The sequence below is a fragment of the Phaseolus vulgaris genome, chromosome 3 (assembly GCF_051622355.1).
Source record: "Phaseolus vulgaris cultivar YP4 chromosome 3, ASM5162235v1, whole genome shotgun sequence".
Taxonomy (NCBI): Eukaryota; Viridiplantae; Streptophyta; class Magnoliopsida; order Fabales; family Fabaceae; genus Phaseolus; species Phaseolus vulgaris.
In genome coordinates, this window is record NC_143500.1 from 48,107,833 (window position 1) to 48,179,921 (window position 72,089).

General features: G+C 29.8%; 4 protein-coding genes and 1 long non-coding RNA gene across 8 annotated transcripts; 1 reads left to right on the plus strand and 4 right to left on the minus strand.

Annotated features, from left to right (window-relative positions):
- Positions 1–7,152: 7,152 nt before the first annotated feature.
- LOC137808198 (1-aminocyclopropane-1-carboxylate synthase CMA101) lies at positions 7,153–9,205 on the minus strand. The gene is made up of 3 exons (XM_068609182.2): positions 8,926–9,205; positions 8,537–8,829; positions 7,153–8,417 (listed from the first exon to the last, which is right to left on the minus strand). The coding sequence occupies exons 1-3, from the start codon at positions 9,070–9,072 to the stop codon at positions 7,454–7,456; spliced, it is 1,404 nt and encodes a 467-aa protein (XP_068465283.2). The 5' UTR covers positions 9,073–9,205; the 3' UTR covers positions 7,153–7,453.
- A 20,526-nt stretch (positions 9,206–29,731) lies between these two features.
- On the minus strand, positions 29,732–35,742 carry LOC137808199 (putative pectin methylesterase CGR2). 2 transcript variants are annotated; one of them, XM_068609184.2, is made up of 8 exons: positions 35,680–35,742; positions 35,553–35,578; positions 35,316–35,441; positions 35,144–35,183; positions 34,683–34,724; positions 33,098–33,472; positions 32,724–32,779; positions 29,732–30,075 (listed from the first exon to the last, which is right to left on the minus strand). In XM_068609184.2, exons 3-8 carry the CDS (start codon positions 35,424–35,426, stop codon positions 29,923–29,925), a joined length of 777 nt encoding a protein of 258 aa, XP_068465285.2. In that variant the 5' UTR covers positions 35,427–35,441; positions 35,553–35,578; positions 35,680–35,742; the 3' UTR covers positions 29,732–29,922. The 2 variants fall into 2 exon arrangements, with proteins under 2 accessions (XP_068465285.2, XP_068465286.2); XM_068609185.2 differs by lacking the exon at positions 35,553–35,578.
- A 10,446-nt stretch (positions 35,743–46,188) lies between these two features.
- Positions 46,189–46,628, plus strand: LOC137808200 (uncharacterized). Its single transcript, XR_011080681.2, has 3 exons — positions 46,189–46,333; positions 46,418–46,511; positions 46,595–46,628. It is a non-coding gene; the product is annotated as an uncharacterized LOC137808200 (long non-coding RNA).
- Positions 46,629–56,532: 9,904 nt separating this feature from the next.
- Positions 56,533–60,539, minus strand: LOC137808201 (AP2-like ethylene-responsive transcription factor CRL5). Of its 3 annotated transcripts, none has more exons than XM_090299656.1 (8): positions 59,927–60,539; positions 59,140–59,812; positions 58,849–58,931; positions 58,390–58,478; positions 58,187–58,260; positions 58,046–58,096; positions 57,858–57,934; positions 56,533–57,366 (listed from the first exon to the last, which is right to left on the minus strand). In XM_090299656.1, the coding sequence occupies exons 1-8, from the start codon at positions 60,216–60,218 to the stop codon at positions 56,735–56,737; spliced, it is 1,971 nt and encodes a 656-aa protein (XP_090155782.1). In that variant the 5' UTR covers positions 60,219–60,539; the 3' UTR covers positions 56,533–56,734. The 3 variants fall into 3 exon arrangements, with proteins under 3 accessions (XP_090155782.1, XP_090155783.1, XP_090155781.1); XM_090299657.1 differs by having other exon boundaries at positions 56,586–57,366; positions 58,641–58,931; XM_090299655.1 differs by having other exon boundaries at positions 56,586–57,366; positions 57,858–57,937; positions 59,927–60,484.
- A 7,871-nt stretch (positions 60,540–68,410) lies between these two features.
- LOC137805956 (short-chain dehydrogenase virD) lies at positions 68,411–69,384 on the minus strand. The gene has a single exon (XM_068605833.2). The coding sequence runs from the start codon at positions 69,382–69,384 to the stop codon at positions 68,545–68,547; it is 840 nt and encodes a 279-aa protein (XP_068461934.1). The 3' UTR covers positions 68,411–68,544.
- Between the last annotated feature and the right edge of the window lie 2,705 nt (positions 69,385–72,089).

A 72,089-nucleotide genomic window follows, 5' to 3' on the forward strand; every position in this document is an offset into this window, starting at 1 on the left:
AGATATAAAAATCTTATTATTACTTTGTTTCCACAATTCTCTTACTACTACTATCCACACACAATACTGGATTTGATTAATAGCTTCACTAACATCTAACATTTTTGGCTCTCGATGAACCGTCAATGTCATATCCATACACTCGTAACATTTAGACCACATAAGCCAAGCTACTTTGCATGTGCAAAAAAGGATGAGACGAAATCCAACCACTTCCATATTTTAACAACTTCAGAACATGAAAAAAAAAAAAAGTGATTTGTACATGTGATACAGTTTTAAGTTTAGCATTTAGATGTTCTTTCTTAAGAAATTAATTTTCTTTTGCAATTTTATCTAACATAACTCTCTAGCAAAACACTGAAGGTAGAACTTTATTCTTTTATAGTTTGACAAAATCCTCTTATTTTTCATATAATTGATTCAACTTAACTTGTACGTAGAACTACAGAAAATTATCCCACAATATCTCACTCCACTCCTAAAATTTTTAACTTTTTTTTAACAATAAATAAATTAAATTAAAAGAAACACTAAAGAGAGTCACAACAGTTATATAATTTTATCTATAACATATTCAGTAAAGCATATATTTCTTCCATTCAAATCAAGGTCATCCCAATCAAGATTCCACAACCATTCTTCCCACTCCCCACGTTTCTTGTTCTTTATCATTGGATAGTAATTTAGTATTTGTGTACTTCTTCCTGTCACACAATTATATATATATATATATAGAAAATGATTAATGTGATGAATTTAATTTGATCAATCATGAGAAGAAGCTAAGATTTCAATAAAATGTAAGAAGAAAATCTTGAAGTGGTGGCCCCTTTGGATGTGCGTATAACTAGAGTTATGGTTCAACAAGGTTTTCTTTATCTTTTGTCCTAAATGATATTGCATATTTTTGGATTCTCCAAAATGTAATAGAGATACACTTCATGTTCTGCTGCCATCCGAAATCTCAGACTCGACCTACAAATCTTAACAGAAAACCGTGTTGACATGTTTTCTGTTTTGGGTTCAAGAAACGATAACTATTTTATTAGAAGAAAAATATAATTTTAATACTCAGTCCTATAATAATGCTCAAACCTACTAGAAACGAACCTCATGATATGTTAGTTAGTTGTACCCATAGAGAGTTGTTCAAAGTGAAGGCGTATATGTAGCAAAAAAACAGATTATTTAGGGTTTTGGGCACATGCATGTAGTTGACAATAATCATGAAATCGACCAAAATTTCCAAACTTAATTTTATAAATGTAATCACAATTTGTTAATATGAGTCTGCTATTGATAATTAATAAAGTCCTTGGAAAACTTTTCTTCACATGTAAGGATATATATAATTAAGATGGTAAGCAACTAAGAAGACATTTAATTATTTATTAAAATACATGACAACAGAATAATTAAGAAACCAAAGACTTAAATATTTTATTAAGAAGTAATGAGATCCTATATGTATAGGGCAATGCCTTATTAGTTTAAGTCGATCCCCAGTCACCATCTACAGAGGTGTATGGACATAGTCCATAGGATAGAATGGGATTGGTGCAAATTAAATTTGAAGTTTCTTATGGCAACAACGATCCCGATTATTGACAGGTGTCTACATGCGATCAAGATATTCAATTCACAAAATCTATATGAAATATGACACTCCAATTCTTTAAAAATAAAACTATGTGTGTTTCCGACGGATTTTTTTTTTTTTTAATTTCTTTGACACAACACACAATACACATATATATTTTACAACATATTATAATATTTTAAATTAAAATATTAATTTATTGAAGTATGAAGCATATGTTTTTTTTAACGTTTGTGGTGTTAAGATATGACTCCTTTTTTTTCCAGCATTTCACCCGGAATTAAATAATGTTAAATTTTCTCTTTACTTTTTGACAACAGTAAAAAATATTCTTTTTATAATTATGATATATAATTTTAAAATTATTTTATATTTTTACATGAATTCAAATATTACTATTTTTTAACATAGAGTTGTTAACCAATCAATATTCTTTTGCGTTTGATTGTTCTTCCTATGACTTGAATAATCTTACCGCCTCTGTTCTTGTAAATTGAACGTTGAATTCATAAGCTTATAGCATAGCCGATCGGATTCATGTTCAATGGCTGCTAAATCTAAGTACGAATATGGATATATTTCAATAACTTTTTTAAAATATTTCTTAAAAGTAAAACAAATGAAATAAACTTTATTATATGTCAAAATTAATTTATACATGTACGTATATCATGTCAAATAGTTTGATTGACTATATACTCCTTAACCACGTTTTTATTGTTAAACGGATCAATAAATCTTTACTGATAAAAGTGGTTATTTATAAAGTAATAAATTATCATTATACTATCGATTCAAATATTGTCACTGAAAAAATTTATAAATATAAAAAATATAATTTATCTTATTTTATACTTTTAATTTTCATATTTATATTTTTAAAGTAATTATTGTAATTATACTCGTACCTACTTAAGTATCAGAGAGAGTTTTTTTTCATATGTATTTCCTCTTCTTGCTGGAGACTAACAAAAACCCATATACAGAAAAATATTTAATTCTGATCAAAACGTCCTCCCAACACATTTTCGATACAATACTATTAAACAAATTCATACGAAAAGCTCTGTGAAGTTTAGAATGACACTGGAAGCTTTGACTCCTAGAAAATTCTCTCGCACTCTCTATATGCAATACTTTAGCCTAAAATTTGGTTGACATGACTAGGAGATTCAATTTCTTGTTTGCCTGTATTCTAAAAATAAAACAAACAAAAACATGAACCTTTGTACAATAAATGGAATTTAGCTTTACATTATTGTTGTTGCAAAAGAATTAATCTTTATTTTTTAGATATATATTAAATTAAATAAATTAATAAACAAGAACTAAAAAAAGTAAAACATTAATAATTAATAATTGAGAGATAAAAATATCGTATTTAAAAGGCAATTTCCTCAATTTAGCATATAGATCAATATTTTTGTATTTACTTAAAATATTTAAAAAATTAATATTTTTTTAATAATTATTATAAATAGTCCCAAAAATTAAATTAAATTATAAAAATTATAAAACTATTATAAACAGTCCCAAACAGTAAATATTAAAAAATATATACAAAGGCATTACCTTATCAACATTTAAAATATATATATATATATATATATATATATATATATATATATATATATAGTTTGATACTATCATTTTTGCACACTTTCCCTTAATAAATTATAATAATAATATTTTATTTTAATTTTTTTTATTAATTAAATGAAATATTTTATTGTTAAAAAGAGTTGTAAGGGGAAAGTAAGAGAAAAAAATAGATGTATGAGAATTATTATTTTCAAAATTTAAATATTAATATAACATTGAATTGCAACTTAAAGCACGTACATGTACCTTTAGTGGATATAAATATTTATAATTAAATTTATCTTGTTGAAGTAGTTGTTGTAGGTGGAAGATAAATCTCTTGTTGGTCAAAAGTTAAGAGATCTATCGAAGATATATGGGTGGGTTCGAGATCTCAAGATGATGTTTTTGCTAATACGTCTTCTTTGGAGAATATCCATGAATATGATAATTTGCTACAAAAAACTAATTCCTGTCTTGTGAAAATTCTGGTGTTTTATAAGGATTCTTTCATCTAAAAAATTGAACTACTACAACAAGTTTTAAATTAGTTGTTGTCAAATGAGTTACTTCTAAATTTTGTTTCCCAAGATTTAGTATTGTAAAATTATTTTGAATCTCTTTTTGATGATGAATAAGAAGCTCAAAAGTTATGTCCGATCATTTTGGCAGCGAATATATTGAATCTACCTCGACTGCTAGTATTTTCTTAGAAGAAATCAATTTGATCTTTAAGTTACTAGCTAAAAAAATTTGATAAGGAATAATCATTAAGGGAACATGAAAGTTACTCATTACATAAAGTTATTTTGTTTGTCTTTATTTTTTTTTCTCATTTTTCGGTTTAAACTCCCAACGTATGATTGTGATTACAAATATCTATGATCCATATTTACTATAAAGGACCAAAGATGCCTTGCTTATGTATCATTGAAAAGTACATTAAAATAAATATAGCAGTAAAAAGAAGTGATAGAAAAGTATGCAAACTATAAAACGAGTTAAGGTAGATTGGCCACACTGAAACTTCCGCATAATAACTCTACCAAACAGTATCCTACTACAGGAATATCTTTGTGTACACCTATTACAATTTTCACTACATACTCAGACACTACTACAAAAAAAGCTCATTAACAACGGTTAATATAGACATATAAAGATGGTTCTCGAACCGTCGTTATTGCGGGTGTCGTTACAAATCAGTTGTTTATTACGTCGTTATAAAATCACATTAACGACAGTTCTAGAATCGTTGTTGTTATACCAAATAACAATAATTTTTTAAAAAAAATACACTTATAATGACGGTTCCCCACTAGAACCGTTGTTATAAATTATTTTTAAAGACAGTTCTAATATATAAGTGTATTTTTTAAAAAAGAAAATATGTATTATTATATATTTACTTCAATCCTGCTTAAAATATCAAATATCTAGAATAATAATATATGTAATATCATAATTTAAATATAAAAGTCTACAAAAAGTTCTATAAATATATGAAAAAGTTTTATGTCATTTTAAAGTGGTATACATGGTTACCTTAAGGTACATCCAAGTGAGTTTCTTTGCATTTGCATTTGCACTTCTTCTCCCACTGAGCATGTTATATACAAAATAAACACTGAAATAATAAGATTTCATGTTAGAACACACACATAACATATGTAATGTAATGTATGAGTAATAAATTTGTGAATGTAATGTAATTATAATGATTGGAAAAATGTCAAATTTATACTAGAAAACATCATGGAAAATTTCATAATTTTCTGATAAGTGTAAGTATGATGAGAACTAAAACCTCAAAATGCCTAAAAAAATACCTAAATAATACTAAAAAGTAAAAAAATTATAGTAAATATTTAAATTTTAAAATTTTGGTGGAGTCAAGAATTTATATAAGAGTTAGACCATCCCTAAAATGTTCAAATGTTCAAATATATTAATTTATTCTTTACGGATAAAAAAAAGTCACAAAATATACAACATCATGTATATTTATTCTTCATATATATCTCATACCATCACATATATTTATTTCATATATTTAATTCAACCATGTGATATACATATAAATATTTCAATATATATAAAATATGTACATAATTAAAAATGTGATTATTTAGTAAATATTCCAATATACATATGATTATTTAGTAAATTAAAAATATGTACATAATTAAAGTGGCCAAAATACATCACGCATATAATTAATGGTTATTTATCAAATAATGATCAAGGTCGTTAGTAGATTCGATTTATGATGGAAAAAGAATCACCTAAACTTTTCCACCCCATGTTCTTTTGTTATTATGCTAGTTCAATTTGGTACACATGAATATATTTGTTTTTCCTCAATAATATATTTTTATAGGAATGTTATTATCAAATGAATAATACAGAATATTATACCCTAGTTTCGTGATAGGTTGGTGCTTTAACAATTGTAGAGTGCGTTGTAGACTTGCAGAGGATATATATTTGTATGTATAGTTATATTATTATATTATTCAGGTGTGAACGCATGACCATATCGGAAGTTTGGAAGGTATGGTCTGTTGCTAACATGAGCATAGTAGCAGGGATATATTTACTAATTTAATGCAATACATTATTGTAAATAATAAAAAGTTGTTATGATTTAATTATTTTACATAAACCTTTAAAAGTGGAAAAAAAATAAAAATAAGATAACGTTATTTTGGTGATTACCAGAAGTGTTGACTTTTTGTCAAGAGTCTGAATTAGTTTTGATTGAGTTATGCAACATGTAGGAGACTGATGAGGTTTTGGGCTATGGCGTGTGGAAGTGAGACACATGTGATTGCAGTGCGTGCGTAATTTAGTTAACGTGTCATGTATGTGTGGTTGAACTTGGACTGTGATTTGGTAGTGTTTTCCTGGGCTTTCTCAAGCTCCTCCAAATTCAAAACATCAATTCAAACAGCTTTATGCTTTGTTGAGTCAAAAAGATAGCTTTATGCTTTGTTAATTCTTGAAAAGCGACTAAAACTTCAATAGTGTTTGCGATTCGTGGAGGGACAGCCAGCGCATACATACGTACTCGTCCCCGCAAAATCTGTTCCAGACAAAGTAACTTTTTCAGCAGTGATTATTATGATTACTCCCAGAAAGTTCAACAAACCAAAGTGTTCCCAACAGTTTAAAATATGATTTCTTGCAAGAAACTCCACCGCACTTTTTCTTTGTGCAGTTGGTTGCCAGATTTAAATAAATCTCTAATTCCATTGTTCAAACTTCAACGTCTCCCCCCACGGTTTTCATAGTTACATTATGCATCTTTTATTCTACTCTTTTTTTTCAATTTTTCTGTCATACAAAAAACAGACACAAAAACAATTGCTCAAAATTTACTTGGTTTTTACAGCACATTGGGTAACCCTTTCTTACGGTCCAAGAGAAAAAGGTGGAGCTCCCTACGTTCTTGTCTTAAAGAATAGCCCATAAAACATATTATTACGAAATATAAAAAAATATTAATATATGAAACTTGTTGACTTTTTGGCCTCTGACCCACCTCTGCAAATTCTCCCTCTCATACGCCTAGAAAAATGTTATGGTTGAAAACAGTGAAATTGGCACGAAGGTCGGTTTATTGAATAAGGGCCGATATCATCGGCAGCCCAACCCATCGTCGTCGGCTGTTTATCTCGCCGGTGCCGTAAATTACGTACAAGTAAGCTCTCGTAAGTAGTGTGCCTCGTTCAACACATGTCAAGGAAGTTATAAGCACACATAACAATAAGATAATGGAAGAACATATCATGATATATCAATCTTCATAATTAAGAGTTTCTTTATTGCAAAATTCTATTAAAGTACTTGTACTATTATTTAAAGTGGGATCACATTAACTAAATTATATAGTAATCAAATTTCTCATTGATTATACCAAGAAGATTTCCGTATGACAGAAGAAACTAATGTAATTAAATCAGTAGTGGTATAAATAAAACTTTTCATTAATGATACTAATGAGATTTTGTAGGGAATTAATGACTGAGATATGGAACAACTTATACAAACAAGGCTGACTAGAAGCCCAACCACTTCACATCCACATGGACAGAGTGCTTTTTTGTTTCTCTCTCTCTCTCTCTTTCTACATTAATTTTATCACAAAAAATAAATGGGAATTTTTTGGACTACTCCGCCAAAAATATTGGGGAGGTAGAAAAAGGAAAAATAAAAAGAAATTGAAATGAATTTATGCATGAGCGACACGCATAGACTAAGACCAGGCTACCGTTCTTCCTGTTCACGATGATCGCGAGACGATAACCGGAAAACCCACTTGGTGAGAGACTTCCTTTTGGAGGTTCCGTTAAGCAGAGCACTCCTCTGAGTGCAGCTGGACTCAACGACGAAGTTCTTCAAGCGTTTCATGGCCAAGGTGAGAGTCTCCTCGGACATGTTAGCGAAACACACACGAAACCACCCTGGCTCAGTGCAATGGCACGACGACCCGGGGGAAATGTTTAATCCAACTTGGTACACTATTTTCTTCCACAGCTCCATCTCAGCTTCGAATGTGTTCGAATGCAAAAGGTGCCTCATGTCCACCCAGCAAAACAACCCGGCATTGCTCTCCAGGCAAGAAATGCCAGCTTTTTGTAACCCCGAAACCATCATTCTCTGTCGTCGTTTAAGCCTCTTCTGATTCTCAACGATGTAGTTTCGGGTGAACTTCTTGTCGCCCAGCATGGCAGAGAGAAGGTACTGTGTCTGCGAAGAGATCAACCCAAAGCTCGACATCTTCGTTGCGGCAGCAACCACGGTGTCGTTTTCCGAGTAGATAGCGCCGACGCGGAAACCCGGCAAACCCAAGTCTTTGGAGAGACTGTAGACAACGTGAACTCTGTTCCAGATTCCGTCAGCATCGTTTCGCTCCTTGAGGATTTCCATGATACTGACGAAGCCTGGGGAGCTAAAAACCGTCCCGGAGTATATCTCGTCGCTTATCAAATGCGTGTCTTTTTTCTCTTTGATGAAGTCGACGAGAAGGTTCAATTCACTCCGAGACATTGTGGTGCCCAGGGGGTTTGACGGGTTTGTCACCAAAACGCCTTTCACTCTCAGGTTCCGCCTGCCTGCCTCCTCGTAAGCTTGTTTCAGAGCTGACTCCGTAATTTGGAAGTTGTTAGAACTTGTGCATTGTATCGGAACAATCTCAGCACCAGTTCTCCACTTGAGGTCTCTGTCAAATCTGTATAGAATAAAGCAAGGTCAGGGGAATGAATAAAAAATTATAAAAATAAAATTACGTAGAATTTTGTAGCATGAAGTGGAATGTAAGCGATAAGATTAAGATAAAAATATACGCACCCTGGGTAATAAGGAGTGGGAAGGAGGAACGCGTCTCCTTCTTCAGCGAGACAGAACATTAAGGTTTCGTTTGCGGAAGTGGCACCGGCAGTGAGAACGATGTGGTTGGGGTCGAAAGTGACTTTGTTTCCTCTGATTTCAGCCATGAAATCTACCAATGCCTTTTTGAAGGAAGGGAGACCGTGGTAGTCTTGGAAGAGGGCTAGTTCTCTGAAGATGGATTTGCCATCTCGTTTGAAGCCGGCCACGTCAGGGTTCTTAGCCAGCCATGACTCTAGGAGGTCGAAAGAGAGCTGCAATGCAAAAGATAAATTTTATGAGTCGATCAAGTTTTAACGTAAGAGAATAAAGACCGTGGTTATTTTGAAAAAAGAAAATCAATGTCTAACCTGATTCTCCGCTAAACCCATCTGGATAATTCCTTTGGGGTTATGGAGCTCATCGTAAGGGTTTTTCTCATATTCCTGCCATCCTAAGAAGTATGAAGAGTCTTGTCCGTGACTATTGCACGTTGCTTTTGTGGACAAGAGCCTCATTTTTGTTTGTGTGTGTTTGGGATGGTAGGATGAAGAGGTGATGAGAAGTAAGTTGATCGCTGAAGGAAGGAAGGTGAAGAGAAGAGAAGAGAAGAGAAGAATATTTGAAGTGGAATTGGTGTGTAAAGGAGTAAGGTTGGTTATATATTTATAGTGGAAAGTCCTAAAGGGGTCGAGAGCCAAGTGGCAATGAAGAATGACTTTGACTATAAAAAATGTAGGCTTTCTCGAGAAGAGAGGGAGAGAGAGAGAGGAGACAGAAACTGTGAATAAATGGGTTTAATTTAAAAGCGCTTTTGTCCACCGCCCCAACCATGTCACGAGAAGTCCAGGCTCCCTAGTATCGCTGGGAGTAAAATGTTATTGACACTATTTGTGGAAAGTGTCTCCCACCGGGTATAATGTGGCGTGGGATATTGAGTTTATACGAGTCAAGAAATAATGAATGTTTTTGTTGTGTTTGTTGTTTTTATGAGCATCAACTCAAGTCGTATTAATTATGTCTAGGTTGGTTAGAAGGTAATGTTAATTGTGTAGATGCAGATAATGAAGTGAATAGAAGGAATAGATGGAAGGGAAGGGTAAGTTAAGAGAAAGTTGATAGGGTATTTTTTGTTTGAGAACTTGGTAGAGACGCCATACCGATAGCAAATCTGATGGAAAGTGGGTCAGTGTGACCCAGGAGGTCCATCAAAAGTTAATATGGAGCCTTGGGGATGGTCCATGTGCTCCCTGTTACCCTAACCCAGTCCAAGTTATGTCGGCCAGTTTCTTGAACAACTTTTTAACCTCCCCAAACATGTCCCTAATGTCTCACCCTTGGCGCTGCCTACCAAACTAACAAATTTCTTGATTTGGAGTGTGGACTATAGAATCTCAATTGGGCATCAAGACAATATCACTCATACGTTTCTCCCCTTCCATATACGTTTTAATTATACTCTCGCGCCTACAGTTAGAGATTGCATCACGTAAGCATATCAATTCCATTGGTCAAACTTTCCAACTTTTATATTAACACATCTATTATCTATTATCATCGCCATAATAATAATTCCCACTCAACCATATACCATACCAAGCTAAACAAGTAAAATCGTATATAACTGCAACTTGCCATGTGACATGTGTGTCAATGCCCCCCTCTTTACCTAAAATACCTCTTCCCTTTTTTTATTTTGTCCGCCTCATTCTTACCATTCAAATACAATAGGACAAACATTTTTTAAGCTTCAACTCTATATTTTCTTTGCTTCCACTTCATCATCTTCACTTCTCCTCTCCTCATTTTTCTTTACTTCTCACATGAATTATATTCCAATAACTCTATTTAAAACATATATAACTCTTAATTCCTTCAACCAATCAATGATTATCACTTCACAAAAAATATACGATCATTTAAAATCCAGGGGTTTGATTTTCTTCTGTAACCACGATCATAATAGTTTGTTTTCAACGATTATCAAATTATAATAACAAAGATTCTCAATCTAGTGAGGCCCACTCTAAAAGGAGATGATGAAGCAATAATACTTTCTAGATATCTAAAAAGGTTGAGGATTGGTGAATCTGTTCAGGGGTGGGAACTATAATATAAAGCATACAATGCTAGATAAAAAGAATAACAAATTCAAACATAAATAATTACAAATTAAAGAAATTAGAAGAAGGTGACTCTTGGGCTCAGAATCAAATCTCTGGTCGTTATTACTTGTCTGTTTCCATGTCTCTCAACAACATAGTGAATTTTCCTTTTTATTTTACCATTTTGTAAATTGGAGTAATTATTGACTTTAATAATAACTTTTTTTGTTAAAAACACAGTACTTATTTTTAATGCAATCTCATATTAATCACGCTTCTCTTATTTACAAAACTTAAATTTGATGTATGGTTTAAAAGATTAAGTAGGAAAGATTCACTTTTAACTAACTCTTTCATAAGATAGGAGAGAGAGAAACTAATTTATAAACACTGCACACATATCATTAAATAAAAAATAATTTTAAAAATAAAAAATAATTAATTATTATATTGATTAAATTATATATTATTTCAGATATTAAAACCAATTATTTGTATCTAAATTAGTTTATATTGTTGATAATATATAATTAGTTACTAGAGTTTTGGCTATCACTTTATAATATAATTAGTTAGTAGCTAAAATCTTAATAGTTAGTTAGATACCAATTTAGAAATGATTTCTCAATGATAAAAACTAATTTAAATAGTAATAATTTTTTTAGTCTCTAAAATAATATTTTATTTAATTAATATAACAACTAATTAATTTTTTTTTGTCTTTAATGGTTCTATTTATTGATTTGTTAATAGTGAAAAATTCTCCCACTTTTTTATTTTTTTTAGTTTGTGTATACGTTAAATTCAACTTATAGAGATTTTTTTTTCTTCTTATATTTTTCCTTTAAGGGAGAGAGAAGTTTATGCAAACGGATCTAACTTAAGTGAAAAAGTTATGTTTTCTTGTTTTTTTTTTGTATTGATCACTACTTATCTTTACACAAAGCTTTAATTTGTGATATATATCTTTTTTATTTTGTGACTTTATATACCATTACCTGTATATCTTTAATAATTTAAATGTATTAAATACTTCGTTTTCTTTGATTTACATTTGATTTTTCATAAATCTCAATGACTCCGTATTCTTGAGTAATTTCCTTTTAATATTTTTTTCTTTTTGCCAAAAAATTTAACCACTTACACTCTCATCTTTCTTTTAATTCAATATTTTATTTCCTTATATAAATATAATTATTTTATAATTTTAATTTACTTATATTTAAAAATACTCGTAATGTTAGTGTCAGTTGTTAAACATTAAAAGATATAAGAGATTAAGAAATACAGGATATTTGACTCAAAAAGTGAGGAAATATGTAAAGCAAGAGAGAGAGAGAGTAAACGCGCGCTGGTTCCAAAGTTAGTTAAATATAATGTTTTTTTCAAATAAAAAATGTGTTTGTTTTTTTTTTTTTCATTTGAAGGAGGAAATATGAAACAGAGAAAAGTCCTGAATGCAGTTTCGCCCCTAGGTTTTTGTATGAACAAGTGGGGTGTGTGCATATATAATTAGTAAAAGGAAAAAGGAAAAAGAGTGCATAAAAATTATGGGAAGTTGGTGGGATGCAAAGATTTAAAGAATAAAAAAGAATGAGAAATGAAGGGACGATAGTTGGTGATGAGTTGGAAGGTGTAATCCGCCCTTAGTTTTTTTGAGCTACCTGATTTGATGAAAGTATTAAAATGGAAAAATCACATGCATTAGGTGAAGTGATAGGGTCACATAAGCCAAAACAACAATTCATCTCTTTTCAGTTAGTTCGTTGCTGAAGCCATTCATCCATTCTCAACTCACCACACTGACAGTTAAATACCGCATACCTACTTACTTTTACTGTACTCACTTTCACTTTCATTACATTCACAACCATTCCGCTCACTCATTTCCTTTGTTTTCATATGAAACTTTATATAGTATAAACATGTATTTTAAAATGCAAAAGCCGTGGTAATGAGTAAAAATTGAAACTATCTCATTCTTAAAACAACTCAATTTACTACTATATAGAAAAATATGGGAAACATATTAATTCAACCCCTAAACTTTATTCCTTTTAATAAATATGCATTCTAAACTTTAATTTTGTTAATTAACTTTTAAACCTTTTCAAATTGAGGTAATGAGATTTTCTAAATTTTATTATTTTTTAATAGATACCTAAAATTTCAATTGATTCTAATAAATCCTTAACACTTGTCATTTTTATAAATATATTTTTAACAGGTTCAAATTAAATTATTTACCTAATGTCTATAATTGTTTTTTTTTACTATTCATTTTTCCGAAAATTACAATATGATTTAGAAATACAAATAATAATAAAAATAGTATTTTTAATATATATTCCTAACATGAAAACTTTACAAAATATATATATATATACATATATATATATATTTTATTATGTTTTAGTGTTTGAAAAAATTATCTATAAAAATACTACTCATACATTATTGGAATTTTAAATATGACAAATAGTTGAAATTTTTTTGGTTAGTACTTTGTCCTCAATTTAATATTACAAATATAATTAAAGAAAGGGTAAATTAAAGGATTATTAAAATAAAATAAAATTTAAGATGTTTAAAAAAATGTCAAATTTAAAGCTTAATTTGGACCAATTAAATCTGCAAAATATTTATTTATTATTTACAAAGAGGGTAGAGTTTAAGTATAATTAAAACAAAATCAGAGTTCAAAATTTTAATTTATAAAAAATTTAAAGATATTAAATACTCTTTTATCTCTAGAAAATCTATTACTATGTATGTTGATGGTTTTTCCCCCTTTGTTTTCAACATTTTTGCCAATAATTGTGAGAAAACCAGCTAATGTTAAATTTATTACATTTGTCGTTTGAAGGTGGAATTGAGGTGGGTTAACCACGTAATTACAGTAGCTCTGTCTAGCAGCTAAAAGCATACATAGTGATGGATGACAAAGATTATTAATTTAATAAAAACAACTACGATGTTTTAGTATTATTTTTTTTAAATTGCTGTATAATATTTTTAGATATATTAATTTTTAAGGAATAATCAAATTACCTAAGAGCAAATTTAAAATAATTATTCTTTTATTCATTTTCTTCATTTTCTTTTATTATTATATTGCCACTTCTGTTGTTATTTATAAGGAAAAAAATGATATTTTTTAAAATATAAACAATTTTTTGTTACTTTTATTTTATTAGAATACTTTTGTTTTATAATAGAGAGAATATTAAGATATTAATAACTTTAATAGAGCTAATTGATTTTTCTAATTAGTGTGAAATTAGGTTTTTTTAATAAATGAGAATGGAGGTAGAAAGTATGAATTTTATCCTTGTCGATTAGGATTAAAACTAAATAAATAGGGAATTCAAAAAAAAGAGACATTAATGAATCAAAGATCTTACTACCTAATATAACTATCTCACATTTTAACAATTACATCTATACTTATATATAAAGAGAATATTTTATTAAAATCGCTTTTTAGTGTATACAAATTTCTCCCGATTTTACCCTTATTTAATATATCTCAGTTTATTAGTATAATGAAATATTTTGTCATTTCATATGAATTACTTAAAAAATAAACTTTTTTAATTTAATATTAATGTACAACTTTTATAGGTAAACTGACAATCCACTCTTTCCTTAATTCTTTATTTTAAGGCAACAATAAGAAGAAAGATAGAGCATACTCTTACACATTTCTACATTAAATCTCGCATATCAAATAAAATAACATTCTTTTTCAATCACTCTCTCCACTCCATTTGAAGCAACTATATTCTTTGGTAAAACCATTATTCTTTTGTATTTACCATCAAGTCAATCCTAACTTTAACGTGAACATCATCACACTCTCCGATCCCAAAACTACCAATGGAAGAAGAGAAAAAACTTGAAGAAGAATAAGAGAAACTCAAACCGGAGAAGAAGAAAAAAGAAGTTGTTTAATCAATTCATTATTTTTCTTTTACATGTTATTTTTTATTTTTCATTTTTGACTCATCCAAAATTATTTTTGTATGTATGTTAAATTACTATCATTGTAAAAATTGAATAAAAGAAGAAAATACGGATACTTAAACGTTATTTCGCCTGTGTTTTCACTAGTTAAATAACATAAACGAATCATATATTTGTAATAACTTGATCTCTCATTTCAAGATTCAGGGTTAACTTTTAGCAAAGGTAAATATTGGACAATTTAAGTTGCACTTAGAGAATTTTAGATGAGAAATGAAAATAGTGAGATGAGTTTGTTAAATTTATGAAGCCAATTCAAACCAATGTGAGTGTGGGTTGTGGTAACTTGGATTATTTTGAGTTAGGTATTTTGAAAAATAAAAAGAGAAATTGATGATTTTTTTTTTAAATATTATAGCAAAATTGATGTTTAAAAAGAAATAAAATGATTTAAATTAAAAATAGCAAATAAATAGTTTTTTGCTTGGTTCAAAATTTCTAACTTTGAATTGAACGTGCTTCAAGTTTATCTAATTTCAAACTAATTTAATGTCTAACTAAATTCAACTTAAAATTAGTTAATATTAGCAAAGTTATAACTTACTTTACCATCTTTAAATTTTATATATTCATTACATATATAATATATTAACATATAATATTATAGAAAGTATTCACTAATTTCATTAATAATTATATAATGCTTAATTCGTGGTAATAAGAAATGTTTTTTTAATATAAATTATCAATTTAAGTTGAGTATGAAATAACTATGCAAAAGAGAAACATAAGAAGTATTCACCTTATGTGTGTGTAAGGTTTTCACGGCGTTAATCATTAGTTCCGACAATGAATAATGTATACAGATAAAAGTTAAAACAAATCAATTATTCGAATTACTTTTTAAAAGTAATGACTTAAATTATCAAGTGGATATTAAAAAAAATTAACCTTAATCAATTTTGAATATATATATATATACTCATATTTTTTTATCATATTTTTTTTATAAAAAAGTACTAAATATATCTTTAATATATTTTATTTTAGAAAGTATAATGTTAGGCGTTTTAACTTAAGGGAAGATTCAATAACTTATTTTAATATTAGAGGGAATTCAGTGATTTTGATTTTTCTTTGGGGATTTGTTCAAGTGTGCATCAATATTAACTAGTTTAATTTATCTTTGTAATGTTAACTATCACTGCTTTTTTTTTTTTCATATTTTGTTCTTCTAAAGTATTAACGAAAGAACCATCCATAAATATCACTAATTTTAATAGTTAATGAAAGCTATGTTGACACTAAATAATGCTTTTGTTAGAAAATAGATTTTAAATTGTAATGTTGAATTTTGTAATAATTTTTTTTAATAGAAACTACGAGTAAGGTGTCGTTGATAACGCAAACATACCCATTTTCTACCCGACAACTATCAAACACCAATAAAATAATATTTTTATTTTAAGATATAAAATAATTAGAAAAGTAATTTTTTTATTAAGTGTTAAAAATTATAAGTATTTCCCATAGTTTAGGATTCGAAGTCGATGAGTACAATCTTTAAAACCGATGACAATAGTATCTTTAACGAACTTAAATTTTTCCAAGAAAATATGAACCTTCTTTCTGTCAACTCCATTTTGAAATTTTACAAAATTGAGCGTTAATGGCTACTAAAAGGATTAGGACGTTGCTTGAAGAGCTCTTTTAACCATTTGTGACTTGATGGTGGTGTAGTGACATGGCAACAACAAAGGCAACACTAAAAATGGTGAGACAGAGACCAATGTAGTCGTGGTTTTGATGTTTCTTTCTACACTTTTTTTTTGTTTTTCTTTGTTTTTTTTCTTAGTTTAGAGGTTTTGGGGCTTTGATTTTTGTTGGTGGGACTTTCAAGTGTTGGTGCCGGGTTATTATGAACTGTGGTTTGCAGTGCGTCGCAATTGGTGGCGGGAATTTTGGTTTTTATTTTGAAAAATTACTTTTAACAATTAAAAGAGTTATATACACTTTGAGGTGATTTTTTTTAAAATATATAATAAAAAATAAATTTATAATTAAATTTTGTAAAAATTAATTAAAATAATAATATTAAGAGTTGTAAAATAAATATAAAAAAATAGTTATCAATATATAATAACTTTTTCATTTTGGTTCTAGTTGGTAATTGGGACACTCCCAATAACCACATTTTTTTAACGTTATTTAGCATCATCTTAAGTGCATATTTAACTTACACTATTATAATGACTTGTTTCTTCTATAATAAACTTGTTAACGATGACTCTTTTTTGGTCTAGACTTATTTCTTGAATTGTTTTTTTTTTTACTTTGTGTCTTAAATTCTGAGTTTTATCTTAATTGTTTATCATAAAAGTATACTATAATGAAAGTAGTGTTGGTATAAATGTAGGAATCTAAAATTGATTTTGATTACATTTTTCAAAAAGATTATTACATTCACAATTCAATATACTAGTTTTATGATTTTATAAAAACATTTGAGTGAATATGATGAAAAAATTTATGCGTATTTACTTCTCCTTCAACTTTAAAAGTGTTCTACTTATTTACAAATAAATACTTTTTGGATTATTCTTGACTTACAAAAAGTATTTTTTTTATATTATTTCTAACACCCATTTAAATCTCAACTCAAAATTTAATTTCCAACATTCTTTAATAATAAGCCATTTCTGAATTTCAGTAAACTAATATTGTTTGTAAAAACTGTCATGAAGGTAAAATCACCAATAAATCATTCAAATAATACAATTTAAGCTTTAAACACTGTTACTTTTAAGCTATTGGACAGTTATATTTCGAGAGAAATTACTTCTTTAGAATATATATATATATATATATATATATATATATATATATATATATATATATATATATATATACACTTTGCAGTAACCAACTTAATATGCGTTCTAGATAAGACAAAGTATTTTATTGTTTGAAGTGCATTTTGTTAGCATAAAACAACTTTTGAGAATGTTTGATTTTGTTTTCTTCACATGTATGTTTTTTTCTATGTTTGTCATTCTATTCTCTGTTATAAAATATGTTCAGGACTGAGTACTTGTTTTTCTTCATCTTATTATTTTTATCAGCAAAATAATAAATAATGAGACATTTTAAAATTCTTCAATCCTATTATAAGAGAAATTATATAATTGTAATAAAAAATGTGGGACCAGCTCTTGTTCTTATTATTATGTTCTGACTTCAGGCTAATATGCTAGTTTGTTTTCATCAAATATATATAGGATAACTGAAAACAAATGGAACAATGTACAAACTAGAAAACAAGAACATTTAAATTTATAATACGATATACGGAGTCCTTAAGATATATATATATAAAAAAAAACAAGTCTTTAATACTTTTTCACAATTGCACTTTCACTACAAGAAAATCATGAAATAGAAACTAATTTTTAGAGACCAAAATAATTAGTTGCAATAGTAATTAAATTAGAGACCATTTTATAAACTAAAAAAAAATTGGTTTATAAAATTAGTTTCTATTATTGTTAAATAGTTTCTAAATTGGTATCTAATTAACAACCAAGGTTTTAGAGACCAAATTTAAAAACTAAATGGTTGGTAGTTAAAAACTTTGGTTGTTAATTAGATACCAATTTAGAAACTATTTAACAATAATAGAAACTAATTTAGAAACCAATTTTTCTTTTAGTTTCTAAAATGGTCTCTAATTTAGTTATTATTGCAACTAATTATTTTGGTCTCTAAAAATTGGTTTCTATTTCATGATTTTCTTGTAGTGTTTAGATACACATTGAAATCATGTTGTAGACACTTTGTTAAAGACTTAAATTGGAGGTAAGAGTTCTGTTCATTTTTTTTAATATGTTACGCAATGAATGCAACTTCGATTTTAAAAGTTTCAGAATAAAGGCTTGTATGAAAAATTTGTATGAAAAATTTGATACAAATATGTTATGTTATATATGATGCGGAGTTTGGATCAATGATGTTTGGACGTGGAATTTAACATGGAGAAGAAGACTTTTTGTTTGGGAGGAGTCTTAGGTAAGTCAGGGAGGAGTCTTACGTAAGCCAACTGTTTGAGGTGGTATCCAGTAAAAGTCTCACTTTGGAGATTAAGGACAGAAGGGTTTGGAAGGGTTGCGAGGATGTGGAGTTTTCTGTCAAGTCTGCTTACAGTTTATTAAGGGGAGAGGAAGCAGAGGAACATTTGCGGATCTACAACTTTTTCTAGAGGATTAAGGTTCTTCCTTCAGCTCATGTCAGTGCTTGGAGGGTGATTGAAACAAGATTGCTACTAAGATCAACTTGGAGAGACGAAGGATTCTGGTTGAGAGCAACCTTTGTTGTTTGAGCATGGTGTTAGAGGAGATGACAAGGCATCTGTTCTTTGCATGTAAAGTCGCTTGACTAGCTTGGAATCTCTATTACCCTTGGTTAGGAGTGAGCTCGGTAAATTTTCTCTCTCCCGTATCACATTTCAAGCAGTTTAAAATTCTTGATGAGACCACTTTAATTAATCTTATTTTGGGTAATGTTTGGAATGCGTTGGTAAACGAGATTTGGAGACATAAGAATAAATGTTTATTCAATCGAGGAGTAGTAGACTATTCTGAAGTTTTTTTCTTGGCACAGGTTAAGGTTTGATCTTGGATCTTGTTAAAGGTACCATCAACGAGTTTCTCGTTCTCTGATTGGCATGCACTCAATCAAAAGTTGGTGATAGGGTAGCGAGATTGGTCCTTGAAATTTAAGTCGCTTTTAACTGGTTTTGACCGGGCAGGCAGTTGGAGTTTTTTTAGTTCTATGTCTTTTTTACTCTGTATGAGAGTTTGACCACTCCTAAAATAGATCACATTTATTCTATTTTTTGCTGGCTGATAAAAAAAAACTAAATATAAGTATTTAACATTCTCAACCTTGTAATTATAAAAAACTCTATCTCTACCCATTATCTCCCAAGAGTTTTGATCAATTAATATAACCATTAGTTTGGGTTATAAAAACCTTGAATGATCTTTTGAATTATGGATTAATATAAGAATACAATGAAATTATAAAATTTTAAGGTTTTTGTAGAGTTGGTTTTTAATAAAAAAAAAATCTGTATCTCAGTTATAAAAATTCGAAACAATGATGAGGTGCCATGACAAAAATTGTAACCCACTCGTTGTATATTTTCCTTATGCATAATAAAAATAACAATCATATTTTTTTATCAGAAAAAAACAACAATCATATAAAGAGTTATAGTTAAGTTTAATCTTAGTTGAGTTTCATCGTCAGTTTTACTGGTTTCGTACAAGGAAATCACAAACCTAATTAACATCATCATCGCGTTCTTGATTGCATTATTCTATTATTTTAGAAAATTTGAGTTGGGATAGAGGAGTCATATATTGTTTACACAACGATTGCCAGTGTTGGGTTCGTTTAAGATTAATACAGTAATTACATTTTTTATTTCCCGAAATTTAAGTGGTTTATTTTCTTCCTGGACTTGAGATGATTTGATTAATATAACAGTGCTTCGATTTTGAAAATGAATAGTTAATCTACTCGAAATTTACGTTAACAATTTGACGCACAATATTAAAGAACATAATCAGCAGAGTGTGAATTTTTTTAGTAGTTTAATTTATGCATCTTCTTTATCCTCACTTATTTAACGCCTTTTCGAAAATTAAAGTTTTATCCTCTGTTTATATTATTGTTTTGAGAATTTTGGAAAATAAGATTGTAATTAAAGTAAATTTGGTTAGACCTGAGATTGTGATTGAAGATATCAAATGTAGCTTGGGCAGGAAAAAGAGAAGAATTCTCTTCATTTGTTTTTTGTTATCGTTTCACTTAATTAGTGTGGAGTCTCTATTACGTGTGGTTAGAGTTGAAATCGGTTGATTCTTTTAATTCTTATTTATATTTTTTACTCTTTAATCTGAGTTATGTGCCTAATTTTGTCAATTTAGTCTTGGAAAATTTCTGAATTACAGTGGTTAGTGAAATCTTGAATGTTAAAAACAATGTCATCTTTAAAGGTAGAGCGACGGATCATTGAGAGGTTTTCTCTTTGACTCAATTGAAGGTTTGGTTTTAAATCTATTCTAAAATTCCATCTGTTAGTTTTTCATATTTAGATTGGTGTCTTGAACTTTTGGTTTGCCTACACTAGATTTAGTTTTGGTTTATGATTTTGAGAAATCTTGGTAAAATAGTTCAGTAGACTTTAGAGTTCTTTGGTTGATTTTTTATTAATTTGTGATTTTTGATAAATGGTATAAAGGTGTTTCATTTTTATTTATTCATTACGGTGGAAATTTTTTTTATACATTTTCTATCGTGCAATCGAAAGTGAATACTTTTGGCTGTTGGAAAGTGAAATAAATCCTAACACTAGGCCTCGTGTTGCTTTTATTTAAAAGATATTCTAGACAAAACAGTCCATTCTTATAATGAATTTTCACTTTATTTTTTTTTCATTTCATATTTTTTTTCTGTTTTTGTTAAAAATATATTGTTTTAAAAAATGTAAAAATAACAGTACACAAGATAACGGGAGACAATTTGATAGACCAGTTTGTTTGTTTTTTAAATAATCAATTTTTTGAAAAATGATTTATTTAAAAATTAGATGGAACTAACTCATTAAATTAACAAAGTTACATTTTAAATGAGTAACTATATAAAAAAGATTAAAACTATTTAATTTACTAAAAATATTTTTTAAAAAATAAATGCAAACAAATTAGACTCAATATTAGTATGCATAAATTGGCAGTTATTTTGATGAATATGGAAATTATGGAATAAAATTACTTTTCCAACACAAAATGTTGGCTATTGAGTATTTGAAATAGAATAAAGATGGTATCTTAAAAATGGTTTGGAATTAAATTTAATAACCCTTTTTTTAATATATTGATTGAGATTAATGAAAATTTAAATATATATTTTTTAGTTTTATTTTTTCAATGTGTTTTATAATGATAAAATCGTGATAGAGTTTTGAACGAACAATACATATGATGTATTGATTGACCTTAACAATATTATCCCAATAAACTTAAAGTCATAATATTGACTAAACTTTTAACTAAAAACAAATATTACCTCTAATGCAATAATTAATTATAAAAATATTATCTTAATAGACTTAAGGTCGAAATAACTATCAATAGTATCATATATTGTTTTGATCATTACAATGGTTATTTTAAATTAATATATAATGATAAATATGTGTACTTGTATAGGGCTTAGATAATACCTGCTATCGACCTGAATAATTGTTTCTCATTCTTTGATCGCTCCTCCTTCGTTTTCCTTATCATATTCGCTTTCTGAAATTCAGTCAGAAGTAAACCCGTAAAAGATTCTTTGATGATCAAGTAAGTGTTTTGTATTAGAGTGAATGATATATTGATAAAAACGTACCTTACTCTTATATAACAATGTCTGTCTACAGTGCTAATAGTGAGTTATTTTATTTATGAGTCATATCTAATACATATATTTGCTAAAATAGTGTTACTTGATTTATCATACGTCTACCAAATTTATCATATTTATCGTGTATTTCTTTATTTTTTATTAATGTAATCAATTTATTTATTAGTCAACTCCTAATAATAAATGACATGACTCATTTTGGTTTCGATCCATAAAATATGTATATATTACTCTTTTAAATTAAAAAATATATAAGTTTAACTATTAAAAAAAATAATTAAAAATGCATTTACAATTAAAATGTGCATAAACTTATCTACCATTCCCATTTTCAAAATATTGAAGAATTTTAGCAACAAGTATCGGAGGACTTTATTGACATCATTATCAATTACAATGATAACATTAATAAAAGAAAAAGTCAACACCAAACCGTAGAGTTTTAAACTTCGTTATAAAAATCATTAATAAATTAATTTTCTTCGGGAAAGGATCAAATGTAATTATGCCAGACGTATAACTGACAAAGTTAAGACATGTTTGGTATAACTTATTTCAGGAAAATAATTACTTTTACCTAAATTATTTAATATTGAACTCAAATTAAGTGTTTCAAACATATGACTGTTTATCAAACAATAATGCCGAAAATTAAACATTTATAACACCCATTTTATATAAAAACAATAATAATATATAACAGGATGACGTCATCCATCAAAATGAAATCCATATTTTTGCAGTTAGCTGCTGATAGTAACGCCAATTGATTTGACATTTGGAAAATAAGTCCTATATATTTAGGTTAATTATTATTTTTTTCAATAATAAATAAATTAAATATATATATAACATATCTCAAACCTTATAAAAAAAATCAATTATCCTACCAAAACTTAAATGGAGACAGATAAAAAAAATATGATAACATAAGTAAATTTCATCATCCACAAACTTTTATCAAACTACATAAATAAACACAAAATTCATTACAATATATCTTGAAAGAATTTATACCCACCTTTAGGAGACACTAAATATATATAAAAAAAGCAATAAAATAACAAACTAATCTTACTTTATATGTAATTACTGTATATATAATGTGTGTCAAACTAATCTTACTTGCTGGCCAAGTTGGGTGATAAAGTAAAGATACTTGGATGAATTAAATATTTTTTATTAGTATCTGTTTTTTTTTTCTCTCTCTTCTTATATTACATTTTTTGTAGATGTTAAATATAGGTTTAATGTCTACTAAATTTTACTGGGAAAACTAATAATAAATTGTAGATAGATAGACAAGAATAATTAGAAAATGGCCCCATTACATAATGGCATACGAAAGCAAAGTAACGATTTGATGGGTTTGATAAATACAAAGGGTGTTCACCGTTATGGCCATGGATCCCCAATACCCCTTAATTTCACATTATAGCAGACAATGCCGATTAATAACATCATCCAAATTCATGGACAACTCTAGAAGGACCCTAGCTATTCCCATGAATGCGACCAACGTTTTTCATTATTTTGTAATCATTGCTCTAATTAAGACTTTTAACTTTAGTTAGATTCTGATGAGGTAATTTTACAAAATTAAACTGTTGTTCTTATCCCATAATATTAGGAAATGCAGTCTCTGACTTAGTAGACAGTGGTTGTTGTAAATTAAATGGTTATAGAAATAGTTTGGTGTTATATATGTAGGAGAGAAAATGACGTATTTGTATAAGGCATGAGATAAACGCATGCAGAAGAGTTACGAAGGAAGAGGCGAATAAAACAAGAGAGCACGTGGTTTGTAGTAATAGAAGGTTATTAGGTCATGTGAAAGGATAGCCATAACACCCTCCGGAACGTACACACACATTAGTCACCGGGACCATTACAAACCTAGCTACTCCGCCATGACAACTAACATGAACCTCACGTTACTCCATTCTTCACTCTCTTCCCTTCCGACAACCCTATGCCCCACCGAACCTCCTTTGTTCCCTCCTTTCATTTCCATGTGTCCCCTCCTCTTTCCACATTTCCTATGCATGCACCTATATGCCTCAAATCCATCACTCTATACCCATTCTCACCCCAATTATCACCCCTTTTATACCAAAACCTTTCTCTTAATCAACTTCTTCCTATATACTTCTAAAATAAAAACCTTTTAATTACACTAAAACAATTTTTAAGAAACATAGTAGACTGAGACATCTTGAAGTGTTCAGATAATTATTTTTCGTTGCTGATAAGAAAAACTATAATAGAATACAGTTTTATATAAACTAGTTTTTCTTTTTTTTCTATTTACTTCTTTTGTTGGTGTTTTTTATACTTCCTTCCTAAAGTTTGTGTAGGAGAGTATATTACTAACAATCTTTTAGTATACAAAATCAACTATAGATTATGAAAGACGACATTTTGGACCAGTGGGGGGCGATTTGGATGTAAAAAAGCTTGGTGATGCATACGCAATAAGTAGAGTTTGGTTTTCAAATCCGTGGACTTGAATGCAAACCATGACAAAATTAGCAAGGATCGAAATTCAACACTGATGTTGGCATGGGTTCTGTCTTTCTTTCTTTTTTTCAATTTTTGGTCGTACGAGAATTCTATATATTTTATGATCTTTGAGTGAGACTAATCCTCATCGCCTTATATCCGAAACAGTTGTGCCGTTCCAAAATGAAGTGAGTGGCTAGGATTGTGAATAATGCATATGATCTTGGATTGAGAGGGACAAAAAAAGTTAAATGTCTCGTGCTTTTAATATAAATTAATTATTTTTATCTTTAAAATTAGTTTTTATTTTAATAATTTTTTATTATATATGTTGTTGTAGTAGACTGCTGATCCACCTTATATAAATAATATTTTTTATATAAGTTTTTTTTATAAAAAATAATAAAAATAGATAGAAACATTTAAGAAAATCCTTATACAATCTGTATTCATATAATAAAGATAATTTTAAGTTATAAAACTTTTTTTTCTATACAGACCAATTGAACACATAAACCCAGAACATTTAAGGTAGTCAAGAACAAGTGTGCTCTTAATCTAATCTTAAATCTGTCTATATGTGAGGTTTTACCTAGTATATATGGAGTCAGTCTTAACCATGTGTCTGTCATTATGATTATCTCTTTACTGTCTGATTAATGTTAATTAATCTAAATCCTCGTCCTATACTACTTCCTTTACATTATTCCTTTACATTATTCATTTACATTAGCTTCTTACCTAAATGAGCAAGGGTCGGTTCGAGACCCATAAACCAACACTTTTCATTCTAGTGTAGAATACAAAATGTATAAAACCAGTTTCCTTCTTAACATTTTGCCTCTGAATTCCAATACTACTACTGCATCATATAGTAGTGCTCATTTTACAGTGCTCATTTCAATTTAACTCATTTCTTATTGTTGATAAGAAAACACTTCTTTTAAAAATAGAGAATAAAGTAACTATAATAATATAATAATTTTTTATTAAATATTTATAAATATAAATATTTAAATAATTTTTATCAAATTTTATATTATTTTGTATTTTTTCTAAATTCAACTCAAATACATTATAAAAAAAATATTTTAATAAAAAAATATTTTAAATAAAATAATTATAATTTATAAATAAATAATTTAAATTAATTTTTTAACAATTTTTAATAATAAAAATAAATTTATAAATTTACAATTTTATTAATAAAAAATATATAATTTTAATCACACTTATCACATCATTTATAAATTTTCATAAATTATTTTACATTTTCTATTTTTTCTCTATGATAGAAGTATGCCTATTGTAAAGGATAAATTAGAGGCTATAATGTGAAGTTATAGGGTCTCCGAAAATAGTTTAGGTACCTAGGTCCAGAAGGAAATGACTTATCAAACTGTTGATAGGCTTGAGGTCTGTCGTCTTTTTTCTTACCCGTTTTACTACCGTTAGCACTTTTTTTTATATAGGAGAATATCCTTCAAATATTTCAATTTATTTATTTATTTTTTACTATAAACGATTGAATAAGTTGGTAACACTTAAAAAATGATTTGAAGTTTTTCTCTAAAATAAGATATTAAAACATTACAAGAGGAGTAATGATATGCAAATTAAAATAGTTTCTCTTCCTTTTCATTAAGATAAGTTATAGATAATAATATTCTTTTTAAAGTGTTTTTTATTAGTTAAAATTCACTACTAAAAAATTATTAAATAAAAATTAATATGAAAAATAAAAATAATTAATTATTATATTAATTAGATTAAATACTATTTTAAATATTAAAAAATTATTGAAAATTAAATTAGTTTTTATTATTAATAAATAATTTTAAATTGATATCTAATTAACTTTAAGATTTTAACTATTAATTTTATAATCTAAATAATTGATAATTAAAATATTTGTAAATAATTATATACAAATTTATAAATTATTTATTAATAATATAAATTAATATAGATGTAAATAATATTTTTTATTTTTAAAATAATATTTAATTTAATCAATATAACAACTAATTAATTTTTATCTTTAAAATTGATTTTTATTTTAATGATTTATCAAAAATATAACATGAATACTTTTATAATTCTAAAAATAAATTAACTAATAAAAATATATTAAAAAAATGTGCCAAAAATTATGTTAGTATTATTCTTCTTTACAAAAACAACTTAATGAATTTTTTTTGCCATTCTGTCAACTTTAACTGACAATTAAGAAGAGGATATATTTTCGTTTGCAAGGAACCAAATTGTTTGCCTTGTCTTTAATATCCTTAGACAAAAGTATCTCTACTTTATCTGAGATATAATTGATCTATCACTTTTGCAATGCTTTTTGGTTCATAACGGCTTTAAAACCATTGCAGAGTAAACCTGGCTATAATTAAAACATTTTGTTTTTTATCTCTTGAAACAATCCTTTCTCCTTAATCACTTCTCTTTGAATCACAGTGGGAAAAGAGTTAATCAGTAGGAATAAATGCAGTTGACAAATGGAAGAATGATAGACTGCTGCAGTGGATGGCGGAGACTTTGGATGGATCATACATAATGTGCTTCCTTGATTGAAGTGATATGGGTGGGGGAGGAACATGGATGCCTTAATAGACATTTGAGTTCGCCAGTTTATAATTTACGTCTTTACCAATCTCTCTATACTTAAATATCTTTAGTATACATCAAATACTTTTTTGACGGATCAAAATTGAAAGAGATTTAAAAATATGTTGGTATTATGACACCAACACGTTTAAAATGTATTAAGATTAGAACAAGATTAGTGAAACTAAACAATATAGAAATATTATCTTAGTCATTATCCAAACTTTAGTTTGACCTAATAATAATGGGTTCATGAACATATAAATAACTTTTTATCATATCCAAACTTTAGTTTGACCTAATAATAATGGGTTCATGAACATATAAATAACTTTTTGATAAAAAGGTACATTATTTTTATACATTAATCATACTGAACATTAAATACTGAATATTTACTTGAACGTCGAAACATTTTTTTGCGGGTGTTTTCTCAATCGAGAGTCATGGAGGCAAGTAGAGTTTAACTCAAGTGAAATAACAAGAGTAGAAGAAAGAAGAGTAAAGTAGTTTGACTCAAGAAGTATAAGATAAAAAGTGAACCGATCGATCGAAACACAATAAATAAAAATTCTTTCAGTCTATTTTTATACGAGAATATTTTTGATAGATAATATAGTATCGTAATATGGAAACTTGAGTGGTGCTTTTATATGGATTAACATAAAGGATAAATATGACTTACATATATAGTTACTATACTTTGATGTTACGATAGTAGTGTGCACATAAAAGAAATCATTTGTTAAAATATGGCTTAACATAAAGGGTAAACATGTTATGGAAGCTTGAGTTGTGTTACAAAGATGAACAAAACAAGACAATATTTAAGGAGAGTACTAGTTGCATGATGTCAAGCCATAATAAATTTGTCAAAAGAACACTGCTGAAAAGGTAATAGTTTGTGACAGAAATAGGTGTTTGAAAACAGGGAAATTGTTGATAGTATGTGCAATAATGTTGAATGCACAGCCCCAAAATTTGCTGCTGTTAACTTCTAGTATATCAGTTAACAAAAAGTACAGATAGTTGAAAAAAATGGTTACACATGTCCAATCAAGGCAAATTTCCATAATCTTCTTCTTTGTTCTAGTATACTACAGTTTCGAGTCACGTCGATGGACATCAACTAGAAATGACATGCATTTTCAGGAAGTGTACGACGTACTCCAATTTCCACAATCCACCATTCATAACATAACGTATGAAATTAACAGTTATCGCTCTCAAGTACTTCACTCTCCCAAATTATATGTACAAACAAAAATCGATTCCACTTAAAGTCCCCACATAAGAGATTATTTGAGGTTATCTTAAATGGTTAAGGTAACTAACTAGCTTTAAATTGAAAGAGAAAAACAAAAAGAATAAGGTAAAAAATACTAAATTTTATCGTCAGCATATTTTTCGTTTAGAAAATATTTAAATATGAAACTAAATAAAAGTAATATTTAGTGAAAATATAGAAAATAAAAAAAAGAGTAAAAAAGGTGGTGAATGAGGATGAAACGGAGTTGGTCTGATTTGTTGAATCCAATTGTTATGTTGGGTCATTGCGGTCACGTGGGTAAAGGGAAATAAGTATGATATGAGGAAGAAAAAAATAGCATGTAGTGTTGGTCTATCAAACATCAACGAACCTTTGGGGGACAATTATTAGCAGAAGAAGTCCGAATCAAAAGAAAGAAGCCACTAAGGTCACCTTTCGTTTCTCTTTTCCGATGGGGACTTTTTACTTCTATTCTATAGCCCAACTTCAATGTCAACCTATGCACTCTTCTTCTCCGGCCCACATTCAATTTCATCACCATCTCCCTCATCTTATCATCATATTTTACTCAAATCTTCTCCCTCTTAATCAATACATTCAACACTTCTATAAAATATTATTCTAAAGAAGTGCACACGAAGACACTCATTATTAATTTAAATTGAAGTATTTCATCAACTTAGTTTACTTTAATTTAAGAGTGAATAAAGTATTACTAATGCGCTTTAGAGTCTTTGATTTAAGAAGAGGCCTAATTTACTTTAAACGATAGACGGATAAATACAGAAAAGTCCAATGTCGGCTACTATTCGGCTTAATTCTTTTCAATGATCTATCTTATTTTTAAAGTATTCCCAGCAACGTACTCTTAACACATCTTTCGTTGCCTATCTAAATTTTACAAGTCACTAGCGTGGATCCACGTTTTATTTAGTACAGTTTTTTTTTTCTTCTTTTTCTGGTGAGATATCACCAAAGAATAAAAGGTTGAAACGGTTGCGTTTGCATTACTCTAACGAGTGGGGGGCATATGGGATTAAGATTTAGAGCAAAATCGGTTGAGTCAAAGCAGCCTAACCCATTGCCTAGACTCCGACCTCACTTTATGCTGCAAGGCTTCTCATTTATCTAGTCCTTCATCCAAGCTCACCTACATTCCTGTTCAGGTTGATAAAAGGCAGCATACGATGATACGTGTCCCTTTTCATTTCAAAATTGTATAGTTTGATCAAATGTCAAACACACATCTTTAAGTCACCCAAGAATATTCATAATCTAATTTTGGTGTATTCTTTTAGTATGCAGACATATCTGTCCATGTCTGGTAAAACAAAATTGCCTGATTGATGACATTACACTCACATGTTTATAGGAATACAAAATTACAAAATGCGATATATGATGAATATCTATTGATCTAATTTCAAGATACCAAATTATCAATGGAATGAACTGAGGTGGAAAACTTGGCAAGTTGGCTTGAAGGAAAACTTTGATGCAGCTTGCTCAAACTTCTTGGAGGCAGATTCATTTTCTTCCATGCTTCTATCAGTGAAAAATTGTTTCCACCAAGATGAAGACCGCATCTTAGCCTTCACAATGAAGCAGAATGATTATAAATCAGGATAAGAAAATGGTCTTCAAAAACAATATTACTACTACTAGTAAGGTGGTCTAAACTCAGGAAACATTTCTATTACTATTACCCTAATATTACGATACTGAGTTTCAAGCTAAATCAGTACGAGAAAATTATTAAACAAAAATTAATTTTAAAGAGTAAAAATAATTAGTTGTTATATTAACTAAATTAAATACTATTTTAGAGACTAAAAAAATTATTGGTTTCTAAATTAGTTTCTATTATTGATAAAATAGTTTCTAAATTGATATCTAATTAGCTATTGATGTTTTGCTACCAAATTTAGAATTTAAACAATTGGTAGTTAAAACCTTGATAACTAATTAAATACAAATTTAAAAACTATTTATTAGTAATAGAAACTAATTTAGAAACCAATAATTTTTTTAATCTCTAAAATAATATCTAATTTAGTTAATATAGAAACTAATTATTTTTAATCTCTAAAATTGGTTTCTATTTAATAATTTGCTAGTAGTGAAAATACAAAAACCACCATGAACGGACATTATTATACGGGTATTCAAGCAAGCTCAATCCGCATTTGTCAATAATGGTTTCAGATAATCCATGTCATTGCAAAATTGATATCAAAATTCAAAGATAAACTGTATTTAGCTACTCTAAGATTAAAAGTGTATTAGAAAATGAACTCTAGTTATAATCATACATTAGAACATCAATAATTAATAGTGATCAATTCCAGACACATAAATTATAAAGTTGTTTAAATCTCAAAGGAATATCCTCAATACGTATCATTTTAAAAGAACTAAATTGAAAGATAAGTAATAAGAACCTTTAGAGAAGCACACTATAAAACTAGTCGGTGTAATAGGAGAAAATGAACTGTAGTTATAATCCTATAGAACACCAATAGTTAATATTGTGATCAAATCCAGACACATAACAAATTATGAAGTTATTTAAATCTCTAAGGAATATCCTCCATATCATTTTAGAAGTGCTAAATTGAGAGAGAATTAATAAGAACCTTTCGAGAACCACATTGTAAAAGCTAGTCGGTGTAATTGGAGATACCACACCCTATGAATCCCCCACAACCATACCTTCAATGCGGGACTCAAGACTCATTACAGTTGGATCCTAACATCCCACCATGCTCCACAATCATCTCATCCCTTTGACTAAACCAAAGTGAACACTGCAATGTCAGTGTCAGCAACTACACCACTTATTCACAATTGATAAAAGTCTTAGGAAAACTGCAACACAAGCTAGTTGTTGTAGTTAGAGTCCAAGGCCATCTAAACCCCACACCAAAATTTCTACTTCCAATAAGGGACTCAAGTCCCGTAGCTTGTAATTAGATCTTAACATCCACCGTGTCCCTAGCCATCCCTTTGACTGGTTCCAAACTAACATCGCAATGTGTCACCACCTACAACACTCGTTTGCATCAGAGAAACATGGTGAGAACTCCGATACCAATTGATATGAACCGTAATAAAATCACACCACTAATACTAGTTGTTATAGTTGGAGTCTAAAACCCCAAAGCCAAAACAAAGTTATCAAAACTACAACTTAAATTGTAGGATCATACAATCCTGAGTTGGAGTGTCCCTAGCATGCTAAATTGTCCATGCGATAGTCATTGAGCGGGACTAAATCGGGATTATGATCTTCATCCTGAATTCACGGGATTGTCGATCCCCACTGTTTGACCCAGTTTTCAAAATCCCTAGATCTTTGTTCGGGGCACAAGCTTGGATTCTCTTGTTCTCACTTCATCTGCAACCAACAATCCTAAAATTTCTCTTTGCTGTTGCCACCAGCAACCATCCCACCACCCTTCGCAATTGCCATCACGTAGATACAAAATGCAAACTTCAAACACAGCTTCTGTACTCAGTTTCTTCTCTGCCTTCAATCACTCTCAATCTACACTTTCTATCAATCTCAGTCTCTGCTAAATTGGATTGGTCAATTATTTGGATATTATTATGAATTAAGTATGGTAATGACAATATTCTACCTAGGATCAGGAGGGAAGGTGAAAACTTGTAATTCGAAAATCACAACTTGCATAGTAAAATTCTACATACCTAAAATGCAAAACTATACATGTAGATATACATGATATGCATAAAAAACATATAAAGAAAACAACTTCCAAATCACACCATTGAACAACATTAATGAAATCCCATACTTCTAATATGGGACCTGAACCTCATACCTTGCAAATAGATCCTAACAATAATATTAGTAGGTCACTAGTGGTTAGACAAATAATACTTCCGCCCTTGACTGCCAAGCTCTAATGTAATTTTTATCATCTTATGATCAGTGTTCTTGAGATAATTTGGAAAAGGAATTCAACATCTGCTTATATCAGAACAATTTCTTGTTAAAAGAATAAAAAAATAATTTGTTGAAGCATAACTTCTGTAGATAAAATCGTCTTAGTGAAGATGCAACACCAAACAACATAACTAATAAAAAAATGGACAAGAAGACATCGGATTTTAATCAATGAAATTCAATTTAGAACATTTGAAAGAAGCAATACAAGTCTAATCAATAGAAAAGCGTATTAGAAAGGCATTAGACAAGCTGGAGAATGCGACTCACTGGGCGGCCAAATTTGGACAATTGTGCTATTTTAGCTCTCTGTTGACCTGGGTGACCTGAAAAGACAGCAAATTACCAAAATTACAGAAAGGTCAAGTACAGAAATAACATGATAAAGAAAAATATCATTCAAGAGTCTATTTGGAAATAGATCAAAAATGGTAATGATTTAATACAATTTTACATATAAAACTAATCCCTGAATATGCAATCCCTGTTTTTAAAGGAGTACCAACTCAACATAAAGTTAAAATCATTGAATAGCATATCCAAAATACAGAAACAATCATACTCTTGAATGGAAATTTAATTAGTTGGAAAATAGCTGCACCCATTGTTTGTGAGGTTACATTTATTCCAAAATGAAGAAGTACCTGTGAAAATAATAATGCCATCAGCAGATACCCTTGCTAGCTCAGGAAGAGTTTTGTTCATATATTTTGGAGACAGGTAATCCAAAACATCTGACACTATAACATGAGAAAAAGACTTTGCCCTATATGGTAAAGGGAATTTTATATCTGCAACACGTACAATGCCTTTCTGCACTAGAGCCTTGCAGTGCCTATCAACATCATCAATGTCATATGGCTCCACACCCCATGCTTCAATTTCCCCTTCACTTAACAATTTGGAGACCACTGAACAACTCTCAGGGCCTACATGCAAAACATTTTTCATGCTGCCACCATATGCATCCTTCAGAACAGGAATTGCACTTGGAATTTCCAAAGTGCATGAAAAATCACCTGCAAGAGAAAACAATGCTGAAATTTGTTTATAACAGAAGTTTAAGGAATGTCTTTCCAAAGACAATGCATGTAATTGAACAACTCTTTTTTTGTGAATCAAACACAGTTTGTCCTGTTTTGACCAGGATTAATCAACAAATTTAATAGGTGAGGTAAGAAGAAAGTACAAGTTTGTTCATTCTATTACACAGAAGCACAGAGCAAATATACGAGGCAGATTTTTCTTATGGATGTTATTAGTTTGGAAAGTAAAAAAATAGGGAAAGGAAAAACCAGAAAGGAAAAGAAGAGATGTAAGTTATAAAAATAAAAGGCATCTTACTACATGGTTTAGGGTCCTGAAATTTTTCGATTTGCAAGACAATCAGGCATATTGCAAATTAAAATGTTGCAATTTTATAAGATAGAGATTTATTTTTCTAAATCTAGTAAACCTCTTGTCATCATCCGTGCTCATGCTAATGTATGTTTCCAGTATAAACTTTGCCAACTGATAAGGTAGAAATATATAGAGACCCCCTTAAACCTTTTTCCGTCAACCCAGCTGCAGATGTATCAGCAGTGGTAAGGGATTGCACTACAACAAATTGTTGTAGTAGCTTTCCTTGTTGTCTTAATAATTTGTTCTGTATAGGGAATAAAAATGAATTTCGGAAGAGGATGCTAAGAACAAACCAGGGGTGCCTTTTATAGCATAACCAATGTCTAATTCATATGATCAGGTACTCAGAAGACTACAATCTACACTGATTATATAAAACCCAACATAAGGTCAAGTTCCTCCCTATGTAATTGGGTGTTAAATATTGATGGACAAACAAAAATATGGTACTAAAGATGATGAAGGTCTCTATAATGAGCATGATGATAAGCCGCTCTAGCAACCAGAGCCCTCAACTCATAGGAGATTCGTAACATCATATCCTGAAACTTTTCATGTTCCTTGGTGCATCCAGAATTAGCAACAAACTTGTTAAAATATGGATAATCACCTTATTACTTGCAATTGGCTATAATGATTTCCCAATGCATGGAACTAGCTCCAATTTTTATTAGCATTGTTTCTGGCTTAAGTTTCCGTAGCAAAGAAATGCTACTGCTTTTTATCTAGTCATATGGCTTCTAAAAACAAAAACAGCAATAAGCAACTAATAATTTTATACAAAGCAATCCCAATAACATTCTGAAGGCCTAGCGACATACTTACCTTCAATCCTGCTAAACACATTCTTTCTTCCTCCCAATAGACCTGTCCACTTGAAAATGTAAGATCAACCAGTACATAAAAACAAGTACAGTAAGTTACTTACATTTAGGCTAGTTTAGTATATCCATAAAAATGGGGTCTAAAATGTATTTAATTAGAATACACTAGTAGTATAAAAGGCATTTTTTACCCTATCATCCAATTACAAATTGGCATATTGACTTTTGTGCTACTAAAGTCAAAACTAGAAAGATTTCTAACTAATCGAGAGTGCAAAATCTTAAAGCTGATGATGTATCAAAATGAAACTAAAAAATAATCGAGAGATGATTTTCTCCGTGATTTCACATAAGAACTTCCCATCAATTGATTTGTCACCCCACCATTACAGACATAGAAATTAGCCATTAAAGAAAAAGAAACCGTAACATTAACAAGAACAGCCCATAGAAGCTTGTTACCTGACCCACCAAAAGCATAAATTATGAGAAGAATAGCTCCCTGAGATTTTCAATAAAAAATAAAAATGATTAACCTCATAAATTTATTACTACAACAGGATCAGCCCAATTCCCATGGGTGGATCCCATTCATCAAACAGCAGCCAAAAGGGGAAAAAGGGTGAGAAATTACCACGAGGAAAAGAGATATGTACAGTAGCGAGGAAGTTTTGGATTTGGAATTGAAGAGTCCCCAAAAACATCCATCACCACGTCTGGTGGAACTTGGTTGTCTCTTTCTCATTACTTCTTATTGTGCCTGCAAAACAAAGATCACCTCACCATTATTGGGAACGGAATGAAATTGAAGAAACAAGTGAGCAGTGATGAAAATGGAAATGAAACGAAATGAAAAGGGAGAGTGCAGCACCTTATTTTATTAGATGGCATTCATAACTTCATTGAACAATGAAGGAAGTTTAGAGATCTGAATCTAAATATACGAGAAAATAAGAGAGAGATGAGAAGCATAGCAATTGCTATTGCATTTGGATTACCTTACAAACACTAACTTCAACGATCCGCACTACTCTCATTTTCATTCTATTCTACAACGCCGCATTACAATAAAAAGTTTTAGTTTTATTTAAAGCAAAAATCATTCAAGCTTATAGTTTTTTTACCTCTTTTACAAATAAATATTTTCATTTTTAATTCATCTTCAAACTTTACCTCATTTAAAAAGAAATAATTTAAACCTTAGTTTTATTTTGATTGATTCTTAAATTTTATTCATTTTATAAATAAACATCTAAATTTTTTGAATTTATTTTACTTATTTCTTAAATTTATCAATCGTTTATATATTATTTTTTTCTAAGATGTTTGAGTTAAATCATTTATATTGTTTTTATTTTTATTTTTTCTCAAAATTGGATTTTCGTAAATTAAATGAGAATTTATAAGTAAAAGGAAAAATAAAATGATTCAAAAAAGTCAATTTAATTTTACAAATAATTTTAATTTATTAGATTTTAAATTGTTTATGTAGAAAATTGTAGTTTTGTAAAACTCTAGTACATGTTTATCCTGGAGGAATAAATGTTATTTTCGAACAACAATACAAGTCTTTAATTTTGTTTGTTAATTTATTTATTTTTTGAATATCTGATTATTCAATTGAAACCAAAAAAAACTAGATGAACTGAGCGAAAATAAAAAATATTCTAACAATTTGTAAGAATAATTCAATGATTTATAAAGCAACCATTTTAATTCAATCGATAAAGTCTATTTCAATAAATAAAAAAGAAATTAAAAAAAATGAAAAGAGTGATGAAATATTTTCATTTAATGCAAAATATTTAACTCGAACGTGTTAGAACACAAATGTTTATAAGAAATTGTTAAATTTTAATGATTAATTAGAATTTTAGATGTTTTATTATTTAATTATACATTTATTTATTATTATTATTATTATTATTATATATATATATATATATATTTAAAACTATTACATGAGAAGATTATATACAATTTCTTGGATTATCAGTGTATAATTTTATTTTTTTAATATAGGGCATGCTTTGACCAATGAGAGTGAATGATGAGTTCTATCTTCTTATTATTATTATTATTGAAGAGAACTATAGGGACTAAATTCATATTTTAAAGCGTAAAGGGGATTAAATTCATGTTTTAATGAGTGTTTAGTTAAGAAACAATAAAATTTGAGGACTAATTGGAATGAAATAAAGTTGAAGATGTTTATCATAAAAAGAGGTAGAATTTTAATATCAATTAACATAATTTATTAATAGACATTTAGGATAGTCGATCATTCGACATTTTGGATAATCAAAATTAATTTGACTCAATTAAAGAAGTGGTCATTCAACTTGTAACTCAAATGAACTTGATGGATATCGTCAAATCTGTACTTTCAACCTCAAAATATATTAACCATTCATGGGAGATCTTGCAGGGTGGAACCATATAGTACCAGACACAAGATACATCTTTCAAAAACCAAGACTTTTTTCGAATAAGTCAATTTATTTGGGATCCTCCGGATCCACTCTTTTTCTTATTCAAAGATGTCTTTTGTCTCTGTGTTTTCACATCGACAATTCTTTACAGATGAAGAGATGTCAAGGGAACTTCTTACTTCCCAAACAAATCTTCCTACATCTATATATAAAGATTGGTTTATCAAGAATATGCAAGAAAAGCTTCTTGAATTGTTGATTCATTGTCAGAGATGGCGTAGAATCAATAGTTCATCATCTAAAGGATTTTCCCCTTCTACTACTTTATCTAAGAGTTATTGTTAGAGATCTCACATCGACTAGAGATTAGACCCTTTCATTGTATATAAGTGGGTGCAAACCTCAACCCTATGAGCCGGTTTTATGGGGTTGAGTTAGGCTTAAAGTTCACTTCGTAATATGGTATCAGAGCCATTTCGAGCCTATCCTAGTGAGTATTTGTTGGACTTATCAAGCCACCTGCTATCGGGCCGTTATCGGACCACCCATAATATGTTATCCCACGCACGAGTTGACAGTCTCGGCGTGAGGGAGTGTGTTGGAGACCCTTATTTCTCTTCGTCTCAGGTCGATGGATCATCTCAATCGAAAGATCTCCTATATCGATAATATACATTCTAGTTGACTGAACCTAATTCAAATTATTTTGTTTCGAAGCAAAGAGATCCACGGAACAATTTGTCTTGGTAATATGTAAATGGGGAAAATTAAATGAAAAAAGAGAGAGCAAAACCTAATTTTCAGAAGTATCCCAAAAGGTAACTTTAGTTGAAGGTTGTTGTGAATGATTTGGTTGTCACAAGAGGAGAGAGAGTGAAAGTTGTGCTTTCAAGAAAAGGGAACATGGAAAGTTTGGGAGATGGATGTGTTGGGCTTATAGGAAAAGAGAAAGAATAAGGCAACTTGTGTGCAGGGCAAGATAGTTTTGTCAACAAATGAATCTTGCAAAGCAAATATGATTAAAAGAGAGAGCATAAACTCTACTAGCAAGAAAATTAAGAATAATGGAAGAAAAATTATCCATCCAATTTGCCATGATGCTATCACAAGGAATAATTAAGTGAACAGGAGTCTATACAACGTGACATGATGCTATCACAAGAAATAATCAAGTGAAAGGACTCGAAGTGATAGTGAAAATTTAACTTTTTTAGTGAAAAAAATTGTAATTGAAGAAGAGAAATAAAGACAGTACAATATTACTTTAATTGTTTTCTAGAAAAAAAATTATGATAATTAAAACGGACTATTCTATGTCGATTTTAAACTCATCATAGACGTAGACAACATTAAAAATATGTTGGGTTTAAAAAAGTCCTCATAGAAAATAATATTACTTTTTATGATAAATTATTACTTTTTATGATAAACAATATTTTAACTGAGATAAAATTGTTATTTTTTTATAATAAATAATATTTTAATTGGATTTTAGATTAAAGACAAACCCAGTCATAAGAAATAATATTTATTATGACAAATTTAGTAATAACCGTTATAAAAAAAGTATATTTTTTAAAAAAAATTGATACATTCATTTATTACAGTATTTTTTAAGAATTATTTGTTGCAATAAAATAATTGTAAATACTGTTATTACAGTATTAAAAATTAATTATTACAGATAAATTAATTAAGAATAGAGTAAATACTGTTAAAAATTACACTTGATGAATAAATAAAAATCAATACTAAAATAAATTTGAATAGAGAAAAGGAAGGGGAAATATAGTTGATGGGTTAAGGAAAATGGAAAAGTAGTTAGTAGAAATAGTAGATGAGGAAGGTGAGTGAAATGAGTTACCGTGGTTCAATAGCACTTCTGCTGGTGGCAAAGCAATTAACTTCAACTGTAGCTACTTCTGATCAGGAATTTCAAATTCATGCCAACAATAAAAAAAACCTGGACAACAGAACATTTAAAATCTAAACATTACTGAGAAAAGAAATGACTAACCTGGAACCCAGAAGGGCAATGCAGCAGGAATCTTGATGCAGTAGGAACCTAGAAGGCGAGGATCAAATAAAAGGAAAAGGAAATGATTAGATATCAAAATGAGTTATGAGCAAACCATGTTCTTGTTCGCATATATCAACAATGGCTTCATAATGCTTTGGGCATCATCTCGCGAAAAGAAAAAAAAAAACTATTCATTAATGTAATTGAAATATACAACAAAAATAGAATTAGGGAATTCAAACAAAAATTACGGAACCAGCGAAAATGGCGAAGTCCAGTTAGGATGGCAAGCACTGAGACGAAGAACATGAGCGGGAGAGAAAGGAGTGAATCTAAAAGTAAGATTTAACTTACTATAAAATTACATTTATTATGACGGTTAAAAATATAACATATGTACTAAATTCTTACTGTCTTTTTTAATTTAACTGTCGTAATAAATTTGTAATTTATTATAAACATACACATCAAAATGGAATGTCTAAATTATCAAAATAATCAAAAGATGGAAGACAAGAGAATCAAGAAACACGAAACAATGTAAGTGATTATCAACTTTTGGATGCATTTAATGAGTTTCCTAATGAGGTAAACAAGCTATTTTACTTTAAAAAAAATAAGTTGCAAAAAGAATTATATGGTTGGAAATTTGATTATGAAGTTTTGGAAATTACTTACAATAATTACCAGTGGAGTTGAACTTATTCCAAAGTGCTGTTTCTTGTCATGAAAATTGTAAGAATTTGGAATAAAAAATACAGTATTTTCATTACTTGCAAAATTTACGATAGGAATAAAAATCCGATGTACTTATTAACTTAAAAAAAATATGTTATAAATAAAGTTGAGTTTGAATACACGTTAAAAAAAATGGAAAAACTTTACAGAAACTGATTTAACCTATCACTTCATTTGTAATCTGTTTTTATTGTTTGAAGAAAGGACAAACTTTTAATTCACGATCACTTTTGTTCTTTATATGTGTTCAATATAAACTCTTACATTTCACTTCTTAAAAATGTATGCTTTGATAAGATTGATAAACAATTTTTCCATTTAAATATTTATTTAATATATTATGTTAGAATTGCGAAATTTATTAAATCTTTTAATTTTAAATCTCACACTATTTTTTTTCTTATTTTACTCAAACTTAGAAAAAAAAAATATTTAAAAGTAATAAATAAGTTAAAAGAAATAATAATGAGATTTTAAAATAAGAGTTATGAAGCTAAGTAGTGTGGTGTAGTGGCGTTATGAAACACAAATAAACAAAGTAGACGTTGGATATTGAGAGCATAGCTCCTATTTTGTTGCATGAAGACAGATTAAGATTGAGACACGTTCGCAAGCATGTATATTTGTTGTCTCCCAGCATCCTAACCTAGTAAAGCACTACACTCATCTGGATGTGAACAAACATGACATTTTCTGTTGGAAAAAAGAATTGCATCATTTGTTTGTGTTTCTCAATATTTTAGCATATTATCAGACAAGTTTGTAGTTTCACGACGCAATGCTTCCCCTACGATCCAGATCCTCATCGGCTTTTTTGGTGCCACACCACTTCAGAAGTAGGTAGCATTAATTATGTATCAAACAGTCTTTTCGTCACATCACACCGATACAAAATACAGTCTTTTGGTAATTCTCTCATGGAAAATGTATCAGCAACAAAAGCTTTAATAGTATTTCTCTTTTAATATAACGAATGCATCTATACCTCTATATATATATATAAAGAGATTCTTCATTATTATTATATATAAAAAGAGATTCTTTATTATTATATATATAAAAAGGATTTTTCATTATATATTACGGAAACACAGTGAAGCCAATGTGCATTCACATTTTTTTTATTATTATTATTTGTATTCATATATTTTAAATATCAAATATTATTAAGTAAAAATAAGATAAAAACATTTTTTCTCATTATTTATGAATTTCAACCTACTATTTTAATAATTAAGTTGCAGTAAAAATATATTAAATAAATTTAAATTTATAACACAATAAACATAATCAATTTTTGATTTGTTGTTATTAACATAAAACTAAAAAAGATAAATATAATAATGAAAAGAAAAAAGAATAAGAATAAGATAAGAAATCCGATAACAAACCTTAAAAAATATTTATTTTTCAATCCTTTTCGAAGAATGTTGAGAACGCATTCTTGCTCCCATGCCCACATCAACAATGATGTCAAGTTAACTTTGTACTTTAAAGAAATTAAGTCATCATTCTTGAATCACTAATTTTGATTTGTTGTTACTAACATAAAACTTAAAAAAAAAGAAATATAATAGTAAAAAAAAAAAAAAAATAAGATGAGAAACTACATAAAAAAAATATTTATTTTCTAATCTCTTTCATCTCTGCAAGAATGTCATATTCAAAACACATTCATCCTCTCGTCGATGCCCACATCAACAATGGTGTCAAGATAACTCTGTACCTGTGCAGTATTCCGCCTTCGATGTACGAAAATGAGAAGTAGAGTAAAAAAAATAAAAATGAGTAACTTTAACAATTAAACAACTAAGAAAAGAAAACTCACTTGCAGATATTAACGTGGGATGCATGCTCTTCTTCTTACTTTTATATTGAAGAATTAATCTTTTTATCTAATGGAAGTAATATGAACAAAAGAGATAAAGTGAGAAAGAGGAACACTACAAAAAAATGTGTAAAAAATGGCGGTTTTAATATGGCGGTTATTAATAACCGCCACAAATTTCAGCATAATACGTCATTTCATTAACCGCCACAATTAACTTTCAAATTATGTCATTTTTAACTGTCATAATTTTCTTTCAGAGAAAACTTTTTATTCCTTTATTCTTATATTTACATTTTTAACTTGATTTAAAAATCCTTCAGATTTTCACTTGAAAATTGATTTTCTTTTTGAAAACTTAAGAAAATAATTTTTTTTGAATTTCAGTTTGGAAAAACCCTAACTCCTAACACTCATCACTCTCGTCCCTCTCTCTGCCTCACATGAACCCTAACCCTAACGCTCTCACGAACCCGCGCTCTTCGCCTCAACACGAACCTAGCGCTCTTCGCCTCAACACGAACCTAGCGCTCTTCGCCTCAACACGAACCCTAGCACTCTCTGCCTCTACACGGAACCGATTTGAAGGTAATTAACCTGTTGTGCATTCCTTATACTTATGGTAGTTTGTCATTGTTAAATCTAGTTTTTCATATGCTGCTTTGTCCTTTACATTTTAGGTTTTATGCAATGAACCCTAACACTCTCTTCCTCCACACGAACCCGCGTTTTCTGCCTCCACACGAACCCGCGCATCATTCTTCTTGTTGAGATGTTGCAGGTAACATGAATGTTAGCTCCTCCTGTGGTTTCTATGGTCATATAATTTTTAGTCTGTCTGTGTCTGGTTGTGATTGTACTTCCAGTTTCCCCAAACAAATTTAGTAGTAAGAAAAAAATTTAGGGTCGAAATTTGCAGCTATTTCCAAATTAAAGAACTAACTAATATTTTCGTTGGAAAAACACATCTTTAGAATTAGGAGAATAAGATTTAGAATCGCTTACAGTTAAAGTTGTTTTTCACCTTATATAACTATCATATTATATGAGAATCAGAATTAAGACAGAAAAAGTATGCCACTGATGACACTATGATAAGAATTTGGAGTGTCAAATTTTGTTGTCAGCAAGAAATGTGCTACATTTAGCATTACTTCAGATGGCAACAGAAGTAATCGAATAGAAAATTGACTATATAATTGAAACCACCATTCATCCCTCCATAATATGACAAAATTAGATCTCTCTGTTTTCTTAACCTTGTAATATGCAATACATATCTGTTTATGGTTTTACTTTTGTATTATAAAATCCTTTAAGTGAAAGCAATCCCTCTGTTTATTTCTTATTGTTCAACTGTGAAGGAGACAATCCCCTTAGCTCAAAATATTGTCATAAAAAAGAAGAGAATAGGACCATTGTATGATGGTAACTGGTGTTGTATGATGCACCTTCGACAGTGTGAATTGGGTAAAAGAATCATCATGGAGAAGGTGTTAGGAAAGTTAACTAATAAAGAAACCATTGTTAGCTTTGGTTTCGATTGAAGGAACGTGTTGTTGATCTTGATGTTGTTGTTTCTTTTTATGTGTTAGGGAGACTTCTCGTTTGACGCATTGTTCGGGAACCTCGTGGGCGAGCTTCTTCCGTCTTTCAAATTGGAGGAAGCGGAAGCGGACGATGGCGAGTCGAACGGGCATATCCGAGTGCCGTCCGATGCAGCCAAGTACTCCTTGCAGGCAGTTGCGAGTCCGTTGTTCCCCGGGGTTGAGAAGCTCTTGTCGTTGTTCAAGGATTCTTGCAAGGAGCTGCTTGAGCTTCGGAAAGAGGTTTTCCTTCCTCTACCAATTGGTAATTTTAAATTTTTTTGGGAATTTAATTTGCTTAAGGTCTTGATTTTATTGTTGTTGTGTTTTGGTTGGAAGATTGATGGGAGACTCTACAATCTTAAGAAAGATGTCTCAGCTCAAGACTCTAAGCATCGAAAGACACTTTCTGAGGTGAGTCTCGAATCTACTTGGTTTGTGTTATGCTAAAATTTGCAATTGTTCTTGCTGAGCATTTTGATCAATGGGTGTGAGGTTGTTGTAGGTTAATTGGTCTTCTAGAGTTTGAGCCTTAAGTATATTTTGGTTGTAGAGGAAGAACTTTATCGTTCACTGTAGTCATATTAAACATGGTCTCAAACCAAAATAAATTGCAATATAGTAATTATTTCTTTTAAAAATTACATTTGTTAGTTCTAAGCTCCTTCTTTTGTGCTTTATTATTTTGCTTTTTTCAGAATGAAGATCTTTTATACCTTGCTATCTAACTAGGTCAGAATAATAATGAGCTTTATTATTATGTTTTATGTTTTATTGGTAGATCAATTCCTCCTTTGTCTTTGAAATATAATCCCAGCGAGAAACAACTAGTCAAACAATTGAGTTGATAAAAGTATTTCAGTTGATTCGTGTGGTTTTTACCATTATTCATGTTAGGAAAGTTTACCAATGGTTGGTTATTTCTGCAGTATTTAATGGAGTTCAATAGCAGCCCATGTGATTTGATGGAGCTTTCACCTCTTTTTTCTGATGATAGCCGTGTTGCTGAGGCTGCTTCGGTTGCCCAGAAATTATGTAAGAATTGATATGCCTTTTAATTTATATAATGTTTTAACCTAATTATGTCAACACTATGCTAATATTGTTTATTTTCAAGGTCATTTGCTGAAGAAGATATTGGAAGACATGGAATACCTGTTCCATCAGCTATGGGAAATGCAACTGCTAGCAAAGGCTTAGAAGTTGCAGTTGCTAATTTGCAGGAATACTGCAATGGTAAATATTTTTTTTTTATGAAAAACAGGGACATGTTTATTCAATAACTTACATTGAAATAACTTTAATTTATTCAATACATTTGGACTAATTTCTTTTCTTTTTTTAAGTTTCGATTTTGTTTCAAAGTAAATGAAAATTTGGCTAAAAGAGATGTTATTTGTTGTGAGCATTGGTGAAGCTTGTGTTTCCTGGAATCCTTTATTTTATATGCATATTCTTGTTGATTTTATGGCTATTAAGAGTCATACTTTTTGTTTTAGAAAATTCTTAATGTTTATATGTAACTTGATTGTGGAAATAAATCAATGGTAAATATATCAGGATAACTAGATATTTTAGAGACTAGTTTGCTAGTGATATCTTTTTAAGTTCAACCTCTTTTCCCTCTGTAGGTTTTCTTTCATTGGCTAGAATTTTTTTTTTCTGTTGGTTTTGTTTTTTGGTTTTTAGTTTCAATCCCTTGGATTATAAATTATTGATGTCTGTATAGCTAGGTAAAGCATGAAATAAGCAACCGTTCAACTCTCATAATTGCTTAGCTGCTCCTTTTCTCTTTACTTTGTTGATCTTATTATCTACTCCATCCCCTATGCACTGGTTCCTTTTGCAGCTAATTGATGAAACAATAGGAGAAGTAAAGGTTGAGCTTATATGAAGTTAGTTGCTGAGATTTGGAGCCATGATTTTGGGAAAATACAATGCATCAAAGGAAGGCAAAGGCAGAGATGGCCAAACATTCAGATGCCTTTATCACCTTACCAAGTTAGCATGAACTGATATTGCAATTTTTTTAAGGCAAAGATATTTTAACTTCCTTATTTAGTTAAATCCTTCATTTCTTCTTTGTATGGATATTTTTTGTGGGCACATGTGTATGATGTAATATACCTCATGCAAATGGAGTTGCTAGTATGGAATTGGAAAGTGGGGGAAGGCAGGTTAATCTAAACTCCAGGGCTTTTCGTTTTATTATAGTTATTATTATTAGTTTAGATTATTTATTCACACTTGTTTTATCTTTTGCTGTAGCAACTAGATTGTGCGAATATCAAGGTGATCTTGTTTAGATTTTCTTTATATTTTTTCATTGCATCATTAATTGTATGTGAATTCTACTCTACTTCTTTTTCCGTCTAGACATTGTTATTTATTCGATTTATAAAAGAATTTGTTTTGTAAACATTAATTTTTCAAAATTGAGTTTCTTTGTTTGATTTGTTTGGGTTTTCATTTGACAGATCTTATCAAGATATGCCTTAAGTCTTCTAGAGATGTATTGTCTATTAGCTATTTGAAATTATTGTGAATGGAGTTTACTCTTATTTTTCCATGTAATATCAGTTTTTATTCTTTATGGACTTCCAATGATTTTGTATATTAGTCAATTAGTGTTATTCGGAAGGGTGAAATGGTTTAATATTTTTCTTAGCATCAATGGGAGAACTTAATGTTGTTAATGCTAAATTGTTCATCTTTTCTTTGTTCTAACCCCATGCATGTGCATCCCTTGAACCCAACTATCAACCTCCTGTGACATTTGTTGTAGTTCAAAAGCGCATCACCCAAGACTCTTTGCTAGCAACCATCATGACAAGAGTTCTGTTGACAAGAGTGTGTTGGCAAGAGTGGCAACATATTGCTTGGTATTTACTTTAGTTCACTATTTGGTGCCATATCCTTTAAAGAAACTTGTTTAACTATGGTGGTAAATAATTTTACTTATAAAATATTGCAGACACAATTGTTGATTTTAAAATCTGCCATCCAACAGAGTTTGACTTTTATCTTCATAGCCATGCTAGAATACAGGTGAGATCTTTTACTCTTTTTGCTCATAACTTGTAATTTTATGTTAAATTACATCCTCACTGATGTAAACCATGTGTTACACAGGGTACAAGCCGTCCTGCTCACTATCACGTGTTGTGGGTGAAAACAATTTTACTGCAAATGCTTTGCAAACTCTTACTAACAACCTTTGCTACACGTAAGTTCGTTTGCGTTGCTTTTCAAATTCCCGTGTTCCCATTTTTAGACAGGATACTAAATTTGATGTTTTTGTTTTGTTAGATATGCTAGATGCACTCGATCTGTTTCCATTGGTGAGTTCCCCCTTCTTATGTCTTGTTTAATGGACTCTTAATGTTACTTTTACATATATTCATTACTGTAATATTCAAATTCATTTACTTAAAATTATTTATTTCAGGTATCAGACACTAAAAGTGGTGCTCCATCACCTAATCAAATAATAGAATCAAGTGGTGGAAGCAAAACTGATTAAGAATATGTATTTTAATTTTAAACTTGATTAGGGATGTATGAACTTTTTATGTGTTTTAATTTTCATTTACATATAAACTTTTGAACATTATTATGTGTGGTTAAATTTTATAATTGTATAAAACAGATTAAAAAAAATGGTGGTTAAATTTTATAATTGTATAAAACACATTATAAAAAGTGGTGGTTAAATTTTATTTATTCAGAATTAAAATTACGTCAGTTAAAAACGCCACTACTTACTTATATTATGGCGCCAGAATCTTCTTCAATGAATGTAAATTGCGACAGTTATAACTGACACTACTTACATATAAATACCGCCACTATTTACACTATGTTTAAAGTGGCGGGTGTTGCGGCAGATAGAGTAAAACCGCCACATTAAACTTTGTGGCAGCCAGTTCTATGGCGGTTTGGAAAACCGCCACAAGCGTATATTGTGGCGGTTATAAACGTCAGTTTATACGAAAATAACCGCCACAATATACACTTTTTTTTGTAGTGGAAGGAAAGAAAAACGATAATAAAATTTCAAATAGAAATTCAAATTAAAAAAGAAACTGTGAGTGAAAACTGAAGAAATAAATATATATTTAAAAAAACTAAATTCAAAACTGTTTTCTGATAACTGTTTTAATATTTACAAAATTACAAAATAACTAAAACTAAAATTAACTTTTTTATATATATAAAAAACAGTTATATATATAAAAAATAGTTATGGGAAATCCCCATATATATATATATATAAAGGATTCTTTACTTTAATTATTTAATTATTCTTTTGATGTTTATCAATTTTATTTTTATATTAATATTTATTTTATTACTTTATTTGGACATTTTAATTATTTTATTATTATTTTTAAACATTTAATAAATAATTATTTATTTTTATAATGAATTGAAAACTATTTTTCTTCATTATTTTTCAAACTAATATTCTATCATTTTTTTTAAAAAACAGTTACAATTCTAAATTTTGAACGTGGAATAGTTTATTAAACGTTTTGTACGAGACAATTTTTTTTTTCTTCATATCTTGTTAACATATTTAGCTTTTCTGTTTTAAGTTATTGAGTTTTGTTTGTTGACTTAACTTTCCTTTTCTATTTCAGCTAGGTCTTAGTCTTTTTCTTATATATACACCATGTATTTTATTCTCATATACATAAATAAATAAGAATTTCTTTTGTATTTTCTTTTCTATATTTTTTTCTCTTTTATGCTTAAGTCATTGTCTCTTTTTCATTTGCAAGTAGGGTTCATCAGAATCTCCCTTTCTCCATTGCTATTACGTGCGCTCCATTTGATGCACCACATCAGACGAGGAATATTTATCTTCATTGACTGTAATATGGTATCAAAGCAATTTCGAGCCTGTTCTAGCGAGTGTTTGTTGGACTTATCAGGCCACCCGCTATCGGGTCGTTATCGGACCACCCATAATATGTTGTCCCACGCACAAGCTATCACTCTCGACGTGAGGGGATGTGTTGGAGATCCCACATCGACTAGAGATTAGGACATTTCATTGTATATAAGTGGGTGCAAACCTCATCTCATGAGCCGGTTTTATGGGGTTGAGTTAGACTTAAAGTCCATTTTGTAATATGGTATCAGAGAGCAGAAAAGTCTGCACTTTTTGTAATAACCTCATTATTTATAAGTTTTAGTTGTTTGATGTGTTATATATGACTCATTTTCAATTAAACTTAATATCTGTTTCTAAACTCACACACCAAACTTAAATGCACTTTAACTTTCATTTCAACCCACTACATTATACATGACAATCTCACTCAAAAAGACGAAAAATAAAACAAATGCAAAAAATAGAAAGCGAGTAAATTATATTACTTTTTAATCAGTAAAAAAGTATATAAATAAAAAAGTAATCGAATTGGTATAAAAGGTTTTCTACAAAACACTTTTAAAAAACAAAAACTACAATATCTATATAAAATTCGAGATGAAATCAATAGTAACCTGAACACATCTCTACGCTCTAATTATCATATAGAAACATAGAATTTCCAACAACAAAAATCTTTCACTTCTATGCACTCTGTAAAGTCAAAAAACTAGTCTAATCCTCTTTGTGTCAAACTAAGTGAAGTTGTTAATAGAGAAAATGATTAGATGTCCAAAATAAGAACAAACCTCTAACCACATTTCACACATTATATCAAAACTTATTTGTAGATATAGAGTCCTATTAGTAAATTATAGTAATAGATTACTTCCATTTCTTAAGAGAAAAAAGAAAAAGAAAATCCACAAATAATATATAACATATTATATATAATGTGCAAATCAAATACATACAAATCCAAAAATAATTATGTATAACTGATTGGTTATGAAAAACAAGAAATAAAAAAACAAAACAAAGAATAAAAATAATAAAACAAATCAAGGAAAAAGAAAATTTAAAAAAAGAAGCTTACAAACAGAAAAGAAGACAGACGGAAATGAAAAATTATAAAAAAAAAAAACTAAAAACCCAGAAACATATTATAATTATATTATTAAATTAACTTTTCTAACATTTTTCTTTAATATACTAAACTGTATTTTCCTTATAAAGATTAATGTTACAAAACATAAAAGATTATTTACTCTCATTAAAGAGCACATTTAGTATGCTAAAAAGAAGTGAGCGTTTTTATGTAACATTTAACAATGTCTAAATGATAGACTAAAGATGACATTTGATTTTTTTTTTCTCTAAAAATACCTTTTTTTTTTCTTTAACACTACTTTACATTTCAACAATGAACCAAGCATATGAAAACAATCAACATTGTTTAGCATCCAAAAACGATAAAAGTCATTCCCTAAAAAAATGCCAAATAAATAGTACAAGAAGAACACGCAATATTAAATATACTGTAATTAAAGCTATTCAACTATTGAGTATGTTACAATGTTGGAAATTTTAAACACATTTCGGTATATTTAGAGTGCGCACCTCCCAATATAAAATGGAAACTCGTTTCCATTTTGTACAATGATAAATGGAAAAGCATTTATGTGAAGAGTACTGTCATGCCATAATAAAAAATGGGGTGCTAATAACAATGGCCCAGGTTAGTATACTGGGATTTCGCCTAAGTCCAGCCTAGCAATATTGGGCTAAACTAAAAATAAAAATTAGGCAGTTTCTTCCTGCACCCCTACATTTTTCTTCCTGCACCCCCATAATGTAATGCAAAGACAAAAATATCCCTACTACTTTTAAAAAACTCGAAATACACATAAGATCCATACTACTCTTTCTTCTTCCGGACAATGCAATTCGGTAATTTTACAGAATGGGAAATCAACATTTATTTTTTTGCATTTTGGATTGGAAAATCCATAAATATTCTGGATTGGTGAATCCGGTAATCTTTCGGATCCATCAATCCGTAACAAAAATTAGACTTTCAGATTCAGCAATCCGGAGATCAATAAGTTGTTTTCAAAATACCCCTTTATTTGAAAAAGAACACGAATCACTTCCAGATTGATAAATCCTTAGCACACTCCCATATCCCAATATCCGATAACCTAAAAAACTCTAGTTTTTTCAAATAAAATGTGAAAGTCAATTTTGGGATTTACAAAATTGTGGGAGTGCAGAAAGAAAAACGTAGGGGTGCAAGAAGAAGAAGCCTAAAAACTATTAGTAAGCATTTACGCAGAGTAGGCCCAATCAACTATCATTCGTAAGGCTACTTCATCCTGCACCTTCATATATTCTCGCACCTCCATATATTCTTGCGGCATCATACTAAATGTAAAAAGATCTTTTTGTCCTTCAGTAAAAAATTAAATTAACCTTTAAAATTCCACACACCTTTCTCACATTATTTCTTCTCCCATTTTATCTCACCCTGATAACCCAAGGACCTCGCGCTCTTTTTCTTGCATTGGTTTGTGGTTGATTTGAGTGTCTTTCATTTTTATTTTTTTTATAAAAACATTTCAAATTACATGATCTATAAGATATTTTTGAATCGAAAAGTGTTCTCCAGATTTATAGAATCTATGAACAATTTTAAAAAATATATATTTTGAATTACATAATTTAAAAGTTAATATTAAATTTGGAAATAGCTTTTGAATTATGTAATCCAAAATATATTTTTAAAATGATGGTATTATGAATTAGATAATTTGCAAGTTTTTTCTGTATTTGGGTGTATTTGGGAGTAGCTTATAGATTATGTAATATGAATATATTTTTTATTACATAATCTGGAAGCTAATTTCATATCCAGAAAAGATTTTCAGATTATGTAATTCAGAATCTAATCTCAAATTTAAAAAAAAATTAAATTAATTATGTAATCCAAAATATAAATTACACTTTAATTTTTTTTATAAAAGGGTATTTTGGAATAAAAAGCTTAAGAGGTGGCAAAAAATAAATGTATGGGGAAGAGGCAGCCCATTCACAACCAAGAGATTTCTCACCATGTGTCTAGTGGTGAGGGTTTTGATAAGCTTTCATGAAGTGAGAGACAATATTTAAATTGTATATTTTAAAAAAATTAATTTTAATAATGATTTAATTTAATTTTTAGTGAATATGTTCTTCTTACTAAAATAAAATAGATGAATAACTTCGCATTTAAAATATAAAGAAAATGACTATCATTTAGTTAAAAAAACATAAGAGAATGCTTATTTCAGAACTAGAGAATGTTATTTTGTTGAAAACATAATATATGTTATGTCTATTTTAAAACTATAGATATGTTAGTGTTATTTAACTTAAGGTCATGAGAGAGTCAAGTTTGATATTCTTTCCTTTTTCTTAATTTAGTTTTTAGTTAATTTGTCAGGAAAAAAATAACATAGAAATGTCATAACTGGTTTATTAGGTTCAACAATATTTATTGCATTTTTTATTTCTATATAAAAATATTTTTAAAAAAAGAATATAAGAAGTATTAATTTTAGCTTTCTATGTAATATTAACTCTAAGCCTAGTTTTGTATAATTGTTACTTTGTTCTATATTCATCATTACTTCTTTGGTACGCATAAAAAACTTAAAATGACACTTGTCATGAAAGTCAAAAAGTATATAGTTTTAGAAAAATACTGATTAGTGCCCTTTGGCGGATAATTAATTTATAATTTTTTAATGTACTCTTACATAGTTTTCAATAAAAAAACTCTCTTTTCAACAAGACCCTATATTTTTATTGTAAATGTTAATTAATTTCCACCGTTATTCCCGATTCAGTCATGATTTTCACTTCAGATCTGCAATTTGAAGCAACTACCATGCATCTACTGATAAATGAGGACATATGCATACCAACAACAACGAAGAGGAAACAAGTCATTGTTTTAGCTGAGCTTTCTACATTTTTAGATTTTTGATACTTTATCTTTTGTTGGAGGATCAAGAAAATAGACAGGAAATTTCAATCCATTTACATGAACTGAAGTGATGTATGGACAAAATTTTGAAATGATAAGAGCAATATATGCATTTGTAGGTACTCCTTTTGTCGCTTCTTTATGCCAGAAATTATGTGTTGCAATTTAAACGTCCTGATAAGATCTGCTTCATTGCATTTATTCATGATAATATTTTGGCTTGAAATAACCACAAACTTGTATATTTCCATATCTCTTAATTTTGACTTGCTGATATTATTATTGCTTAGGACGTGTGTTGACTATAATGTTAACCTTTTCCCTATAATGCCAGGCTTAAGGCAAAGGGAACAAACAAATCGATGACTAATTAAAATTGCTGACATTACAGCTATCCACAACAAGCATAAAAGTTAAAAGTCTCTTTAATTTCCAATGATATCAAATCTGGTGATTTAATTATCAGCACTAAAATGCAGGATCCATGAAGCACGGTAGAGGTGAAAGTTGAATTAAACTACTGGAATTGATTATCTTGGACATGACATATTGAACTTTTCCAAACTCTGTCTTCACCACGAAGCCGTACACTTTGGTAATGCCTCCATATTCTTCTGCATGGTTCATCTTTATTGACTTCATAATGGTCACTCTCTTGATTCTGTCCACGTTGATTTTGCCGTCGGCATGCTTCTCTTTTACATGTTTGTTTCCTCTGCTTTTTTCCTAGTAAGGGAATTGGGATACCATATGCTAACTTTATCTTTTCAAATTTGGGAGGCCACGCCCACTTAATTAAAGGCAAAAGGAAAAAACAAAAGGGTCCTTCAATAACAGTGGATATACTATTTTTTCACCAAGAAGTTGGTGGTGGTGGTGTAGTCTTCACATTAAATATTCACACAGTATATTAATACGCGTGAACAATTGGATACTTTCTATTTCCTTGTCGCACCATTAGTAATTTTTCAGTAACTATACACATTATACAAGCTTTTCAGAATAAACGTTGTGTTATGGTATATTGAAGGCGTGGATACGTATGCAGAATATAGTGCTGAGATGAGAATAGACAATAACTGTTGTGCATAATTGTCTTGACCAAGGCTTTTGGGCTCACAATCACTGGCATGATAGCTTAGGGTGATTATTTCCCACGAGGGGATGACGAAATACTAATCATGTTAGAGATCTATGCAAGTTCATGTTGCATTTTTCCCACCATTTCAAATTATCAGTCACCTTTACTTCAGTTTTTGTCACTTCAAAAAATCATCATGACCACACTTTAACTCTCTTAATGACATCAATCTAGTTAAAGAGGATTGTTTTACAACAGGATTTGGTGTTATTAATAATTTCTTTATACATTCCTTTAAACAAAAATTAATTTAAAATAAAGTATTGATTAATTAGTTTCATATTCTATGTCACTAAAGAAGAAATATTACTCGATAGTTTAAGATTAGCATGTATAGGTAATCTCAATCAATATTTATACTACTCAATTTTTTTAATTTATGAGCATGATTAATATAATTAACTCAATTACTTGTTATGTAAAGATGAGTAAAAAATGTGACGACTCTAGACTTTTGATAACTGTCATTACTGTCAAATTAAAATGATTACAGTATAGATCTGTCTAACACTAAATAGATGATAATATATAAGTGGCCAAATGACCCCAAGTCATCTCCCAACAAAATTCAAAACTTATATGCAAGTAATGAGGATTAACAATAATAATAAAAGATGCATCTACAACCAGTGCCCACTTTGTTCCTTGCATATACTCCATCAAAATGCTTATCTCATATCTCTTAAATTATGCGCTCAAGAAATTAATTAGAACAATGCAAACTAACTAAGAAGCCAAAGTTTAAGATATGGAAGACTCTCAATCCCGCGTTTAAGTACAACCTCTCACAAAAATCGATTAAAATATTAAAACAACTGCTATAGAGAATTAAAAAATGAAACTTTTATTAACCAAAACCTCATAACTCAATGGGAAATTACAAAGGAATCAACTAAAAATGTTTAACTTTTCACTTGGAAGCAAAATAAAAGAATTACAAAGAAAAGAAAAACTAGGTCTAAAATGTGTTTGCTCATCTAAAACGAGATCCCCAAAAGCTGTTTCTTCCTCTTTCTGAAGCCTCTTTTATAATATTATTTTCCTTGCACAAAATCAGATTGCCTTATGATATTGTTTTACAATTATCAGATGTTTCCTTTCTTGTTTCAAATTATTAAACATATATCTTCATTCCCAAATAGTTTCGTATTTTATTCTTCTTCTCTTCCAAATATTTTTCTTCATATTTGGGCATTGATTGTAATTGATTCTCATACTGTTGTGAGAGATATTGCAGAAATTTGCATTCAACTCCTTTTCTGGGATATTTGCAGATCTAATTATTTATTTCAGATCTTGTTTTCTGTTTTGATTCAAAAGAAACAACTTAGGTTAAAAATAAAAAATTAATAACAATAAAGGCCAAAATAAATTCAATTAGAAGAATATTAATTAAAATAATGAATTTATCTATTATTATAATCCAATAATCTATGATTTAAAACATTGAGTGTGAATAAATATATATGCACTTCAATTTCTTAATATTTGTCTCCTGCATCAACATTTTTTATTAGTTAAATTTTAAAAAAGACTATTAAATCATAAGAGGAGTTACTAAATAAGAAGTAGAAACAATATAGTTAAGTAAATTTTAATTAACAATGTATTAAAAATTTTGCAATTTTGGCGTTAGAATCTCAAACTAGAATATAAGCAAGCAAAGGTCCTGGGGACAATTACATATTATTTTATACCCTCGTGTCATATTTAAACGTAGATCATGAGCATAAAAGAGCATGGAAATGAAAAAAAGAGAGCATATCTGAAGTGTGAATATACCCATGCCGAGTGAGGTTGATTGTTTAAGATAAGTAAAGTGTTAAAACTTTAGAATGTCGAGTTTATTGTTAGATGGAATTTTATTCTTCAGATTAGGAATATGTTTCTTCAATTAATAAAAATAGGTTGCTTCTTTTCTGAATTTTTTTACCAACATTTTATCAAACATAGAAAAACAGTTTTGGGTAATATGTATGAGGAAAATGAAAATAATATGGAGCAAGAATTTGATGAAAATGCTGAAGTTGATGAAGATGAAAGATGGAAGATTGTTATGTATGAGGAAATACAAATGATTGAGAAAAATGTTGGAAATCCCACATGAGATTAGGACATTTCATTGTATATAAGTGAGTTCAAACCTCATCCCATAAGCCGGTTTTATGGGATTGAGTTAGGTTTAAAGTTCACTTTGTAATATGGCATCAAAGCCAAGTTGAGCATATTCTAGCAATTGTTGGGCTTATCAGGCCACCCACTATCGGATCATTATCGGACCACCTATAATATGTTATCACACGCACGTGAGGAGAGTATCCTCATCTCTAATCGGTGTAGGATCTCCAACAAACATCTTAAGAAAAATGATGAAGTTTGAGAATATTTCTTGTGACAACTTATGAAAGTACATATAATTTTTCTTTATATTTTGATTTTTCTTTTATCAATATGTAATTTTTTTCTTATAATGATTAATTTTCACTCAATAGCCAGCATAACTACGTGGACCTACAAAATCAATTCTTCACATTGATTTGAAATAGTTAAAACTAGTATAATTATAAAGCATTATGTTATGATAATATAAGAAACATTTCTCCTCCATTTTTATCTCATATTTGTTCCACTAAAACTTTAATATAAAGACGCGCTGTTCATAGACCACGATGGGTGTTAAGGGCCAGTATAATTATTAGAGTGCTTATAAAATAATGAAAGAAAGATGTGAAAAGTTTTCCAACTATGTGGCTTTCCTTAAGGCAGCAGACAAATTGTAATACGAGAGATGGCATTAAGTGATGAATCAGATAACATAAAGTCATTCAGAGGGAATATAATTGCCTTTTGTTTGAATTAGGTAAGGGAATATCTGCTGCCTTTAGACAAAGTTAAGCAAGAAAAGGTGAGAGTAATGATGACCCTGGACGTGGAGAATCAGTAGCAATGACGTGATCAAGAGGATCATTACGGTCAAAGGGATGGATTAAAATAAATATATATCTCAGGTCCAGTTATGCTTAATTGGGACACATATTGAGCTGGGTTATGTACTTAGGAGGACCAGCAATTTTGAAACAAATGATGTATTGTGTTTCACCCCATATTGCCTTAATAATTTCACCTTCTCAATCATAACCTTTTTATAGCCTTCTCGTCCATTTCTATTGATGAGTCCACATAATCTGGCCACAAGGATATCAAAATGAAAATTCAGGAGTTCTTTACTAGGACAATGTTAACATGAAACTAATTAAAGTTTAAACTTGCGAATAATATTTAAACCCTCAATTTTACTTGCTACAACCCTTCTATTGTATTGTCCATGCATGCAAAATGACAATAAAAAGGATTGAATTTTTACTTGAGAGAACAAAAATAAAAGGACTATGAAACTATGAACTATGCATCTGTCCAAGCAGCAAAAACTGGCATCTGAGGCAAAGAAAGGGCAGGCCTCAAATGGGGTGAAGGATCCCAAGAATTCACGTTATTTGGATTGGTAGACAATAATTTTGACGCAGTTGAAGGCATTCCAGAGAGCATTGGCAAGCTTGTCCTATCAGGGCTACCTTCTCTTGAGCTATTCAAACTCGTGGCCAATGAAGAAGGATTTGACACATGCGTTCTCACCTTACTTGATTCCTCTACTTCTTGATGAAAATTGCTGTCCAAAGCCACTGAGAAGGATTGGTTAGTTCTGTCACTCTCAATTCTAGGTGGATTCTGATCAAGTTGTTGAGAGGATTGATAGAGAGCCATCTTCCACTGATCATTTTGACTTTCACAGCTCTTCTGCATTAGGATAGCTTCTTGAGTGTCATCATAAGCAGAAGACTTACGATTCTGATCAATATACTGAGTTCCACTGTCTGTCTCTCGGTTGCGCCTAGCTAGCTCACTGCTAAGAAGGTTGCTGCTCGCCATAATTTTCTCCACATCATATCTTGTTATGTCAAAGTTTGTTACAGCATTCACTCCTCGGAATTTTATAGCAGCAATGTCATAGGCTTCAGCTGCTTCCTCTTGTGTACCTAGAGTTTGATTTCAATAAGACTAATGATTAGCTTTTTGTGCCAACATTGGATATATATAATGTTTTTTTCCTCTTCGGCCTAATACAATGGATCTTTTTTTTGGGGGGGCAGACACTTTGGAAAGTAGTATTTGGTAAAAAACTTGAGTTCAGTGACATTGGATAAGATTTTATTTAAGTGAACAATTAAGATTTAAAGATATTATTGTGTATGAGTCTGAATAACAGCATTAATAAAAGCTGTCTCTTCGGGACTAACAGTCCTCTACAATATTTATTAAAGTGAGTCATGATCAGCTTTATCGTGGCTGAAAAGATGGGCATCCTTAGAGAACATGAAAGAATAGGTTTTCAAAGTCATAAAGCGCCCTCTATGTCGTATCCTACCATGGGAAACATGGTAATTGGTACGTGAACACGTTGAGAGAAAAAAAGGTACATTAATTCAGAGGAAGAAAAGAGTTATCCAGAGAGTATGAAAGAACTTACTGAAAGTTCCAAGATATAGATCTTTGTTTCCAGCCACTCTACCAATTCGTGCTTGCCACCTTCCATGTTGGTGGTGTCTGCTACCAAGTTTGAAAAACTTCAGACATTTTAATTGAAGATATAAAAATATTTATGTTACTAATTAAATTGTAATTATATGTACTGTGAATGATTGTTAGCTAGAAGACCTTGTTACTCCTCTGTACATGGAAGCCCCTCTAGAGAATCCGCTGCTTTTTCTGAATTGACAGAGTTGATAGATGTCATGAATAAGTAAAATAGTTGTTGACTATTTGCTTTACAGATGATAAATAGCAACAAGATTTTACCTTCTTAAATGAGCAACATACTCCTGTCTCGTCATGTTCTTCATTTCCTCAAGTTCATTTTGATAATTTTCCAACTGTTAGAAGAGAATGTAAAAGAAAAAAAGATGTCGTAAGATTATTGTTTTATTCTCTGTTATGAACTAGACCACACAACTTGAGTGGAAACATGAAAGAGAAAGGAGAAATAAATTATCTTTTATTACAGGGAAGTTTATGTGAGTGGAGGGTCCCCAATACTTGAGTGCGGCCAGATCATATGCTCTCGCAGCTTTTTCTTCCATATCATAACCCCCTAAAATCAAAAGTTTGGAATGACTTGAATAAACATAAATTTTCCTCTTTTGTTAAGGTCATAAGCAAAATATTAAATGATATCTATCTTTAACTGTCTCGTGAATCTAAGCTCTGTGAATTTCAAAATTAAAAGAAATTTTAAGTTCTTAAGAAACCTTACCTAGATAAACTGACATTCATCGTATTTTTGAGATGCATTCCCCGGGAAGAAAAGATACAAACCAAAAGTAATAGTTAGTGGTGTCTAAAAATTTGAAGATCTTTGCTTCAAAGAACAGTGGAACACAATAGATAGATATGTTCGACCTAAAAAATGCACAAGAAAAAAACAAAAGAAAAAGTGATGGGGAATATAGCCACTCTCTTACCTTGTCTTCCTTTCCTGCTTTGGCCCTCTTTCTTGCAGCTGTTGTCCCATAGATGAGCTTCATACCTACCAGTCCACCTATGCCTGATACACATACACACTTTAGAAATAAAGAGAAACAATAAAACAAAAAAACACAAAAAGGGATGAAGTGTTAAATGTGTTGAGGATGTTCACGCATGAACCATTACACATAATATTATGCAAATCAAGTGAACAAACAACTGACCTATAGCTTTATTCATTCAAATGCATAAACATATTAGTGCGATGTTGGTAGAAGAGAACAAACCTTGTCACGCCTCTATATTGGGAGGTTCTTTGTCCAAAGGTGTCAATGGACTTCCTATGAATTATTTGCTTCTGGTCAACCTTTTCAGGTCCCCTTTTCTTTGTATCCATGGCAACAGAATCAATGACAGCAGGTGATGCGCGGTGCGAACTAGTCACACAACTGGATTGTGAGCTAGGACTCATGGACAAGCTTAAAGACTGCAAATCCCCATATGCCATTGACCCGATAGACCCTGACTCACCTCCATTTTCCTCCACAGGAACAATCAACTTTGACTCCTGTGCATGGCTACTTTGGAAGTTCCTTACTCCCCAACTCTTAAGACCAGGAGCAGGAACTCCATCATCACCCATGTTTGGAATCTGAAGATTGCTGTCTGAAGTTTGACTTTGCTTCGACCCTTCTAACATCATATCATGGTTTCTCAAGGTAGAGTAATATGATAAGTGTTGGGCTTGAAGCTCTTGCTGATGTTGATGTTGAGTGCTAATGTGCTGGAGATGGTTTTGGAAAGTTTGGTTACTTGGGTCACGGCGTGAGGATTGGTTGTAAAACACACTGTCTAAGCTCAGAGGCATTGTTTCTGTGACACTACATTCATAGTGAGGGGTCCCCATCGCTTCCCCACCTAAGAAATTCTCCAGTTTTGGAGTTGATGTGGTAGCCATTGCTTCACAAAAATAGATAAAAACACAGTGGTCAAGAGAGGCAACAATTAGTATAATGCACACTAAAAAACAAGTCTCCCAAAAACAAGAGAATATAGAAAAAGTTTTGGACTAACCTTGTGTTTGTGACCTGCTCAAAGCTTCCATACCATAGAGAGAACCATCAGATTTGAGGGGCATGATAGGCAAAGCTGAATAATATCCAACATTTTCAGCTTCAAGTCCATAGTAGAAGCCGTAGTTATTAAGTGGTGCAGTGTGGTAAAAGCTTGTGGGAACCACTTCAGCAGCAGAGGAAGGTTGGGGGTGTGAAGGAACACCTACGTTGATTTGAGGAGAGAGTGAGAAACCCAACCAGTTATTTTGATTATTAAGGTCAACAGAGTCATCATTTTCCATGCTCTTCATTTTCTCTCGACAAACACTCCCTTGCTCCTTCACCAAACAAGAGAAATATATATATCTATCTAAATATTCAATGGGAAACCATATCCACTATCTAGCCTCCCCACCCCACCACTTAGACCAATTTCTTTTCCTTCAGTTTTTTGTAAATAAATAATTTTGTCTCGGTTGCAAAACTGAGTGGGCTAAATCTAACAAACAATGTAAGCAAATCTATGCAGATCCTGCAGGCAACTGCATCATCTATAAGCTCTTTCTCTCTCTCTCTTTCTTTCTATGTGAGTGTCTTGGCATGTATGTATATAAGGGTGTCTCGGTGGACACATTTCTAAAGGGAACAAAGCAAGTTCCTTTAAACTAAACAAAAAGAATGTGTTCCAGCAAGCAATGCTAGGCATCCTTCCCGCATTCCATGGGGATCCGTGTATGAGAAAGACCTTCGCTTTTGCTTTATTCTACGCTCCCTCCTTTCCTTTTCTCTTTTATGTAACACTCCTTAGTCCATAGACCATAGTCACTCTCATATTAAAGTAATAATACCAATTAGTTATTGTTATCTAAAAAAGACCCTTGTGCTGCATCCAACAACAGCAAATACAGAGGCCTCATTTTTGCACAATGGATGCAAATGCAACTTCAAAACTCAAACCAAGTCCATCTCAAATTTATTGGTCACGCTCACACAGTCACACACACATTACTAATATATATTTTGTTATGTTGGATACATATATATAAATAAAGGTTCATTTAATGTGATGGGGGTTGCTATTTGGCTTGGTTGGTTGCTTTTGGTGTGAGTTGCTGAGAAGCTTGAATTGGGTTTCACGGGCCTTCGACAACGTGTCCCTCCTTCCAGTCACTTCAAAACAGTTTGCAGATCCTGCTCTGCTATGGACCCCTACAACAACTTTGCAACTACAGGACAGGTATCTGCCACCCAAGAGTTATAGGGGTTGGCTCTTGACGTCGTTTCTTTAAACTCCAATTTTCTTGTCCTCCACTGCAAATAACCTCTGCTCTGCTGTGGGCTACCGACTCTCCCCTTTTTGCCCATGTTTTTCAAACGCACATTTACCACTTCCCCTTCCTCCAATGCAGCCAATTACACTTATATTTCAAATTTCAACCACTGCCACTCATTTTCTTTTGCCCATTCACCTCTTTCTCAATTACTTTCTAATATCAAGAGTTTTTAAGTTTCTTACCTCGTTAAAATTGTAATTAACTGTTACTTCTTCAATTACATTTATCTACAATTGTTTCATAACACTTTCTGACTTTGAAGATATGTTTCTTGTGCATCAAATTACATCAAACAACTAAAGGACCCGAAAGCTACAGCACAAAAATTTACAGCATGTTTACGCGTTCAGTTCAAGTGTATCCACGTTTAATTGAAGCTAACACTGAAACCGGAATAACGCAACTGTTATAGAAATCGTAATGAAACCTGAACCGTGATGTCACCGCAATTAAAATCTTACTTTATTAGTTATTAATCGTTGTAGTTCTATAAACAGCGATTATGGGAAAAAAAGTGGCAGTAATTAATACAGGGTTATTGATGATACTTGGTCTTAGAAGTTGTAGGCCACCTAAAAATTGTTGGCAATGAAGAAAAGAAAAGGTGCAGTATGATGATGGTAGAGTAAGTTTCAGGAATGTTAACACGAGTAATTAGGGCGAAGGGTGCTTTATAAAGTCAAAGCATGGAGAGGAATACGGAAGAAAAGACTAGAAAGGAAAATTATGATATATAGACGATGTGATCTAATTTGGCCCAATGCTAATTGGGTTACCATGATTGGCTACGCCACTCATCAAGCATCTAGAATAGGAGTACTTTTGGTATAAATAAATAGAATAGTAATATTAAATTATTGAGGTGCAAGTTTCTAATTTTTAATGGGTAACCGGGATTGTAGTCAATCAATAGATGCATGAAGACAAAAAGTGAGAGAGCTGAAGTCACTAACATTCTTCAACAGGGAAACTAGCGAGTGGATAATCGTATTCTCTCTATATCACCACATTAGTTATGGCAACCACAAAAACTTCCATTTCATGACCTTTTATTGTTATTTTCTCCAACTCGGTATACACCCTGCCTTATATATTTTGCACATTCCTCCATGGATCTTTTGTTGGTTTCCCATTGAAATATAGAGAGGGTGAATTTTATCCAAGAGCAGCTGAGGGAGAATGTGCCATTTTTTGTGGAGCAAATCCAATTGAAAATTGGAACCATTAACGTGAAAAGTGTGCGTTTTGGTGAGGCAAATAAATAGCAACTCACCATAGGAGTAGAGTAACTTGTGATAAAGCATGCATTCTCGAAGTATACATATATTCCTGATATGATGGAGTGATATGGCCCTTAATAAAGATAAGCGGATTTAAATTTATTCTATGTAGTGGAAGTGTGGGACAATCAACTTCACCATCACTAAACTTACTTTCATGTGATGCATACATTGATTAAAGTCCTACAAGACATTTTTTGTACAATTCTTGCCAGACATTTAGCCAATTGGTTAATCCCACTAATAAAGTCTGGTTTCTGGTTTTGCCAAACTAGACTATTTTCACATGAATCACAACACCCACTTAAGATAACCGCTAATAACATTTTTTTAAATAATTAAAAGTAAATATCATTGTGCCTTGCTAATTAAAAATACATTTATCATCAACTATATCTGAGACTGAAACCAAATAAATATATTCGTTAAATAAAAGAATATGTACACACTTGAGAAAGAAAAAAATTTCACTTTAATTTTTAAAGTCAAAAGCGTAAGTTACTTTAGTTGACTTTATGACATCTGTGTACTAGTCATTGATTTTTGAAAACCTTACTTCAACATTTTTATGTAGAGCAATAAAAAGTAAAATAAAAAAGAAGAAGTGGAATAACTTACGATCTTAAAATGAAGATTTTATAGGTAGACAGTAAAGTGATTCACACTTACGATCTGTAGCAGAATAAAACAAGAAGAGTCTACTTCTTGTCTAATATTCCAAGATCCAAAACAATGAGAAAGGTATGAAGTTTGAAGAAAATTAAAGCCCTTTCCCAATCGTTTTTTCACGTAAACCACAATCACGTTTCTTTACTGGTGCGATGTGTATATACTTACTTTCCTTTTCATCTCAGTTACTGGTCCTAGTTAACTATTTGTTTTGTTTCAGTAATTATTTTGTGGCATTTTTTATATTATCTGTTTTTGTTCTTTTGGTGCTGCACCCAAGAAATGAGGTGTATGTGTGTCATTTTTTATATAATATGTATAGAGAGAGAGGAGGGGGGCCTGTTAAAAAGGTAGGTTTAGATAGAGATTCCGTTTGATGGATGAGTATAATGATTAGTTTGCATGCAAATTTGCGTGACCAAATTCATGGAGACAGGAATTCTAGAGCGTATGATGGTGTTGAGAGAGAAAAGAGATGTGAAATGGAGTTAGGCAGTGAAAGAAAGACGTAGCAGCAGACCAGGAGGAATGTTGAGAAATAGAAAGAGGCCCTCTTTTTGATTGTGCTAATCATCACTCTCTGTTCACATCTCAACACACTCAACCACAAATAATGCATTCTTTCCATTTCACCATCCTTCTCATTTCTGTTTCCACTTATCATAAGTTTCCATTCTTAGATGTAACCCACATTAACTTCATAATTAACAATATTATTATTTTATTTTTAAAATTATTTTTTATTTCAAAATTTCATTATTAGAGTGAACAAATTACTGGCAAATAAAATTTTTCTAACTTTTTAACATATTCTTATACTTCCCACCCTGCAACTTCAATTAATTCAATTTTGATTTATCTACATAACAGAAATAGAAATAGAAATTATTAACATACAGCTATACGGAATCGAAACCAGATTTATGAATAAAGATAGAATCTATATAACAGCTGCTATAGGAAAACCTTAGGATCATATAATAATTATTTAATTATTAATATTGATATTATCAATATTATTATTTTTAATAACATTACTAATATTATTAATAATAATAATATAATTATTATTATTAATTATTATTAATAATAATATTTTAAAGAATTTTATTGATGGATAAACACTTGTAAAAATTACCGATAAATTTTACTAACAGATAATTATAAAACTTATCACTTGTACTATTTATTGATAAAATTTCGTCAGTAATTATATTTTATCGATAAATATATATCACTTGTACTATTTATTGACAAAATTTCGTCAGTAATCATATTTTATCCATAAATATATATCCGTGATTATAGTTGAATTTATTTACAAATTTGTATATGTATGTAATAATTAATTGGTAAATTATAATTTTTTTTTGTAATGATACTACTTATTATAACATTTTCGTAATAAATGATGTAGTATACTATTTATTCTTAAATTGTTTACTAATAATTCATATAATTTTGATTTATAATTGTAATTAACTCTATATAGATTTATTATTATAATATTATCATTTAAATATTAAATATTTAAAACACGGGTCAACATACTAGTTATTTTACATTTTTGGATTAGTACTAAATATATTTTCCATTGTTTTCAAGCGTCTTCATGGATGAGTTTTTTACTTCAAAATTTTCACCAAGTTGATAGATCCTTTCAAGTTTAAGGAGGACCCCACACACAGTTTTAGCATTGCATCTTGTTTATCATGTTTTTAATGTTTAATTATCCGCATTTAATTAGTTTTTTTGATAAATAAAACTAGAAAAAAACCTAATCATAAATTTACTTTCTATATTTTAATGACGGATTATATTTTCAAGTTAAGATTATAAGCTTAGAAAGTCTACAAGTACTCTAACTCTCAAATTCATTAAAATAAATAATTATATTTTCAAGTCGGTCTATAGTTTACATGAAAAGTATCACTTCTCCAAGATATTTTGTGTCATTTTATCAAGTCATAGTTGTTTGTTTAAGCAAGACTCAAATCATTCAATGATACAATTATTTATCTATTTTTACTTAAGCGGTCTATTTAAGCAAACTTTATTTTTTCAAAATTTAACTCTTTACACTCTACCTTGAGCAAGCAATTCACTTTTCTTAAGTGAATATTTTTATATATTTTTCACTTAGTTTAAATAAATCACTAATAAAATCTACCATAGAGCTTAATTATTTATTTAATTTTTGTTAGATAATCAAAATTAAAAAAAATATATAAAATATGGATTCAACAAATTTTATTAATAATACCATTACAACTAAATAAATTTAGTCCTAAATTGTAATGTTTGAATTATTTTAAATATTATTTCAAAATCACTACTTCAAAAATAGGATTTACCTAAAAATTAGATTCGTTATAATAATTAATTTTATTATTATTAATGTTTTTATTATTTACATTTGTTAATATTTATTATAGGAAATCAAACTCATTAAACATAAAATCTATAACCATTAGTGCCCTAGACAAGAGGATGAGTGAATTGTTTTTGAAAGATTTTTACAAAAAGACTGAAGGTACAGTGAAAAACTTTGAAAATCAACCAATTGATTTTCTTTTCAACTCAATAAAATTTTAGTTTTAAGTTTAATTTCAGAAAATCAACCAGTTGTTTTCACGAAACAATCAGTTGTTTATACCAGCAAAATTTAAAATAGTGTTAAAACAGTTTATGAGTGTAGGGATAGAGAGAATCACACAAGATGTTTATACTGATTCACTCTTAACCAAGAGTTACATCCGGTCCTCAGCTAACCACTGCGAATTTATTATGTAATCAAACCTAGATTACAAACCACACACCAAGATGAATGATCTTGAACCCTTCAAGAACACAAACTATTCTTCGGCAAACACCACAGTTTCCAAAAACACCTTTCTGAAACTGCTTTACACACAAATACAAAAATACAGTGTTCAAAGAAGAAGAGAATAAAATACACTTGGGTATTACAAAAATTAAGGTTCAAAAGTACAAAACTTACACTACAAGAAATTTGTTATTTACATACCGATTATTACATACAGATTCAAATCCGTATGTAATGCATTACATACGGATTTGAATCCGTATGTAAAGTGACGTTACATACGGATCTGGATCCATATGTAAAGTGAGCATTATATACAGATTGTTACATACGGACGGATCTCGATCTGTATGTAAAATAAGTGTTACATACGGATTTTTACATATGGATCCAGATCCGTATATAAAGTAAACATTACATACGGATTTGGATTTGTATGTAAAGTGAGCGTTACATATGAGTTTTTACATTCGAATCCAAATCTATTTGTAAAGTGAACATTACATACAAAAGTGAACATTACATACAAATTTTTTCATACGGATATAGAGAATTGAAATAATTTTAAGATTTATTACGTTGTTATAATTAAATTAAAAAAGTAATTTGAGTTTAATTATTTCTTTTAATTTAATTAAACAAAAAATTATAATATTAAATTTTTTTAAAAAAATTACATACGGATTGTATTCGTATCTAAAGTATTACATACAAAATATTTTTAATAATTGTAAGAATAATAATAATTTTAATAATATTAATAATTGTAATAATAATAATAATAATTTTAATAATATTAATAATTTTAATATTTTAATAATATTAATAATTTTAATAATATTAATGATATTAATAATATTAATAATATAAATGATATTAATAATATTAATAATAAATATAATAAAAATCTTCGAGTGGATTATAACATTTGATTTGTTCTTATTGTTATAGGTTTATTTCATTTTATAAGTATTTTTGCGTTAGACGTTTTAGGAGCTAAAAGACAATCTAGTGTATGATATCTTTGTAATATATCTTTATGCAATTCAATTTTTGCCTATTCAAGTACTTCTACTTTATCATCTTTTACTTTTCTTCACCATTTTTGTTTCCACAACTTTACATTTGGAAGATAATTGAATTCTTGAAATGGGTAATAGCGAATATGAAACCGTGGTAGACGATGTTCTATTCAAATTGTTTTCTTCTTGGAAATCATTTTAGAATTCTATTCTCGAATGAAAACTTTTTTCTTTAAATATACAAATTGATTGGTTCAATGTTTTCTTCATTAAACAAGTAATCCCCATATTTGAGTTTCTTGCATTCAAGGTTGAAGATGACTTGATAATGACTTTGTTTACTATTTTGCGTTTTTTGAGTGAAGTTTTCTTCTCTTTATTATAATTCCTTTAAATTTCTACATTTACAATTTTGCGTTTACATTTCAATTGCAATTTCGATTTCAAGCATGTTCTATTTTCATTTTTAAAATTTGTAGTTTATTAGATGGTCTCTGTTAAGTTCTATTGTTTCGTGGTTTAAGAATTTTTTTTCTTTCTCTTTTTAATTTCTATTGTTTATAGTTTATTTAATTTACATTTATGCACTTTTACATTCTTACCTCTTATATTTTCATTAGATGTTTAGTTTTGCACTATTACTGTTAGACGACCTTGTCCTGTAGACGGTCAAATGGTTGTAGTTAGTTTTTTTATTCATGAATTCATCTGTATTTTAGGTGTTGTTTTAAAATTTTAATTGTAGTTTTAATTCACTTTTACAAGTCTAGGTTTTAAAAATTATTATACTATCGAAAAAGAGAGTCAATAATTGTATTCATAAATGTTAGTCACATTAACTTACTAAGATTTATCTTTCGATAATTATTAATGAATGCATTCATGGATAATTAAATTTAGATATATCAATTCGTTCGTACACATCTTTTCTTTGTTTTTCGAGTTTATAATGAGTTACGGACAAAGTTCGAAAAGATAAAATCTTTGATAATTCCATCATACATGATTGAGTTGCGAATTTTACTGCATCTACTGCATCAACTTACAAACGGGCATGCATTGGTAACTACCGAAAAAATTTTCTGTCGATAAGTTGATATTGGTGAGATATATCAACAACTTCTTGACAAAATTCGTTAGTAATATTTACCAACAAACGTTATACCGATAAAGTTTTTACCTTCACTTTGACTAAGTTTTCATCTTATCTACTAAATTTGTTCGTTGGTAATACTACATTTTCTTATAATGAATAATATTTGAATTGAAAAATAAAATGTAAGATCTTACAACATTTAATTATCACTAAATAGAGGAATAGTTTGATCACAAAGAAGTGATACAGATGAGAAAAGTTAAATGCACACCAAACTTATTAACACACAGGTAGAGGAGATAAATAGGTATGATTGAAAAAAAAAATAGTAAAAGACAATAGATATGTTGATGAAGTGTATAGTATTTAAAGATGTTTATACATCATCACTATTACTTGAACCGAAACCTTAAACTTTTTTCCTTAGGCCAAAACGGGTTGAGAAAAACAGATCTCTGACCCAGAGGGGAGACCAAGAGAGAAAGGCAAACAAAGGAGTCAAGTGACCAAAAACAATTTGCTTTGGTGGTTTAGGGCTTAAAACCTTTTTAGCCACATGTGTAGCAAAAACTCTACCATCCGTTGCTTTGTCACCCTGAGAAGCTCTAGCTCGCTCCTCAATGACCTCTTTAAAGTCCTTATAAAGCTTCCACTCATAATTACCCAATCTCTCCGTATTGGCCCTCCCAAAGTTTGATCTCACAGAGCCTGGCAAAACTAGAACTACGTTGATCCCAAAAGGCCTAAGTTCTAGGCGCAAACTGTTTGTCATGGCATGCACTGCAGCCTTGCTAGCACAATAAGACCCTGCCCAAGGGGTTGAAACTTGGCCTACCACACTGCCAACATTTACTATACTCCCACTTCTTCTCATAGCCATGTGAGGCACCACATGCTGCACCATTCTTAGTTGCCCCAGTGTGTTAATTTCCCAAGTCTTTCTAATTGTATCAAGTGGCAACTCAGCCAATGGCCCAGTGCTACCTATTCCAGCATTATTAATCAATATATCTATCCGACCATGTTTTGATATAACATTGGCCACAGCTGAAGACACACTTTCATCACAAGACACATCAAGCTCAAATGTCTCTATGTTATCTGACTGCAAATCTGACATGTCTTGCATCCGTGCTGAGATGTCAGAGGCCAAAACGTGGCATTTTTTCTCAGCAAATGCCATACAGTACTCGTAGCCGATGCCACCTTTGGCACAGCCAGTCACTAGAACTATTTTGCGTTCACTCATTTTGGTTGTACTTCTGGTTCAATATTTGGGTTCTCATCCTCTTATATAGATGAAATCAGATGTAACAATAATAAGAAAACTAATTTATTATAAATTATCCTATGTTGTTAGCTCATTTTTTCGTCACATCATTAGGATAAAGAATATTCTTTGCAACATATGCTGTTATGCTTCTTGTATCTTCTTGGATTATCCGTCTGCCGGCTACGTACGTTGGACTTGTTTTCTTTATGTCTGCAGTATGATGGAGATTTGTAGTTGTTTTCTTTATGGCTGCAGTGATGGGTATGCATCCTGTCACTTTCTGATGCACACATTTCGCCACAAACATGGTTCCATATGCGCAAGACTTTTTCAGCTTTTAATGAGCCACTGTGATGAATTAAACAATCCAAGACGCTCTAGTAGTACAAATTTGGTTCTCCTCGGATCATAAATAAACACATTTTAACATTTTATTTCTTTGCCCTCTTCTATGATTTATATTCCATTCCAACTGTGTTTAAAAAGGCTTGGAGGTTGTATTCAGAAAAATTTATAAAAATTTATATACGAATTATTAAGTTAAATTCGTAACAGAAAATTGTAATATTAATTATCTAATACGTATAACAAATTTTCATTAAAATAGATTTAAAATAATTCAACTGATATATGAATTTAAACTTAATCTAATTTAATGGATGTGAGATTTTCAATAATAATAATAATTGAATTTCTGCTATACCCATTCAGTATGCCTCACTAAATAATAAGAGGGTCACGATCAAATTACATCAAGATCTGAAAAACTTCTAATTTAGTTTAACCACTCAAATAATTCACTATAAATCTCAGACCAGCTTCTTCTAGATAGTTTTGCTCGCAAATTTCCTACGCCCTTCCAAATGAGCACAGTTTATTCAAATTAGACCAAATGAGGTTACAATATTCATACTCTATTGTAAATATAATATTTTTATTCTCCACTGGCATGTTTTTTTCTCTTGAAAACAGAAAAGAGTACAAGGCACCAGTTACAAATTGCTACACTCCTTCTAACCACAAGTTTATTAGAAATCTTGATTATTATTTGATTGGGGCAATGGCTATATGTTTGTATTTCAAAAATCGATTAAAAAGTTCATGATTGGAAGAAGCCCAGTCTGTAAATTTGAATTAATATTAATCCAGTTCTTAAAATGGTTGGTATACAATGAGGGTGTTGTGTTTTCTCATCTGCGACGGCAAAGATGCATGACCTAGAATCGAAGTTTGCAGACATTTCATGTGTACAGGTTTGATGTTTTGGATTATATCTTATTCTCACTAGTTTCCGTTCCTTATTTCTGCAATATTTTTCTCTTATATCGAAATAAGGCATTGCTGTGAGCATGTGGTTCTATACCATGATAGCAACTTCTGTAGTTTTTTTTTTTTCAGTATACAAATCATTTGTTTTTTTATGCATGATTGTTTGGCTTGTCTATAAACAGTGTTTTACATAGTTGGAGATTACGTCAGTTGATCATGTTGATCTAGTTTCTTACTTCTTGCAGTTTAGTTTGTTAAATGTTTCTGTCCTGGTTAAAGTTGTTTTGGAGTAGCATTTGGATTGCAATAGTAAATGAAATCTGGGAGCACATAAATAAACATATTTTTCAAGGTGGAGTGATCGACCATTCAGAAATGTTTATCTTGATTTAATTAGAGGTTTGGTCTTAGGTAACATATAAATCTAATTCTACTTGTTCGCTGCATTGATCATGTGGCTTGTATGTTTTCAATTAAGTGAGCTTTTGCAAGGTTTATTAATTTGACTGAGACATTTGTTGTTTTAAGTTTATAAGGATTGGGTAGGTTAGAAGGAGTTCTAATGACTTGTTGTGTTATGGTTATGTATAAGGGTTGAACTACCCATAAAGTTGATTTCATGCCATTACTTGCTCCTTAGAGATTAGTTTTAGAGCAAAACCCATAACTAGTATCATTACGGTATTATGATAAAAAAAATATTTGTTAATGATTAATAAAAATTCATATCATAAAAAAAATGATAAAACGTAAGAATTTAATAAATATTTGTATCTAATATAGTATTCAACAAGTAAATAATGCATGAGAATAAAATTATTTTCATCTATTCATCACAAAATATGTAAAGATAAATTATAAATTTAGTTAGTTTATTATTAATAAGTAAAATAATTACCATTCTGAATTTTTAAATTCTTACAAGATATGGTGATATTTTTGGTGTTTTTTTTAAACCAGTTAACCTATATAATTAAAAACTAATTTTAATAATTATTAACAAATATCATAAATATTATATTTGTATTGTATTTAAAATAATTTTTATAGCTAATTTTCAAAATTTTCATAAACAGTTCTTATATACACTATTTAAAAAAATATATAATTAAAATTATAAATATTTACTAATGTTTGAACACAAATCTCTACCAAAAATATTCATCCACAAATTAAGTGTAATCTTTTTCTCCTTACTTATATAAAAACACGTTTCTAGGTGTATTGAAAATATTTCATTCAAATAAATTATATTTTTATACTTTCACTAAAAATACTCACTCAGTTTGTCATATTAATTTAAATATTAGTTCGATCATAGTAAAAAGTTAACTTCATTAAATAAAGCGGACATTTCTCTATTTTTTTTTTAAACTGTAATATATAATTTGACTTTAAGAATTAGATATAGT

Excerpts from the sequence above, each read along its gene's own strand:
- LOC137808199 (XM_068609185.2), bottom strand. The coding sequence starts at position 35,426 with ATGAGAAAGAGACAACCAAGTTCCACCAGACGTGGTGATGGATGTTTT. Across the intron at positions 32,780-33,097 it reads TGGCATTATTATTTTCACAG|GTCACCCAGGTCAACAGAGA; the intron begins GTACTTCTTCAT and ends CTGTCTTTTCAG. Across the intron at positions 30,076-32,723 it reads TGTCCAAATTTGGCCGCCCA|GCTAAGATGCGGTCTTCATC; the intron begins GTGAGTCGCATT and ends TTCATTGTGAAG.
- LOC137808198 (XM_068609182.2), bottom strand. The coding sequence starts at position 9,072 with ATGAGGCTCTTGTCCACAAAAGCAACGTGCAATAGTCACGGACAAGAC. Across the intron at positions 8,830-8,925 it reads TGGGTTTAGCGGAGAATCAG|CTCTCTTTCGACCTCCTAGA; the intron begins GTTAGACATTGA and ends TTTGCATTGCAG. Across the intron at positions 8,418-8,536 it reads CCCACTCCTTATTACCCAGG|ATTTGACAGAGACCTCAAGT; the intron begins GTGCGTATATTT and ends TATTCTATACAG.
- LOC137808201 (XM_090299655.1), bottom strand. The coding sequence starts at position 60,218 with ATGAAGAGCATGGAAAATGATGACTCTGTTGACCTTAATAATCAAAAT. Across the intron at positions 58,932-59,139 it reads CAATATAGAGGCGTGACAAG|GCATAGGTGGACTGGTAGGT; the intron begins GTTTGTTCTCTT and ends TATGTGTATCAG. Across the intron at positions 57,938-58,045 it reads ATGTACAGAGGAGTAACAAG|CAGACACCACCAACATGGAA; the intron begins GTCTTCTAGCTA and ends CAAACTTGGTAG.
- LOC137805956 (XM_068605833.2), bottom strand. The coding sequence starts at position 69,384 with ATGAGTGAACGCAAAATAGTTCTAGTGACTGGCTGTGCCAAAGGTGGC.